Source organism: Corvus hawaiiensis, chromosome 26 (genome assembly GCF_020740725.1).
Source record: "Corvus hawaiiensis isolate bCorHaw1 chromosome 26, bCorHaw1.pri.cur, whole genome shotgun sequence".
NCBI lineage: Eukaryota > Metazoa > Chordata > Aves > Passeriformes > Corvidae > Corvus > Corvus hawaiiensis.
Window position 1 is genome coordinate 16,119,692 of NC_063238.1, and position 71,642 is coordinate 16,191,333.

Below are 71,642 nucleotides of genomic sequence, written 5' to 3' on the forward strand. Positions count from 1 at the left end.
TCACAACCACCTTGTGACATGAAGCAAAAGTTGTTATTAAAAGATTAATAAAGTTTAAAAAAATATTAAATTAACATGTTAGATCTTGTGAAAATACAGTGGAGAATAATAGGTATTAAAAACTCATCCAGTAGGTGCCACCTGGAAAGCAATAGAAATGGCACTACCACAAAATCACAAGTGACACACTTCAGAAAGAGTTCTTAATTTATGACTCTTTTCCTATTGTACCAGCTTGAAAACTGTCTTTATTCTTTTGCCATTAAATAATGTTTCAGAAACAAATAAGTGAAAATAGGCATCTGCTTCTTTTTGATGGGTCATGAAACTTTATCTTCCTCTGACTGTATGTCTCTATTCTTACTCAGTTTCAATAGCAACCACCTAAGTTCAAGTTATATTTGGCAAATACTACCAGTCTTCCAGTTATCAGTAAGAAACCAAAAGCCCCAGGGCTGGATGCAAATCTATATCCTGCAGGATCTGACTGTCAAGCATGCACTGCCACATCTGCTCCTTTCTGTAGAGTTACATTATTTGGAGTGACACAAATAAGCCTTTAAGAATATTTCGCTACATTTGACTGAAACCTGTAAATTAATTTTCTTGATATTGAGAAAACAAAATTTCTCATTTTTGATCAAGTGCACAGGAAATATTTGTTCTGAAAGAAAATTCCCAGTTTGTTCATGCCTACTTGGTCCTGTGAGAGTGTTGTGAGATTATGTGTTCTCCTGTCTCACTTTTAAAACCTTTTGAATGATTTTAAGTCATCTTCTCTCAGAACCCAGGCAATGACAAGTGACCTAAGGTCCAAATGTTGTTATTCCCTGTGAAAATTCAGAAACTATATAGTTCATCTGACCATGAGTTTGGGAACAGTACTCTCCTTGGCCACAGTACTGGTGTCTTCAACCTGACTCAAAATATTCTTTGATTATTAGACTGAATGACCTGTTAACATCAGTGGGCATAACTGAATCATGGCTCTCTGGTTTTGAATGCTAGTGCATAAATTCAGTTTTTGGTCAGTGCTGCTTTGATGATTTCTGCATCAAGCTCCATTTTGTGGCATAGGCATCCCTGTGTTAGCTAACCCAGAGAGAGCTTGCAAAACAGCCATTGTGAAATGCAGACAGTGTTATAATCAGATGTTGTTAGCAATAAAGGCCTAATTAGACTCTAGTCCCATGCATGGTGCCAAACCCAAATGGTCTCTTATACATGCACTTTTATTGTGTGACATATTTAATTGAATCCTTGGAAGCAATCTAGGATTCTCATCCCGATGATTATAACCGCAATCTCCTTAAGGGTTAAATCCTCAAATGCTGTGGCCAGGAGGAAACTTCAAAGCAGAACTGTTGTCAGCTTTACCTCCTGTGCATGCTCCAGGAGCAGCAGGCCTGCAATGCCCCGGTGGGATGTTGCTGGGGAGGAACCTCAGCATGTCAGGGAGCATGGTGTGTACACCTTGGCAAATGCTTCCCTCCACCCAGCCATAGACAGCCATAGTCCTGCAGGATCCTCACATTCCTGGCAAATATTACCCCTGGGAGTGCAGTAATGCTGCAGTGAGCAAATAGAAATGGTGTGCACAACAGTGTCACTCTTGCAACATTCAACATACACCTACTTTATTCTTCTTGCATTCAAGAATAAAGACCCAGGTCCTGGACTGCTGTTTTTCTTCAAGTATCTGAATGAGACTTCTGCAAAACAATTGCTCACAAGAATTTTTTATTTGCAGAGCAAAGACGTACAGACCCATATGTAATGCCGAAACAAAACATTTAAAGTGGTATGCCTAAATATCCATGTAGGAATAAATAAATTAGGTAGAAATAATCCTGGATTTTACAAGGGAATTTGAAATGAGGCAGAAGTCCTGAAAAGGCTGCTTTCAGACATGAGGAAGTCCACAGTTGCTGGGACCTGAACTGTTTATTGGGCATCCTGACCTCAGCAGAGGGAAATATAAGCAGGTTTGATGGTCCTGTCTTCCGGCACAATTCAAGTACCTTCCTACTGTTTTGGGTAGGGATTTCCTTTGTTGCTGGACAGACTTCAGCCTTGAATAGGTAATCATGTAATTTTCTAATAATTGCAGCCAGCTTAAATTTCACTGAAGTAAAGGGGCAGGGCTCTTTGGTGCATTTTTATGAGTACAAAGAAACATAGCAAACAAGCATATGAGATACAAGTTCATTGAAAGGTGACAGCAAGATACCTTTTAATTTTTTTTTTTTTTTTTGGAGACTTGTGCCCTTTACATGAAAAAGCAAATGATTCTGTTTCACATCTGGTTCTGGACAGGGAGAGGCAGAATTTTTTGTCAGCCTGGCTAGGCAGTCTGGTAGCATATTAGAGAAGGTTCTTGTGTGGAAGTGGAGTTTCAGAAGTCAAAACAGTTTTGTTAAAGTCTACAGGGAATTTGAAAGATGACGTTCAAAAAACTACAACCACACCCCTTAAAGATGGTTTACCCATTAAGATTCATAAACCATCCTGGGAATTTAACTAGGAATTTTACCTCTGATTCAAGAAGACAGGATCACATTCCCAGTGATTAGCTCACTAAGCTCACCAGAGGCCATTTTCATTCCTTTGTTGCACATGGCTGGTATATTCATGTCTAACACAGGTGTTTCTGACCATTCGTGCTTTCTGTTTTGCAGATACATAAACTGAAAAAAGTAAATGAGTGATCTCTGTGCAGCTTTTTCCACTATTTTGTGGAACAGCAAAATATGAGCTCTTCCTTCAGTCAGGTGTTTATTTCTCCCTAACATATCTATCAAGTTTCTTGCATGAAAACAGAGTTAACAGTAGCATTTGCTGTACAACACTGCTGTATTCAGTGCAATTGAGGATCCTGTCATCTCCATTAACTTTGCAATGTCAGGAAGTTTACTAAAATATCAGGAAGAGCTCAAACCATTCTGTTAGGTGAGCTTTCCTGGACATTGGGGTGGAGGGGGAAATAAAATTTTAGAAATGCACCTAACATCAGAAACTCATTCTATAACTGGAGAAAATGAGGTATAGAATGATTGACTAATCATTCGATCTTTCAAGCTAAAGTTCATCTTCAACTTGTGAAAAAATAATCAAGGTCAGATGTCATACAGACTTACAAAGTCGTCTGGAGAAGATAGAGTGTAAATGGTTGTTTTCCTCCCTTCAACTTTTGCAGAATTCAAGGGCTTCAGGCAGCTAACAGGCAAGCAGCAAAAAAGAAGCAAATGACTATGATTTTCACGTAGTGACTCAAATTTATTGTGTGGTGGAAACTGAGGTCCCAGAATGGTGGGGAGGTCAAATGTATAGATTAATTTGTGGAGGGAAGCAAGCAGACTCTTCAATGTAAGAATGTTCATGTGAGCTCCAGCAGTGCCTCATGTGAGGGGTATCTGAAGTCTGGGGGGATGCATGAGGGGAAAGGATCACTTGGTACATGCCCCGCTTACTCTTGTGTGCTTTTCTCTTCACCCTCATAGCCGCTGCTAGAGATCATGTCTTAAAAGCACTCTCAGCCTGATCAAATACAGCAATCCCCATCTTGTTATCTCTAGGTAAGCAATGCTTAGACACAGATTTATTTTAAAGCATCTTTATCTCAAAAGTGCTGTCAGGCAATTTCTAAGTCATTTGAATAATTCCTTTTCACATCCCTAGTAAGCGATGCCAGGGAGCATGTGCTGTTCAGCATTTGTAAAAATGCTGATCTATAATCAGATAGTAATCTGTTCCTTTGCTGCCTGGAAAGAAAAAAGTTGCCATAAATTCATTGCTGTCTCATGAGGGCTGCAAGGATCAAATGCTTTTTGTTTCTCCCTTTCATGCACAATAGCTTCCTTCACAAACTAGCTGCAGTAAGCAGTGGCACAGCAAGTGAATTCCAAATCACTTCAGGCTTTGTTTGACCTAGAAGTCAATATAAGACAGGCACACAACTGCATTATAGCTTCCTTCCCACAACACAGCATTGTTTGGAAACTGCCCAAAGACTGTTACACCACTGACTACATTCTTAGCCTAGTGGGTATCAGTAGCCCAGAAAATTGGTTCCCTCCTTTGTTACTTAGAGAACTTCCCATGTTTACCCAGTCCCTTAAGCTCTGTTCTCTGTGTAGTAGCATCAGAGTCAGACACAGAGACAGCCTTATAAACAGACAAATTTTATGTCAGAGAATAAAACCGTTCTCAATAGGAACTTTATAACATTTTTAATGACTATTGATGAAACGGCAGACACTTCTTTAAATGTTTACTTATTTAATGTTCTCTTCCTCCTTCCTTCCCCTACACGTTTGTCCTCAAACTCAATATATTTAGTCTTGTTATCTTTCAAGCAGTAAGACCCATGGTCACTAGAAATAGGTATCTACCATGACTGTACATGTTAGTGACAGGTTATATGTTGTAATTAATATTGTATCAGTGAAAACCATTGTTCATAGAGACAAGAGCATTACAAACTCCTCCTGTTCTCTAAAATAGGAACCAGGGCACAAATTCCAGGGTACTGATTGCATTTTCAAGGTTAGGCACATGCTTCACTGTTTCAGAGCTTAAGACTGCAAGACATCATATTTAATCCTAGTGTCATAGGTTAGCAAGCATAGTCCTGGAAGGGACGTCCTTGCTAAGGGGTGCTTAGAGTTTCCTCTGGGAACTGATAGAACCTATCAGCTGGCCAGTTTGAATATGGACAATTCTCTAAGCCACTTAAAGTTGTGACCACCTCTGTGATCCACATTTAAGAATAGGCAAACTCCCCCTCCAAGCTCTCTCTCATTTCCAGCACTGGCACAGGTGGCTGCGGGCCCCGAGTGGGGACCAGCGGGCCCGGCCAGGCCCTGCTTGGGCCAGGCCGGGCCGGGCCACGGCCATCCTGAAGCCATGGACCTGTTCCAGCCGTGGAACCCCCCCCACTGCCTTGCCGTGGGCAGCCGGAGCGGCTCGGCTCTCCCCCCTCTCCACTTCGATAAGAAAAATTCAACATTCCAGCTGCAAAGCTGCAAGGCTGAGGTGAGATTAACCCTTTTATTGCTGTGAAGAGCTGAAAACCTGAGGGAAGAGAGAGAGGAGACGCTTAAAGCTGAAATTCTGTTGTGAAGCTATGATATATCAGAGTATCCTGTTGTAATTCCATGAAGATATGGGGGGTGGAGTGTTCAACTCGTGAGCAAAAGCACCTGCGCTGAGATAGGCAGATGCTGACGCAGCTGTAATTTCATGAGAAGTTTGGACAGGGAGAGATGGACCAGATGAGGACTTTTGCTCCAAACGGGAAAGGAGAAAACCTCAGTCCCTAGAGATGAACCAGATGAGGACTTTTGCTCCAAATGGGAAAGGAGAAAACCTCAGTTCCTAGAGATGCTCCCAGAGATAGTCCTAAAGATGAAGATGATGAAGACCCTTTGCTCCCAGGGAAGGAGAAGGGCCTCTGTTTTTGTTTCTGAACGGCTCAACCTTAAAATTGTACCCCAAAAACCTTCAAGAGTGGACCCTCGAAAGCAGTTGCGGGAAAAGCTGCAAGTCGGGGGAAAGGACTCACACGCAGGCAGAGAGACTCCTCTTCCTAAATGGACTGAACAATATTTGGAAGTGGGCGGCTGTCTCGTTGTGATACTGTTTTCATAGCATGAGCAAGAAGAGACTTCTCTTTCTAAATGGACTGAACAAGGTTATTATGGAAGTGGTAAACAGACTGAACATCTTAAGGGTTGTCTTTTTACATTGTCAGTGGGAGAAGGGAGGAAGGTGGGGGGAGGAGGAGAGTTCTGAAGGTGGTATAATTTTTTTTTTTTCTTTTTTCCCCTCTTTTAGGTCTGTTAATAAACTTCTTTATATTCTTTCAAGTTTGGTGCCTGCTTTGCATTTCTCCTAATTCTTATCTCACAGAAGATAAACAGTAATGAGTATTTTGGACCAAACCACTATACTAAATTGGTGTTTCCGCCCGGTTACAAACCGAACCCGTGACACCTAGCTATCAGGAAAGACAATTTGGGATAATTAATGAAAATTTAATTGTGTAATTAATCTGGCTACTACACAGATTAGGTATTATAGTCCTGACATAATCCTTTCTATCTAATGCTGAACAGCCTTTGGGCCTGTTCCAAAGCCCACTGAGGACAGCAGAAATCTTCCCATTGGCTTCAATAGGCTTCCAACCAGGCTGTTTGGTGTTATCTATTTATAAATTATATTTATTGAACTTTCTTGCATTTTTACAGTACCTGAACAGCTGCTAATTAACCACGTAGGAGTGTAATGGAGAACATTTACCTAAAGAGTGGAACGCCACTGGTGTGGCTTGGGGTAGGAAGTTCATGCATGACTCTGACAGCAGCTTCCCTGGGGCAAGGCGCCAGGCTCACTTCGGCAGGTCCAAATCCCTGTGAAAGGAGGGAGGAGGGAGGCCCTGCCCTGCTAGAACAGGGTCAGACTACTCAGGAAATGGCTTTCAGTCCTGGCCCCACTTACTGAGGGTTTCTATGAAGATGTTCAACTTTTTAACATCCAGAGCAGAGAATGGTCCTAAGAGAGTGGGTGGTGGGCTCACTGGCTTCCTTAGCTTTCCAGAGCTGCTGTTTGGACCCCACCTTGTGCAAAATATAGCCCAGAAAAGGAAAATGGGCTCATAATATCCTGGTGTCCTTGCTTCAGGCTTCCTTACCTTTCCCCGAGCACCCCTGTGAGGCATCATAATAATTGGTGTTGCCCTGGGTTTGTGCTGGGCACAGGAACATGCAGTACCATGTGGAAGAGGCCTGGGCTGACTGTGGCCTCTGGAGCACTCCAGCCACCCAGCACAGGAACCGTGGGCTGGGGCTGCTCCCAGGGACACTCAGACAGCTCAGGCGAGGACCGTCACAGGGCCTGTGGCTGGGCCAGGTAAATGTGCAGTGTGGGGTATCCCTGTGTGAAGTGCTTCCAGGTGGCTTGTGGAGAAGATGCAGGGATTTAGAGGGGCTCCCTGTGCTCTGAATTGTGAAATTGTTCCACAACACTCTAGACGGGAGATGAGAGGTACCTTTTACAAACTGGAATATCACTTAACTTAATAAAACCCCTGAAATTATGGGATTTTCTTAACAAAAATATGGCATCTTTGGTGATTGCAGTAATTCTTGCTTTGCAACTCAAAAGTGACATAAGCCTGTACAAGTACACTGCCATCAGTATCAGACTTGGAGCGTTGTTTTTACTTCTTCTGACTAGTCTTTATGGAAGACCATAAAAGTGCATCACAAATAGAGATCAGTTTCTGTCCATGAAAATTTATTAACCCAGTTTGAAAAAGACCTGGGCATTTAATAGCCAACACTGTAGAAATGAAATATTACTGGGTATCTCCTACATATATGCACAGAGGTTTCACTTCCTCGCTTGAGGACGGAGGAGCAGATTTACAGTTCTCTCAGGAAGACAGATTTAGATGCTGGCATTTACCCAATGAGCACTGTCTGCTAACTTTAATGATGTTTCATTGTCCCTGGGAAATCACAGCTTCCATGCCTGACATTTTTGGGATCATCTGAACACGCAACAGCACGATTTCCTAGTGACTAGAGAAAAGGTGAGACTGTGACCTTGTGGATGTTTGAATGAGGCACAAAGTGATGATTCAGGACTCTCTAATTTTAAAAGGAGGTGTTCTGCCTACCAGTGAGTTGGCAACTGTGGTAAAGAAAAGCAGGTATTTTACTTTACCCATGTTCTCATTGTTTGGTTGTTTTGTCTGGAGACTTCAGCTCTGAAGAGGAATTGTACTGAAAGAGTGATTGTATGCATGAATTTCAGACTTCTTAGTACTGCATAAGTCAAATACGTTGCATTTTGGAAGAGGTCGTATCTGAGAGAGAGTGAAAATATTCCTCTTGGAAGGTACTGCTTGGCCTCAGGCCAGCATCTCCTGCAGAAAAGGAGGTGCTCTAACCACCTTTCTTCCACTGCCATTTTGATGTCACAATTTTGGGGATATTTCTAACAGCTTTCTCTGAGCATGGTCTCATGTTTTGGCAGACCAAGAAATCAGCTTTCCAAGGTCTGTCTGGTGAGACCTGGGTCTAGAGTACCCATCCCAACTTCAGCCACAGAGGCTGTGCTGAGTCTGTGCCTGTAGCTCCCTACCTGTGGTGGTGCTTTTACTAGCAGATCCCAGTGTCTTCTTACAGCTCAAAAATCTCACTGCCCCAGACCGCTTCCTTCTTACCATTCTTTTTAACATTTACAAACACTCTCTGGATAACCAATATATTCCTCTCCAAATAAGGCACAGAACTCAAGGCACAGAAAGTAAGCTGTAGGCTTTTCCCTTCTGGCCTGCCAGCTGAAATCCAACACAGATCACTTGTTCTCGTCATCAGCTCTCAGAAGAAGGGTGACCTGAGGGCCATTTTCTAGTTCCCATATGGCTTACTACAGTGCCAGCTTTTGCATGATCTGCTATTTCTTTCCAGGGGTGGTAACAGTGATTAGGTGTCTCATTAGGCATATGCATCCTAATAATAGGCCAGGGATGACTTATGCTTAGAGAACACATATATAGGGAAATTTGTCCCACTCTGCACTGCTTAGGTCAGGCTGTCACAGAGATAACTAAGAATAGCAGTGCCATGCAGTCAGTGAGAGTGATGACTCAGAAGGTGGTTTTTTAGCTGAAAAACACTCCACGGAGTTGTCACTGAGCGTGATAGATGCATGAGGAACATGGCACTAAAATCTGGCCTTTTCATTCTTCTTTTAATTATTTGTCAACTTACACATTTTTTCATGCTTATCTACTACACATTTATTTTTAGAAGCAAGTTTAGTGCCCTCTTGCCCTTAAAAATCATTTAACATAAAAAGATACAGAGGAAGAAAATAAAGCTATGCATTAGCATTGCTTTATAGGCTACTCATGTAATTTGAAACTTTCAAGAATATATAAACAATCCTACTCCTTCCTTTGCCATCAAACTACCTGTTTTGCATAATAGGTTTTTCATTTGCCCCTATTGCAACTGGCAGGGTGGAAATGAAGATTTTATGTCAAGACAGCAGATAGTGTTGCAGGTTCCATGTACCTTCAGAGTGGAGGCTGAAAAGCAAATGTTTTAGATGTCTTGGGTCATGTACGGTCTTGAAGTGTCTGCCTGTGTGATTACAAGTAGTAACTGTGGGATGCTGAACTATAAACTTGCTCTGAATGCGGAAATTTCCCCTGTTTCTTAGTTCTGTGCTGAGTTCTCTGTGTGGTAGTAAGTCATATCATTAATGCTGGAAAGCACTAATTATTAATGAATATAAGTTTCTCTAATCAGCCAGCAACACAAATTCAATAGAAATATGCTGTAATTCAGTTTATTGGCTTCAAAGCCTTTGTGAGTCATGTTTGCTTAACAGCATCTTCCCCAAAACAGCTTTTAAATAAAAGAATAAGTACAACACACAGAGTCCCTGGCTTACGGTGCATGTGACTTTTTAACATAGACCTTAATCCTGGGCACTGAAGCTCTCACATGATTATTTAATACATATTTAAAATATCAAGAAAAGTACATGACTTTGTAATCACTGATTTACTATTTTCCTCTCTTGTACAAGTAAAAAACCAGCACTTTATACATGCAGCTGCTTTGTCTGATCTTCTGGGACATTGTTCACTGTTGGATAGGAAATGAATTTTATAATCTGGGATTTATTTTCTGACAAAAACGGGTTTTTTTCCTGATTTCCTCCCATACCTATCCTTCCAGCATATGTTAAACTGGAGAGTACAAACCAGCTCAAAGCTTTTTTAAAGAACCAGCTATAAAATAATGAATATATGAAGAGAGTATATCGAACATGCTGGTTTGCATTAGCACATGAAGCATGTTGAGGTTCTTAACATGCTTCTGTTCACCGACCCGAGTACTTGAAGGGGCAGTAGTCGTGGAGATGAGGGGAGGTGCCACGCAGTGAAAGGGCAGTGACACTACACACCCAGAAGGCCCTGCAGACGGCCTTGCCAGCCACAAGTGCCATCTTCCTGGGCACCCGGGGAAAGGGAATTGCACACAAAATGTCTGTAAATGCAGGAGATGCCTTGCAATACAGACCAAAGTCCTATGCTGACAGATAAGGTTAATGTAGCCTCCCAAGACTGTTTTAGGGCCAGTGTGTCTGTGTAAGTCCTGGCTCGGGTCTGACCTGAGGAGATTTTTATCCCAGACAGGTATTATAAGGAACAGTGATATAGGCATGTCTCTTGGATATCCAACTTTGCAAATTCTTGTCTTTTCATGGCAAACTACCTCAGCGGTGTTCAGTCTCATTGCCCCAGGAGAGTTTAGGAACAAGCACTGTGTATGCAGTATGTTCAGAAAACACATGGGCTGACCTCGTTCATGGCTTTTTAAATGTTCTTCTACATCCAAAAGCTATTGTTGATTTTTATGATTTAATCTAATTCTTTCCCTTCCTTTCCCAAACTGCTTTTTTCCTGTGAGATTTTGTGAATCTCTATCACATATTGGTGGACCTTTCAAACACACTCTTAATGAACACTGTTTCAAAATGCACAAGTACACACAGTAAATAGAAACAGAGAATCAGAGAAAAGAGAATTCCTAGATTTGTCATACTGGTAGGCATAGTGGATCTTTCAAAACACACTGTGGATCCAGGAGCCTGGGTAAGACTTGGCTAGAAATAATAGACAAAATATTAAATGTCAGGGTTCTTTTTATAATAGAGCTTTCAGTACAACAAGACTCATACAGTCCATCAGTGCTGCCACATAAGACTCTATTTATATGTATGTAAAAGTAGAGTTTTTCTAGCTTTTGTGTTTATGGAGTCAATCATCTTTCTTTGCACATCTTTTTTTGACTTTATTCAAACATGTTTATTACTTTGCTTCTCTGTTCCTAAAACTGCCTCCCCCAGAGTAATATATCCCAGAGCCTCAGTTTCATAAAAAACCTCCAAAACAATCAGTGAAAAACAACAATGAAATAACCACTAATCTATTAGCAGAGAAAGCTTGAAAATGTGATTGCTGGCAACATAAGGACAAGATCTAATGAAAGGGCTGTGAAGTACTGTGGTTTTGGACAGTTTCTTAGGGATCCACATATTTGGGGCTGATGACAATGAAATAATGAGGGCTAGTTAAGCATTTCTGAGAGCTGTGATTTTTGTGCAGTGGCATGCAACATGTGCTAGATCTGCACTTGAGGAAATCTTCCTTCCCCTAAGGTGGCATCAGGTCTGTTGTTAACCTCTTCTGCCTCTGTACCACATAAAAGACATCTGGCTGTGTTAAAACATCCGGCTGGAGAACAATATTCCAGTTTCCTCCAACAACATGTTGTCTCAGAAGTCTTTTAAAATTGTTTATAAAATTTCCAATAGACACAGCAAAACAGTAAGATGATAACTTCAGAAAATCATCAAAAGCAAACTAGGAAATGAATCTGTCTTGGGGTGACTTTATGGTGTGTATCCCATATCACTGCCCTATGCCCAGAAATTAATTTTTGTGCCTTTCTATGCATTTAAACTGAGCCTGAGAGGAGGGAGGAAAAACTGAGCAAAACTTTTTCAAAGCAGTTTGCAGCTTGTTCAAGATCACACAGAGGTAGAGACCTTTTTCTTTCAGCTGCGGCAGGAGAGGGAAGAGAAGCACCAGTCTTGCTCTTCTTTCCAGCCAGCTTTTGGCAGTTATTTTTTCCTCAGCTCCTTTTCCTCCAGAGAGTTGAACTTTTGTTTTCCTGGGACTTTGTTTTTTTCCTTTTTTCTCTGCTGGATTGTTTCAACATCAGAATACATTGGGAGGAATTTTCACCAAGGCCTTGGCCCTGGAGGTGGGCCCACCACCCTGTCCTAGCTCCAAGGAGGGGGAGAGAGAGATCTACGGAAGGACTCTGAAATTTCCCCCAGGTTTTTCTCGCCAGAGCAGGAGGTTTTATTATTTAGCATCATTATCCTGTGTGTTTGTTAAATAAGTAGTTTTTATCTCTTTCACCTTCCTTCGAGGAAAATTTATTTTTTCCCGAACCTGGTGGGGGAGGGATGGATGTAGACTGCCTTCTCTCAGAGGATATATTTCTAAATTTGGCCAAACCGGAACAGAAGCTTTTAAAAAAATATGGGGTATGAATGAAGACTATCTCTGCACTTTTTGTGTAAAGAGGATGAAAACATTTTGTAGTTGGATAAGGTGGAGCTTTGCTGGGACTCTGTCAAGTTACCACTAATGTTGCCTGCTTTTAGTAATAGCGGCTCTATGTCCAGCAACTGATGTGTCATACACATTGTCTTGATTTTTTCTACCAGTGATAGCAAATGTTTGTCACAGATTTCACCTTCATCACCTCCTAAATACATCTGGATGGTGTCTGTCTATTGATAATATTGTATAAAGTATCCCTCTTTGTCCTGTGCTGACATGGCAGCTTTCAGAGATATCAACAGCAGATCACTACAGTCAAGTGACCATGTAACACTGGTGACATCCTACCTAAGACTCATTGCACCAGACTCCGGATTTTATACCGGATAGGCTAGAAGAAAGGGATGCCATCCAGAGGGACTGGGACAGGCTTCAGGAGTGAGACCACAGGAACCTCATGAGCTTTAACAAGGCCAAGTGCAAGGTGCTGCACCTGGGTCAGGGCAACACAGGCTGTGGATGAACAGATCAAGAGCAGCCCTGCTGAGAAGGGCTTTGGGGTACTGGTGGCTGAGAAGCTGGACATGATGCAGCAAATAGACTTTTACAAGTGCTGTTTTTATTTTCATCGAAACATTTTTACCTCTTCAATTATTAGTAGTCTAGGTTTCTTTCACTCTTTCACTGAACTTTATTTTCAAGGTGCCATGATCTGGAGTTTGTGGCCTCTCCAATTTAATTCAAAGCTACTTTCTTCCAGGAAAATTTGGTAATAAGGAATCACATTATTTGCTCTATTCTCTCCAAAGTTCACAGATCTTTGTTTTATATTCATGTGTATAAGCTACCACATATGAAATTCCACACTCTCAAAATGGCCTGCACAAAAATGAAGGCAAATCTGCATACACAGTGTCTCGGTTTTGAAAGACAGGTGTCTGCTAAGGAAGGCAGAGGCCCCCCTTGAAGTGGCAGATATAACCCCTTTTCCCTCCAAGTTATTATATTTTGAAATCAAGGGCCTTTAGGCAAAGATGTGGGAAATAGGAATAACAGTTCTTTACTCTATATATATATGTATATAACCAGTCAAACAAAACAACAACAACTCTGGCAGTAACAGCAATCACAAACCCAGTGCCAGCCTTCTCGGCTGTCAGGCCCTTTCCCCTCGGGCGCAGTTCCGCTCGCAGCCGGCAGGGGCGCTGGCGGCTCCCGGTGAGCAGGGCAGGTGCGATGGTTCCCCCGCGGCTGCAGGGGGCGCTCCGGAGCGAGCTCGGGAAACCCGCGGCACCGGTGCCCTGGGATCCCGGGAAGGGATGGAACAAAGGCTTCACAAACCGCTGGGCAGCCGATCCCGGACTCTCAGGAACAGCAGGCTGGAATGGCAGGGACGAACGCAAATCCCGGGTGGCAGACGAGATGTATCCAGATGGGAAAAACCCACGGAGGCCCAGGCAGGCAGGGCGGGCAGGGCTACAGCGTAGCGAAAGCTCGAAGCAGCAGCGGAGCAGGACAGCCACAGCTCGGTCTCCAGCAGGGCAGGGAAAAGCGGCTTTTGGGGTCCCGGCGTTGCTTCCAGCAGGAAGAAAGAACGGCCAAAAAGAAAGCAGCAGCAGCTCCTTTCTCTGCAGCTTCTCTCTCCGGACGCTCAGAGCGAACTGTCCCCACACCCAGGTGTAGACAAAAGAGTAGCCAGGCCCGCCCCACTCCCCTTTTTGTCTTTCTTAAGTACAGCTATTTGTCCCCTAGCAACATGCATATGGGAGAAAATTCCTTTAACGGGAAAACCTAAGACTAAACTAAAACCCCAACATTATCCACCCCGAATTTTTTCCCATACTAACATGTTACATGAAACTTAACCTTTTTTTTTTTTTTTTTTTTTTTTTTTTTTTTTTTTTTTAACCATATAAATCTATGCATTACCCAAATTATATACAAATATACATGCTGATATTGATACAAGTGCAGAGCCATGGGTAGTTCACCCTAAAACAAGGTCCTCTTGAGGTAAGCATCGGGTCTCTCCATCCTTTTGCATCACCCACCAGGTGCAACCTGGTCCCTGAGCAAAAACAACCCCACGGATGGGTTTGTCTTTGCTCAAGGCAGACTTTACCCAAACAGTTTTTCCAAGCATACCTCTCATGTGCACCACTGGAACCTTATCCCCGTCTGTTGTTTGTAGGGGTTCGGATTGGGCAGGGCCTGCTCGGCTGGTGGAACCTCGAGTGTTAACTAACCAGGTGGCTCTTGCTAAATGCACCTCCCAGTTTTTGAAAGTCCCCCCACCCAGTGCCTTCAAGGTGGTTTTAAGCAGTCCATTACACCGCTCAACCTTCCCAGCTGCTGGTGCATGGTAAGGGATGTGGTACACCCACTCAATGCCATGTTCTCTAGCCCAGGTGTTTATAAGGCTGTTCTTGAAATGAGTCCCATTGTCAGACTCGATTCTCTCAGGGGTGCCATGCCTCCAAAGGACTTGCTTTTCCAGGCCCAGGATGGTGTTCCGGGCAGTAGCATGAGGCACAGGGTAGGTCTCCAGCCACCCAGTGGTGGCTTCTACCATTGTGAGCACATAGCGCTTGCCTTGGCGGGTTTGAGGCAGTGTGATGTAATCAATCTGCCAGGCCTCCCCATACTTGTATTTGGACCATCGCCCGCCATACTACAGGGGCTTCACCCGCTTGGCCTGCTTGATCGCAGCGCATGTCTCACAATCATGGATAACCTGGGAGATACTGTCCATGGTTAGATCCACCCCTCGGTCTCGTGCCCACTTATAGGTGGCATCTCTGCCCTGATGGCCTGAGGCATCATGGGCCCATCGAGCTAGGAACAGTTCTCCTTTATGTCGCCAATCCAAGTCTATCTGGGACACCTCTATTTTCGCAGCCTGATCTACCTGTTTGTTGTTACGATGTTCTTCATTAGCCCGGCTCTTGGGGATGTGAGCATCTACATGACGGACCTTCACGGATAGCTTCTCTACCCGAGTGGCAATGTCTTTCCACTCTTCAGCAGCCCAGATTGGTTTTCCTCTGCGCTGCCAGTTTGCCTTCTTCCACCTTTCCAGCCAACCCCACAGAGCATTGGCTACCATCCATGAATCGGTGTAGAGGTAGAGCTTTGGCCACTTCTCTCTTTCAGCTATGTCCAGAGCTAATTGGACAGCTTTGAGCTCAGCAAATTGGCTCGATCCACCTTCTCCTTCAGTGGCCTGTGCAACTTGTCGTGTGGGGCTCCATACAGCGGCTTTCCATTTCCGGCTAGCGCCTACAATTCGGCAGGAACCATCAGTGAAGAGGGCGTATTGTCTTTCACTCTCTGGTAGCTCGTTATATGGTGGGGCTTCTTCGGCACGTGTCACCTGCTCCTCTTCTTCTTCAGAAGATAACCCAAAAGTCTCACCTTCTGGCCAGTTTGTAATTATTTCCAAGATCCCAGGGCGACTTGGGTTTCCAATTCGGGCGCGCTGCGTGATGAGGGCAATCCATTTGCTCCAAGTAGCGTCGGTGGCGTGATGCGTGGAGGGAACCTTTCCTTTGAACATCCACCCCAGCACCGGTAGTCGGGGTGCCAGGAGGAGTTGTGCCTCTGTGCCGATTACTTCTGAGGCAGCCTGGACTCCTTCATAAGCTGCCAGGATTTCCTTCTCGGTGGGAGTGTAGTTGGCTTCAGATCCTCTGTAGCTTCGGCTCCAGAATCCCAGTGGTCGGCCCCGAGTCTCACCAGGCACCTTCTGCCAGAGGCTCCAGGACAGACCATTGTTCCCGGCTGCAGAGTAGAGCACGTTCTTCACCTCTGGTCCTGTCCTGACTGGGCCAAGGGCTACGGCGTGAGCAATTTCCTGTTTGATCTGGGCGAAGGCTTGCTGCTGTTCAGGGCCCCAGTGGAAATCATTCTTCTTGCGGGTAACCAGGTAGAGAGGACTCACGATCTGGCTGTACTCGGGAATGTGCATCCTCCAGAAACCTATAGCACCTAGGAAAGCTTGTGTTTCCTTCTTGTTGGTCGGCGGAGACATTGCTGTGATCTTATTGATGACCTCAGTGGGAATCTGACGTCGTCCATCTTGCCACTTTACTCCCAGGAACTGGATCTCTCGGGCAGGTCCCTTGACCTTGCTCTTCTTGATGGCAAAACCAGCTTGCAGGAGAATTTGAATTATTCTCTCTCCTTTCTCAAACACTTCGGTTGCAGTGTTCCCCCACACAATGATGTCATCAATGTACTGCAGATGTTCTGGAGCCTCACTCTTTTCTAGTGCAGCCTGGATCAGTCCATGACAGATGGTGGGACTGTGCTTCCACCCCTGGGGCAGTCGGTTCCAGGTGTACTGCACGCCCCTCCAGGTGAAGGCAAACTGAGGCCTGCACTCTGCTGCCAGAGGAATGGAGAAGAATGCATTGGCAATGTCAATAGTGGCGTACCACTTTGCTGCTTTGGACTCCAGCTCGTACTGGAGCTCCAACATGTCTGGCACGGCAGCGCTCAACGGTGGAGTCACTTCATTCAGGGCACGATAGTCCACAGTCAATCTCCATTCCCCGTCAGACTTGCGCACAGGCCAGATGGGGCTGTTGAAGGGTGAGTGGGTCTTGCTGACCACCCCTTGACTCTCCAGCTCGCGGATCATCTTGTGGATGGGGATCACAGCATCTCGATTTGTCCGATACTGCCGGCGGTGCACTGTCGAGGTGGCAATTGGCACTCGTTGCTCTTCCACTTTCAGGAGCCCAACTGCAGAAGGATTCTCAGATAGTCCAGGCAGGGTGTTCAATTGCCTAATGCCCTCTGCCTCCACAGCAGCAATCCCAAATGCCCACCTGAGTCCTTTTGGGTCTTTGTAGTAGCCATTCCGGAGGAAGTCTATGCCCAGAATACACGGGGCCTCTGGGCCGGTCACAATCGGATGCTTTTGCCACTCCTTCCCAGTCAGGCTCACCTCAGCTTCCAAAAGGGTCAACTGCTGTGATCCCCCGGTCACCCCAGCGATGGATACAGGTTCTGCCCCCACATGTCCCGATGGCATTAAAGTACATTGTGCCCCAGTATCAACCAATGCATCATATTTTTGTGGCTCTGATGTGCCAGGCCATCGGATCCACACCGTCCAGAAAACTCGGTTCTCCCGTGCCTCTTCCTGGCTAGAGGCAGGGCCCCTCTAGCCCTGGTTATCATTCTTTCCCTGGGCGTACATGCTCGAGGTACCTTCAAGGGGATCCAACATATCATCCTCCCTTCTGTGATACCTGGCAGCTCGGTCACGGGAGGCTGAGGCTACCTTCACCTTAGCGGAACCCCCTCGGTTAGTGCCTCCCTCCTTGAGTTCACGCACCCGCGCTGCCAGGGCAGAGGTGGGTTTCCCATCCCACCTTCTCATGTCTTCCCCATGCTCACACAGGAAGAACCACAGCTCAGCTCGTGGGGTGTACCCTCTCTCTCTAGCAGGGGGACGACGGGCTCTGACTTGGGGGCCTGTGACTCGCACTGGTGCCACACTGACCCTCCTCATCTCCTCCCTCATCTCCTCCCTCATCTCCTCCCTCATTTCCTTCCTCATCTCCTTCATGTCCTCTTTGAGGTCCTGGACCACAGCAGAGACATGAGCTTTCAGCGGGCCATTGATCATGCTGTCATAATGCCTGAGCCTGTTGGCAACAGAGCCCACTGTTTCTCGGGTATTGTCAGCATCAATCGTTGCAATGAAGGTGGTGTATTGCGATGGCCCTAGCCTTGCCAGGTTCCACATCATCTGTCCTGTGCACCTGACCTTATCGGGGTCATTATCATGCTGTCCATCCTTCCCAAAGAGTACCTCTAATATTGCCACCTCTCTTAGCTGTTGGATCCCTTGCTCGAGTGTCTTCCACTGCATTCTATGATGATACTCCTGCATTCTTTCTTTGTGAATGAACCTTTCTCTCACACTCATTAAGAGCCGCTCCCAGAGAGAGAGAGGCCCTGGCTCCCTCACAAATATCTGGTCCACACCTGGGTCCTGGGTCAACGATCCCAGATACCTTGCCTCACCACTATCGAGTTGCACACTTGTGCCCATAAGGTCCCAAACCCGAAGCAGCCAGGTGGTATAAGGCTCACGCCCCCTTCGCACAATGTCGTTTCGCATAGCACGGAGACTGTCGTGCGACAGGGACTCAGTGATGACTTCTGGCTCTGGCTCTCCTGCTGGTTGTGAGGGCCCTGGTTGCCCATCATCATTAACTGGTCGTACTGATTTGGTCTTATACTTCCTCCTTTGCACAGGGGCGACTGCTGCTGGCTGTGGTTGTCCTTGTGGTTCAGCTGAAGCCTGGACGGTTGTAACATCCGTGGGTTCCACTGCTGCACCATCGGACTCACCCTCTTTGGGGCAGGGAGAGGGTTTTTCACTAGCTGAGGAGGTGTATTCCCTTAGCAATTGGCATATCTCCTGGCGCACCTGGCCCATCTCCTGGCACATCTCCTTGCGCACCTGACCCATCTCCTGGCATATCTCCTGGCGCACCTGACCCATCTCCTGGCATATCCCCTGGCGCACCTGGCCCATCTCCTGGCACATCTCCTGCATCCCTTTTGCCAGTACCCCCACCCAGTTTGGGTAGTCCATTTCTGAGGTGGACTGTTGGGCAGTATCAGTCTGTGGGGCGGGATCTCTAGTGTCTGGGGCTGTGGCAGGCTCTGGCTCTGGGGTAGGATCTCTAGTGTCTGGGGCCGTGTCAGGCTCTGGAGCAGGATCAGGCTCTGGGGTAGGAACTCTACTCTCTGGGGTCATGTCAGGTTCTGGGGCAGGATCTCTAGTCTCTGGGGCTGGTGTCCGGGTAGATATCCAAGCCAATCTCAACTTATCCTTGAATGCTAAATAGAGTAGGCCTATCAGCAGCAGATGGTTAGTATTCAGAGGGAATTTAAACCCTTCGAAAATTGATGGGGTGGGCCCAAAGAACTGGTTGAGGGGTTGGGAGAAAACTTCCCCTGGTGTCATTTCCTCACAGAAGGTACCATTGCTAACATAACCCCAAAAACATGTGCTCAGTGTGTGATAACTGTTTATCCATGTGCCCACATTCCGGAGGAAGTTAAAAACCCATGAATTCCTCACCTTCTCGACCCATAACGCAAGCTGGATAACAGCAATGGTAGCCTTAGTCAGAGGACCCATATTCAAGTAAGGAGCTGCAAAGGGGAAGAATATAGCCACGGCTACATGCCACCCAAACCAGGGTAAACTAGACCACATAGTGCTGCCTAACAAGGTTCCAATATCCAGCACACAAAATAAAGTTATCGAGGAACTGTTATTCCTTTTTCACCTCTATCTCTTAATGCCCTCAGGCCCCACGTTGGGCGCCAAGATCTGTCTCGGTTTTGAAAGACAGGTGTCTGCTAAGGAAGGCAGAGGCCCCCCTTGAAGTGGCAGATATAACCCCTTTTCCCTCCAAGTTATTATATTTTGAAATCAAGGGCCTTTAGGCAAAGATGTGGGAAATAGGAATAACAGTTCTTTACTCTATATATATATGTATATAACCAGTCAAACAAAACAACAACAACTCTGGCAGTAACAGCAATCACAAACCCAGTGCCAGCCTTCTCGGCTGTCAGGCCCTTTCCCCTCGGGCGCAGTTCCGCTCGCAGCCGGCAGGGGCGCTGGCGGCTCCCGGTGAGCAGGGCAGGTGCGATGGTTCCCCCGCGGCTGCAGGGGGCGCTCCGGAGCGAGCTCGGGAAACCCGCGGCACCGGTGCCCTGGGATCCCGGGAAGGGATGGAACAAAGGCTTCACAAACCGCTGGGCAGCCGATCCCGGACTCTCAGGAACAGCAGGCTGGAATGGCAGGGACGAACGCAAATCCCGGGTGGCAGACGAGATGTATCCAGATGGGAAAAACCCACGGAGGCCCAGGCAGGCAGGGCGGGCAGGGCTACAGCGTAGCGAAAGCTCGAAGCAGCAGCGGAGCAGGACAGCCACAGCTCGGTCTCCAGCAGGGCAGGGAAAAGCGGCTTTTGGGGTCCCGGCGTTGCTTCCAGCAGGAAGAAAGAACGGCCAAAAAGAAAGCAGCAGCAGCTCCTTTCTCTGCAGCTTCTCTCTCCGGACGCTCAGAGCGAACTGTCCCCACACCCAGGTGTAGACAAAAGAGTAGCCAGGCCCGCCCCACTCCCCTTTTTGTCTTTCTTAAGTACAGCTATTTGTCCCCTAGCAACATGCATATGGGAGAAAATTCCTTTAACGGGAAAACCTAAGACTAAACTAAAACCCCAACACACAGGAAGCCATCCCAGCTGTTGGATCATATTTCTAACTGCTGCCTGAGAGCTCTGTGGGAAAATTCATGAAAAGATACAACATAAAACACCAAGTCCTATCCAAGTGAAATCCCTGAAGTCCTTAGCACAAGATCCCCAAACTTGTCATCTTCAGAGTCTGTGAAAGGGAAACCTGAGACAAGGAATGACTTGCAGCCAATGAGGCAGTGCACAAGAGAGGGAAAGGGTTTAGGTACGTTACCTGGACAGAGGAGAGATTGGCATGAAACTCTAAAATGAAGTATATTGGAAAGTGTAAAACCAGTGCTGAACATAAGTGGGATTTTTGGAAGAATTCTTTTCTGCCTTTTCCTGTTCCATAAGTGTATTTTTAAATGACTGATTAATGACTTTTTCCTCTGAGTGGTTTCAGTATAAACTTTCTAACAAATGTGGCCATAATTTTTATTATTATTTTTCTTTTTCTCATTGGAGAACATTCACAGGACAAAACCAGCATGGTGTATTTCACCAGATTTCATACAGAAACTTTTAATGTTGAACAAAAAAAAGTATTCTTATTAAGCATTTATAAATAACTGTTATTTCCTGCCTACAAACATTGCATGGAGTTACTCTGCCACCATTCCTCCATCTTGGGTTTCATGACTAATGTAGAAATAAATAATACATGTGCTGGGTATTATATGTTGGAGCCTTCCGTTGCCTGAGGGCTGGATTTCCTGCTATTGTTTGCCACAGGTGACTATGTACAATTACCATGCTGAAGACCAGTGTCGTCTGAGGTGCTTTTTGGCCCAGTACTTACAGAGCCAGACTCCAGAGCACATCCTTTTGTTTGGATTAATAGCGGAAAAATAGAAAATACTCTTTTCACTGAAAGGGTTTTCTTCCATCTCTTTGAAATCAATTCAACTTTTTTACGTGATTAAGAGCTAATTCCTTAAGTGTCTTGGAAGACAGATTGTCATGCTGACTGAAGTGGAAAAGAAAAGCAGCAAGCTTTCTGTGTGTTCAAACTACAAACAAGTCAGTGCAAGGTGCTGTGGTTATGGGTTCTCTGCAAAACAACAAATGAAACAATTTTCCCCTCTGCATCTTGACACACTGTCTTTTTCACCTGTCTGCCACAGCTACCATTCTCTCATGGTGACCAAACTGTCATGTTCTGGTTTCCACCTCTGTAAGTATGACTCGGCTGTCCTCAGTGAGTCTGGCTGTGAAAATGGCACAGTAAAAAGCAGTTTGCCTTGCTGGGGACACACAAAGTCGGATCAGACCTGCCCAAGAAAATGACAGAACAGCAAATGTTGTGCTGATGGTGGGGGAGAGGACATGTCTGCCAAATCTAGTCTGCTTTTTTTCAAAACGAGTATCACTTCCCAGATGCTGTGATTAGCAGCTACCAGTGGTTACTTGTGACATTTTTGGATATTCACCCACTTAGATGCTGTGATTTGGCTCTGCCAGCAAGGGAGTGGAACCCACCGTTGGACAAACCCCAACAGAAACAAGTTCTGAAATGATGAAAGGAATCAGTTTGGTGAGGACAAGTGTGCAGCCTGACCTGTGTGAATCATTCTCCAGCCCATGGAAGAAATTGCTTGTACTTACTTCAGAATCTCTCTCAGTAACAACCAGTGATTCCAAATGGAATTCCAACCTTTTTCTCCATTACTATTTAGCTGCCACACAGTGGTAAATCTGCCTTCTTAGAGACCTGTATGATACCCTGGTTCCTTGTACCATAAGTTCCTTGGAACAGAAACTGTTCTCTCTCTCAGTACAGTTTAGCACAAAGGGTGCTAGTCCTGGTTCCATTGTATTGTTGCAGCTGGATTTCAAATGTCACTTGCATTTAGCCAGAAGACCTGATAACAAGTTGTTCTGCTTCGATATTGCTAACAACAAGATAACTCCATCAGATAATGCATCCTTTTCAGGAATGTTTGTTTAAATTATCATCCTGTACGTTTTGTCTTTTTAGTGTAGGATCTGGTCACATCCAAGAGAGAAAATAGGAATATATTTAGAGAAAAAACATCATACATTTTGATGGAAAAGAGCACCTTTTCTATGAAAATTGTAGATGAAATTCCCAAAAGGAAGAAGAACTGTTTTATAGTCTGTGAATGGATATCAAATATGCAAGAAAAGGAAAGAACCCAGTGTTATTTTCAATTAATATTGTAGGCCATTAGAATTAACAATATATATTTTTGAGTCTTTTAACTTTTCCACAAACTCTTACTGAGCTCACTTTTTTGAGAGTTCTTAGGGTTTTTGTAAGACCAAAGTCCAGGCAGATGTCATAGAAAAGTCTCAGAAGGAGACTAAAGATGTGTAGTGATATAGTCTTGCTAAGCCTTCAGGGTCACCTCTTCCCCATCAATCATTGCACAGGAGTCAATCACATTAATTACTGCATTTTAAGCTAATGGATTTCTTAGGCTAAGAAAGGAAAACTAATGGACTGATGGGGTTAATTAAGGAAAAGTAATGGATTGCTTGTGTTAACTAAGGAGAGCAGATTTATGCTCTCTTTCTCCCACACATTTAGACGCTAAAGAAGATACATCAGGTTTTCTGTCTTTTGGCCATGTCCTCTCTTTGTCACAGTTTGAGAGACTGGATTTGTAAACAGTAGGAGTACATCGGCTCTGTGTGTGTGTTTGTTTGTGTGTTATAAGAAGGATGTGTGTGGAAAGCCATGTGAATTGCAAAGGGTAGTGTCATCGTTTATAAGTTATTTCCTTCAATGAGTACTTCTATTCAAATCCAGATGGTGCTTGGAGAATTTTCTGCTATTGAAAAAAGACTTCCCTTCCTCTTGGCTGTGGTACATCCTTGCACCACACCTGGGAGTGACGCTGGTCACATTTCCACTGCCTGGCTTTGGATCTGAATGTTCCACCATGTGATCACAATGTGGATGCTCAAATCCCTGAGGTGATGTTCCCCTTTTCTCTGGGACATAAACATCATGCTGCTGTTGAACTCGTAACGTCATTTCCACGTTTCACCCTTTCCCCATGTACTGAAATTTCTCTTCACAGACTTACCAAGAGAAGAGAAACTCAGTGCAAAGACTGCTCAGGAGAGCCCTGAGTAATTTCCTGATGAAAGGTCTGAAACGAATCATGAGAATCTTGTTTCTAATTTTGTTACTACTTTGTGAGTAGAAAAACTGCAGTGTTTTTAGAAACGAATGAGGAACAAAGATTCAAAGTTAGTTTTGCTTCCTCACTGATTCATGAGAGTCTCCTGGGAGCCCAAACTAGGTTATGACAATACAACAGCATATTTCATTTAGTCAAGAAGGACTTTCTAGTTCCTCAGATTCCCACACATTTTCCTAACACTACAATTGAAAACAAAATTAAGCTTCTTTTGAGTTAGGATAAGAAATCAGCTGGAAAGCAGCCATCAGTACTGCCCAACCACTTAGCCCAAGAAGTAGGACAGGCTGTCAAACCCATTGAAAGAGCAGGAAGCAAGGCAGCAGCAAGCAAGGCAGCACAGACATGCAGAGGCAAAAAACCAGCACCACGTTTAACCACATATATATATATACGCCTGTATATGATCAGGAGCACGCTTTCACAGCTGAGTGGAAGGAAGCAGGTCATCTCTGCTCATCTCAGTAGATGATCTTCAGTCATGTTAACAGAATTGATCCTGTTTAGAGAACGTGGATTGAATTACCCAGCTGGATATTGTTGTGTGTCACTGGCACACAGTCAGAAATGTGTGAGGGTTTTCACTGCATCACCAGCACACCACCACTCTCCAGCTGTATGATCCTTGGAGTTCTGGCACCAAAGAGAGATCAGCCACAGACCTGTCAGCCAAAATAGTGGTGAGAGCTACCAAACCTTCAGCTCAGTGAGTTGTTACATCAAGTATCAAACAATAACATAAATTCTTTACCAGGCAGTGAAAAAAAAGCATGTTTCCAAGCTGTTATTCATCTCCAAAAGAAGATATTTAAAATAGGTGAGCTAAAGTATTTCCTAAAGGTGTTTGTCATTCTCCAAGGACTGTAGTAGGGTTGATGTTGATGTCCCTGGTGGGCTAGGGGAAAATGTCTACCATGCATTGAGGAGATCAGAGGCTAGGATTCAAGAGGAGAGGAGTGTTAAATTCAAGTAACACACGTGGTAAAACTCATTGTGAAACCAGGGCTTCACTGAGGGATGGCAACATACAGGAAGACATGGCTGAGTCACAGGAGGCGGAACAGGGATGTCTGTGTGGGTTTACTGAATTCAGTGATCCCACAAAGGTGAGGCTGATGCAGATCTCTGCCTCAAGTACACTCAGCAGCAAGACTGAGTTTGTGGCCAAAAGGCACACATGGCTGCATGTACACCTGTATGCATGGCCAGTACAGACTGAAGCACTCAGCACTCAGACAAACATGGACAGGTTCTGTTCTGTTTCCCTCCCTGCTGACCAGAATGAAGGTGCATAATGGGACATTAAGTTAAGTCAGTCATTTAAACAGGTATGGAAAATGTGGAGTTAGGAGAAGAGGCAGAGAATAGCTGGTGTGAACTGTGTCTCTGGTAAAAACAGATGTGGGGACAGTGTGCTGTGAGCACTGTGTGTTGCCAGGAGGAACTAGCTTGAGCTATAGGCAAAAAGCAGAAAAGATGTGCTTTACTCCCCTTGTGTTTATGGCTACTCTGTTTAATGCTGTGTGGAGGATTTATTTTGTTTGGTGGTTTGGGGTTTTTTGGCAAAATAGATTCTAAGATGGTGTTTCCACCAGAGCAGGATGCTGCAAGCTGCTGAGGGAACCCTGCTGAATCCATCCCTTTCTAGCCTTCCTGGATAGGAATGGATGTAGTCAGGCAGCAGAAACTGTACTTGCAGCCTGAGTGTGGGTGGGCAGATCCCAGACTTTTGTCCAGAAGAGGTGAAGTACTTCAGGTGCACTGAGAAGGATCTTGCATGGAAAAAGCAAGCTGGCTGTGACCACTACCTGGAGAAGTGCACATCATGATCGGGGGTATCGATCCACTCAGCTCAGCCTCAACGCTTCAGGGCTTTTTTCAGAGAGTTGTTTTTGACTGGGCTGATTGCTATCTTCCATGCTGGGTATTTTTCAGGAATTATGTATTCTGCCAGTGGCTGGGGATAGTCCCTCATCAGTCTGTCTAGATGAACTCTGCCTCCAGAAGGTGCCTAGTAGATACCCAGGAGTGATTGGCAACAGTAGACATAACTGAATTTTTCTGAGCAGTAAGAAATAATCTTGGCCATTTCCCTTATCACTTTAACTATTTTTTAAGATATTCATTCAGAGAGCACAGCCTTACACCAAAAAGATAAATCATATTGATGCCCCTATGTTGATGACCAGGAACTATCAAAGGGGTTTCCAAGCTGGTTTTAGATGGAAGAGCTGTTGTTGACATGGAGCTTGAGAATATCTTTAGTCCAACACATCTTCTACCTCGAAGTGCTCATAGGTACCATACAGGCCGCTTCTGAGAATTCAGAGCTTATGAATTTCAGGGCAGAACTCTGTTTGGAGTACAGTTAAAATTAAGTTCAAAGGTACATTCTTCAATTGTTTTCACAGTCTGTGATCTGCTGTAAAGCCACAGTGTTTGCTCTAGTTCTTGCTTGTTCTCCATCTGGTATTTGTGCTTCTGCTTATATATATTGCCTAGTGTATTTTTTCCCTCTTAAATGTCCCTCTGGCTTTTCAAACTATTTCCTGGGTTTGTTGAGATCATTTGAATTTGAACCCTGCTCTCTGCTATGCTTGCATCTCCTCTCATCTCTGTACACTCCACAAATAAGAACGTGGTTTTTACTGAGGAGATTGAGCATGACTGGACCAGTACAAATCCACATGTTACGTCCTTCTACTTTGAACCACTGGCTGGTGAAGTATGGTTTTTGCAGCAGTTTTTACCATCTCTGTTGCAGCAGGCTACATTATCTGGCCTAATTTACAGCATGTTTATGGATGTAGAATCATAGAATGGTTTGGTTTTGAAGGAACCCTGAATATCAATCAGTTCCAACCCCCCTGCCATGGGCATGGACACCTTTCACTAGACCAGGTTACTCGAAGCCCCATCCAACATGGTCTTGAACACTACCAGGGATGGTGAATCCACAACTTCTCTGAGCAACCTGTTGCAGTGCCTCGCCATCCTCACAGTAAAGAATTTCTTCTTTATGCTCAAACTAAAGCTGTCCTCTTTTATTCTAAGGCAATTTTTTCCTACATGCCCTTGCAAGAAGTCCCTCTCTAATTTTCTTGTATGCCTCAGATGTCTTTGGTAGTATTGTTAAAACCTTCCAGAAGTCAGCAGAGGTGACTACTTCTGGTTTTTTTCCATCCACAGGACTAGTCACCCTGTGAGAGGAAAATGAGATTGGTTTGAAATGCCTTATCCAGATAGACCCCCATGCTTTAAAAAGATCTTCTTCCTTGACACTACTTTTCTGAAGTCATTAATTTAGACCATAGTGATTGTCTCTGTATTTCACAACATGCTCTCTGCCCAACTGGAGGCAGAGCCAGGATAAACTGTTACGATGCTTCTTGATTACACTAAAATCCCCAGAAAGAGGAAGCACCAGGGAGAGTCTTAATCTTGGTTCCTGTGCTCCTGGCCAGAGGGCTCAGTTCCCATCTGGAAAGCACAGACATTTATGCACCTAACCTTTCATAATCTGACTGCTCTATCTCTTGTTAAATTAAATGAAAACACTTGTGTTGTCTAAGTAATTAGTTGTGTCTTACAGTGTTAAATTGCTTTGCAGTCTTTTCCCACTGTTGATATGGAGAGGAGGTTTGTGAAGGAATTACTATTCCTTTCAAATGCATTTACCTATACCGATCCATGGGAGTCAGTAGGCTTTATAAAACTCTGAACACTGTATGGTACAAGATACAATAAGGTGGCACGATGCCATAGAAAGCTGTGAGCCTCTGCTAGGGGATTATATAAGGAGACTGAGGGCCTCACCTTCACTGTCTCGCAGATTTTTTCGTATCAAATGTGCAGAGCTTCCAAGTAAAACTTATATATATATTTTAGATTTCAGCTTGGGAAATTCATACTAGGATCTGAGATAAATGAGGCTGTTGTTGGCATATATAAGTATTGTACAGTAGCTAGACACATTACATATCTCCCCTTTCCTATAATTATGTCTACAGATTTCCCAAAGCAACCCTAAGTTCTGCTAAACTTGAAGGAGGCATGTCCCACAGCTCCACTCTAAGTGTCCCCTGGTGCAGCTTTAGCTGCAACATCATGTCTATGAACTTGAAAGACAAGACAAATTCTTGCAGTGTTTTTGACCCCATTGCTGACTCAGGTGCCTCTTGTAGGAAGTCTTATCCACAAGGGAGTGTGACAGGGAGTGTGTTCACTTTCAATTGAATTTAAAACACTTTCTTCCTCCCTTATGCTTCTCACAAATAGTATGATTGATACTGGTGATCATATTATAGCAAATATAAAAAAGATCTTTAAATACTTTTATTAATTCTCCACTGAGAACTTGAAAACAAATCCAGATGTAATCCATTTGCCCCACCCTTTGTAATCCCTGAATGATTGCATTTCTTCTAATTTTAGTTTTAAAATTTTTCGTAACATCTGAGGAAAATGTATTTAAATATTGATTTTCGAAAGTTAAAAAGAGCCCACTTTCCTTTGAAAATACTGTACAAATGCTGTCTAACACAGCTTTCCCTCTCTGTGGTGTCTTAGGCACTGTATTTTTCTCAATGTTGTTGTGCCCTTTAGTCCAAATAACGTTTTCTTGTGTTTCTCATCTGCAGCATGGCCAATAGCCAACCACAACGTTTTTCATTGAAATGATGAGGATATGCTCTAATTGCCTCCCTAACAAAGACCTTGATTACATCTAAATTCCAGGATTTCTGAAGGCAATTTTTTCTTGGTATCAGCCTATTTGTTTCTGACTGATTACCCCTTCAGTGCTAACCTTTCACTCCTTTGTATCCCAGAAAACAGCAGAACTTCTTTAATCCAAAATGAAAATCAGGCAAGGTAGCAATGTCTTAAAAGGCACAGTTGAGCAATTTATAAACAGCACAGTGTTTATCAGCATAAAAAGTTGCTTCTTGGAAAAAATGTGGTGAGTGATGAGGACTTCGTATGAAGCACAGTTGCTTTAATAACACAGCCCAATGCTATTTCTAGAATTGCCCAGCCACACGTCTGCTGTCCTGTCAAACTGTCCCAGCAGGTGACAAAGCTTCTGTGTAAAACAACAGAAAGTCGGTGCGTTGGGCACCTGGATGTGTGTGAATTCACTTTACAGGAGTACAGTTGCTCCCAAAATGAACTTTGAGGAAATCGTCAAGGGAAGTTCAAAGCTGTAGGAGAGCCTATACTCTCTGTTCCACTCCATGGGAAAAAGACTGGGATGTGAGGTCCAGTATTCCAGGTTTAGCTACACATCACCAGGAGATGTTTTCTATCACAAATTGCCAAATTCTGCTCAGTCCAAGGGAACAGCTTTGATAGATGGAGTCCAGATGCAGCTTTTATGTGATTTCAGTGCTCCCCATGGGAGCACTGGGGCTGAGAGGGGCTCTTGCCATGACAGCTTGCTTCTCCTTCCCCAGCAGATGTCAGAGGGGGCAGAGGCAGGGAATACTGCCAGACCTGCTGCAACTGGAGGATGAATACCCCATGCAGGCGATTTCCATTGTCTCGGGAGATGCAGGCAAAACAGAGGTGTGACAGAGCCTTAGAAAACTTACAGAAATACTTACTGATGGGAGAGGAGTCTGAGTGTGGTACTCTAAAATCAGCCAGGATTTCATTGCCTGGGATGGGTGCCAGACCAAGCTGTTTACTTTAAATAATGCTATTTATACACCAGCATCAGACTGCCAATATTTCTAGGCTAAGTCCATACACAAGCTAGGAAAATAGCAAATGGACTTGTTTGTCAATGTGAAAGTACAGTTCAAGACCCAGACATTGTACCTCAGCATAGATGTTCATTCCAGAAGTATCTGGCCTGTATAAAATGTTTAAGAAAGATGAAAAACTAACTTACAGTAAGACATGAAGAAGATAATGAGACTAAAAAATTTGTATTCCCCCTAAATTCTCCTGGAGACCCCAAGAACAGCTTTACAGACAGCAGTATCCCAAAGTGCTCCATTTCTATGCTGATTTGTACCACCTGCCCTATTGTTTTTGCCTTCAACACTATCAGTGCTGCTGCACTTTTCCTGTTTTGGAAAGTCTCCAGCTCTCATGACATTTTAAAGTGACCTTCGTATAGAGTGAAAGTGCCAAATACTAGGCTCCTAAGCAGCATATCTGCATTTACTTAGGGACTTAAAACCCCAAAGCTGTCATTATTTTAATTCCAAATCTCTGGAAAAATAAACACAATTAGAAGTTTCTTGAGAAGAGGAAGAGAGAGATGGGTTATGTCACAGAAATGGAGACGTAAATAAATAAATGAAGACTAGGTGAGCAGTCCTTTGTTTTTATTCTTTGTTTCCAGATCCGGAAAAACTATAGTTTGTACTGAAGTAAATGTTTATTTCCTTTGCCTAAGGAAATAAAAAGCTGAATACTAATATTCTATTGGAGAGGAGATTTTGGATCTAAGCTATAAGAAGAATTTACAGGTTGCATCAGGAAAAGCCAAGGAAATACAGAGCTTGTTTGCAGCAGTCTCTTCTCCCTTGCCTGTGGCTCAGGGATGGGAGGTGAGTTCTGCTTAAAAGGCTCTGGACAAGTTCCAGCTCCCCAGAGCCAGGCTGGGGTGAGTGGGTCCAGCAGCCTCACTGGGACTGTGTTGTACGGCAAGGGAAGGGAATGAAGAAACTGCAGAGCAAAAATCCAGTTTCACAAGTCCATTTCAGGCGGATTCTGAGCTGTAGGAAATGTCTCTTAACTCTGTTAAGAGACTAGGAGAATAATCTGGAGGGCCACGTATAATAAAATTTCACACTGTATGACTATTCTTATGGATTTCTGGTGGAACATCTTCACTTGAAATATGTGATTACATTGTGTTTGCAGCAGATGATACAAGAGGCATCATTCTGCCTCCATTCCTTGTTAGAATCACTGAGGACTTGGAGTCACAGAAACTCTGACACTCACAGTGGTGAGTTTTAGTGATAAGGTTAAAGATGGGGCATTTGTCCCTCCATCTAGGTTAGAGATCAGGATAAATTTTACTTAAAACTGCTGTTTGCCTTCTGGCAGCTGCCTTCAGTTAGACTGCATCTACATAAATTTATATCCAAATCTGGGCCCAGATTCTAGCTTTTCCAGTGGTGGGTAGAGAAGAAAGGTGACCTTTATATCTTTCGTTTGCGTATGATATCCATCTCTTCACTCCCTGCTTGGCTAAACCAATTTAGATTCTGACATTCAGTATTTGTCTTAACCTTGAGAATTTGTGCTCTTGCCTGTAAAACCAGTAGGCAAAGGTTCATCCCAGCTCTGCAGTTCCTAATGAGCCAAAATAAACACATGCTCCTCTCACAGTTGGTTTAACCCCACAGAGAAGGCAGGGACAGCCCTGTGTGGTGGCACGGAGGCCATGGGATGAAATAATGTGATTAGGTGAATATGGCAGTGATACTGAACACTGGCCAATGGAGGCAAATATTAATAACCTGCCACAGTGCTTTTTGGTTAAATGGATTTCCAGAAGTTTAGGTTTGCTTTTTCTGTTTTTTTCCTTAGATAAAAGCAGCATAAGTGCAGTGGGAGGAATGAACACTTTAGCTACTCAGTTAGGCTTGACAGCAAACTCTACCCAATGCAACTCCTCTGTGTGCTCAATATTAAGCATATGCTTAAATTCTGGGCTGGAAGTAGGATTGATTGCTGAGCACTTTTAAAACAAAGCCCTCTAGCCTTAAGACTTCTGGAGTTCATTCACACCTGCTCCACACTTTGTTTCATGGGTTTATCTGTTCTTTTGCCAGGCAAATATGGAATATATTCCAACTTTTTTTTCCTCCAGTATCTGTTTTCTTCCAAATAAATGCCAGTATATAAATCCTGATACTGAAAAAAGTATAAACTTTTTGGGATGAGTATGAAACAATGATGTGCTAAGACTGTAAGGCTACAATGATATATCATACTGGTAGTAAAGATAATTTTCCCTATAGGAGCTATTCAGCAATAAAATCTTTTGCAGGAAAGGAATATTGAGTCCAGGAGATGATATTTGGGTTAGGGTTAGCAGAAGCAGTGTTAGCCCTCTCTCAGATATGGATTACTTGTGTTTCACCATTTTACTCAGAAATAGTCTGACCTTTTGTACAGACACTATCAACAGAAAAGATAGTGCCAGTCAAGAAAGTAAATGTAAATCATTCATGTGGAGTGAAACACACTATTTTCTGTGTTGAGAAGCTTTTATTGGATCACCACAATATTTTGGATTAGTTACACTATGGCTTTGAAATATCAAATTATGGTGTAGCCATTTTCCCAATAAAAGAAAATAAAATAAAGAAGCACAGTGCATGAGGCTTTGGTCACTGAACTAAGCCGAGTTTTTAGAGCCAGTTCCGGTCCGGAGCAGAGAGGGAACTTCTTCACACTCTTTCATAAACTCTAGTGCAGACAACCCCTTTCATGGCACATTCCTAAGGCATAAAGGAAAATATTAATATAAACCTTTTGCTGACAGCAGTTGTGTCTGCTGCAGTAACCTCTGAAGTCAATGAAAATCCAGATGTCATGTTTTACATCTCTACACGTTTACAGAATGTTTAGAACAAACAGCAAAGATATTTTTATATTGCAAGTAGAGTTGTTTCTGTTTTAACAGCTTTAAACTTAATTAAGTGGCATTTAATGACAAAGAGATTGCAAAATTAAGCTCAGCTTCCACAAACAAATCTACTTTTCTTGGTATTATTGCTGACTTGGCAGAAATATTAGCCCCACCTAGTTTCTATATCATGGCCCACCAACACTTCCAAATTTTCAAAGTAGGGGATTTTTTTTTGCGTAGAAGCAGAAGTAGCCTGGGTATTTCAGAGGTTAGGCTTCTGGCCTAAAAAACTTTGCTCTTCTGAGTCACAAAATATTTCTCTTGACCCTCTCACCCCTGTGGCCTTCAGTGGCTGCTGATGATTCACAGCCACAGGATGCATGCGACAAAGGCGACAGGATATTAAAAAAATACTTCCTTGGTCTGCAAAAGAGGAGGAGTCCTCCACAACCCTGTATGAGGCAAGGGGCAGACAGCAGGACGCCAACAGAAGAGGGACCTTGCCTCTCTGCTTTATGAAGAGGGTTTAATAATTAGAAAAAACTTACGCAGAAATGCAGCTATGAGGAGATGCAAAAGCAAATCACCCTTCCTACCTAAAGGGAGGCTTCAAGAGAGCTGGAGATGGACTTTTTACAGGGGTGTGTAGTGACAGGACAAGGGCAAATGGCTTCAAACTGAGAGAGGGGAGGTTTGGGTTAGATATTAGGAAGAAATTCTTTACTGTGAGGGTGGTGAGACACTGGAACAGGTTGCCCAGAGAGATTGTGGATGCCCCATCCCTGGAAGTGTTCAAGGCCAGACTAGATGGGGCTTTGGGTAACCTGGTCCAGTGGAAGGTGTCCCTGTTTGTAGCAGTGGGTTGGAACTGGATGATCTCTAAGGTTCCTTTCAACCCAAACCATTCTATGATTCTACATATGAGAACTCATTACAAAACACAGAACAAGCTAACAGGTAAAGATGTAATGCTGCTGACTCCAAACAAGTTGCCAAAATTAGTTTGACTCCAATCTTTAAAAACTTTAATGAAAAAGTGAAATCTTAATTTTAATAGCAACCCTTACAACTAGGGTCCCTAAAATGTGTTATCTCTCTGACTTGGCCAAGATAGGGAAAAAGAAAGAGCTGTTCCAGGGACAGAAGTACCCTGCTTGTAAACTTTTGTACACAGTTCACAGGTTTCTGTTATTTTTAAACCTTATTCCTTTTAAGAACAATAATGTTGAGAGCAGTAACTATGCTGTCAATTTACGGCAGCTCTGCCAAAATAGTCACTTTAAAGACAAGTTGCTGTATGCAACAACATTTATTTCCTTCCAGGTGTTTTCTAAGTTTGGTCCCCTTTTTCTCCCTTTTAATTTATCTCATGATTCAAAAAGTAAGCCAGAATTGATAGTCTGTTTAGACAGAAGCATACTGAAGGCTGTATCCTTCCGACCTTTTTCAGTGTGCAAGGAACATGAGCTTACCACCACCATCTTCCCATCAACAAGTCTTCTCTTTATTGTGGTCTCTTTGCCATTCCACTTCTGCACTTGCACCAATGACCCTTTCTCCAAGGTTACAACACTCTGCAAAGTCCAAGAGAAGAGTTTCAATCTGCAGTCTGAGCTTTGCAGATTAGAGTAGTAATTCACTTTATGTTCAGCAAGATATGCGCTCTTGGATAATGATAATATAATACTCAGTAACATTATATTCAGCACTATACTGTTTCTTCTTTCAGGGCTTTATTGGAATAGTTTGGAAAACTCAAGGTGCACTGACAGAGTAGGTAAAACTTCTCCTGTTGTTCTTCTAGGAGATGTTCAGACCACTTAGATATCATCAGCCCCCTTACCTTGACTTTCCGGTCATCTGCTGTTGTTTCATCAAACTGATGGCCCAGTTTGAAAGAGATGGTTGTATTTTTGAAGGTGCTTTCAGTTCTGATGGTCACTATGTCCCCTTTCATGCTGATGATCACATCAGGCCTTGCCAAGCCACCTAGTTTCCGGGTAGCTAAGCCCACTCCTAGAAATCAGAAACAAAACAATCACTACATTCTAGAAGCAAGAAACTTCCACGGAAGAATAGGGAAGAATTTCTTCTCGAATTTTTCAGTGCCTGATTGAAGTGAAATGCTAATTCTTTTAGCTGAGACACTACTTAGAGATAGGAATGGTAACGTCAGCATTCAGGGGCTGAGGCAGCCTCAGCTCATAGAGTGCACTTTCAGCAAGAAGTAAAGATATACACAGTTATAGAGCTGTGCACATTTAGCTAAGAAGAAACATAGTTTGTTACAAATCTGCATTAATTTCATAGAGAGAGAATCCGTAGAAAAATTCAGAGGAATAGTCTGGTTCTCATAAAAAATTGTAAAAATCTTTTTAAAAAACCCTTGGCAAATCTTTTGTTAATGGCTGCAAGGAAGAAACTGGACACTGAATTGCCAGTGTGCTGGTGTTTGTTCATTAAAACATACTGAAGACTGGGTAATTCCTAAGTTGCTATTAGCATCCCTGAAGAATCCTTGCATCTAAACCTCAGTGAAAAGTACAAGTATGAAATATAAAAAATGTCGAGGTATGAGACTTGAGAGCTGCAAAGAGCTTCCAGGAAAATCCCATACCAAAAGCCTTTTGTACTGTCTAGTCCTTTCCAGTGCAGTTCATTGTCTGCAGGTTGTGAGGCTTGGAGCAAGTAGGAATGAAGCCACTGGCAATGTATCACTGCTTTATAAAAGCAGAAAGGGGATAGCTGTAGTTAGTGCCTTTGTTAGTGCTATGCCATGCTCAGATGAAAAGATCTGTAAGAAAGGGTATAAAGTTATGTGCAAAGTATAACACTATCTGCAGTAATTATTCCATACCATACAATTCTGTTCAGATGTTCAGAAAAATATCTGCAGCTGGACTTTCCTCCCACATTCACCCTGGCTAATTAATTAACTGCAATTCTTTTGTTATTCAGTCTAACACTTCAAATAAAGGAAATCAGTGAATCATTTATATAGCAAAAGCAATACAGTAGCTGACTGTCTGTGCACTTGGCATATAGGAATGAAGCCAGCATTAAAATGAAAAACAATGCCTAATTTATTACATTCCTGGCATTCTTCAGTAACAGACAGATTCATTCATAGTATTTAGACATCTGAAACTACAGTGTCATGAGACATCAGCTCCATTATATATTGTAAATTATCATAAGTCACAAGTTAATGGTGCAATCAAGAGGAACATAAAAAAATCTGCATCTCCATAGATTACTCTCATGAGAGAAAAACAAGTTAGATCAGTTCAGATCAGTTAGACAGAAGTAAATTTATAACAGTAATTCATCACCTACCTTTTCCAATTTAGATGCTAAAGAAAAGAAATTAAATTATGCTAGAAGAGTAGTTAAGTACTTTTTGGACAAAAAGAAGGCACCATCCGTGAACAAAACCTTCTCAAGGGAAACTTACTAACAAAAAAAAAAACCCAACCAAACCCAGAATATTTCTCACCCAATTCTTTCATATAGTCATCAAAATTTTCGCTGGAGACAAGTTTCCAGGTTCCCACAAATCGGTTACACATCGTACAGGCTTTGTGAGGCGCTGGTCCTGCAGAGAGAGGCAGTGGCCACAAAAGCTCTTGGTGGCAGTCAGAGAGGTTGTGTGCCCAACTCAGATTCAGTGGTGTCCCTTTAAAGAGGTCCGGTCCCAGTGGCGATTGGGATGGCCAATAGGGGAGGCAGTACCAGGGTGAGACAATGTGCACCTTGTCCAAGGCAGCCGTGCCAGTGCCAGGGCTCTGGGTGATGCCTGCCTTGGCTTCCTCCACTGAATGCACCAGTGCACAAGGGGCACACGGGGATGGGGACAGAACACTGCCACTGCACCCGTAGAGCGGTCAGGGCACACTGCAGTGGGGTGTCAGCAACATAGAGACAAGTACAGGAGCACTGCATCCCTGTGAAACCCAGCTCCGACTGTCCTCCCAGTGTTATTCTCCTGCTGTCACCATATAGAATAGAAATCCATAACAAGCATCTCATCCAAATGCCTGACTAATCCAGGGCTGGCCTAAAGTTACAGCATGTTAAGCCATTGTCCAAATGCCTCTTAAACACTGACAGGCCTGGGGCTTTGACCACCTCTCTAGGAATCCTCTTTCAGTGTATGACCACTCTCTCACTTAAAGTGCTTCCTAATGACAAATCTGAACCTCCCCTGACACAGCTGTGAACCATTCCCACACATTTTACCCCTGGATACCATGGAGGAGAGATCGGCACCTTCCTCTCCACTTCCCCTTCTCAGGAAGCTGTAGAGTGCTACCACTACTGTCACCTGTGTGTTAGTCAGATAAACCAAAGCCATATGGATTTTGTGAAGGATGATGTACAAAGTGGTTTCTGTTTTTTTATTTTTTTAATTTTATAATCCATCCTGGAAAGAGTCTGTATTTCTTATCATTTAAAGGCAGAACTGAATTATATTGTTCTGTTGTTTCCCTTTGAATCAGAGAAATGATTCCAAGCTGTGGGTGCTTCCCTGCACATATCCCAGACAGGATCACAAAAAGAAGAAGCAGCCAATATGCACTGGCTCGCTTTTACAACCAGGCATATTCAGAAAATCAGTGCATCAGTGGAGATCAGCTCTTGTTCTTGACTGGTGGATGGCATGAGAAGGGGCTGAGTCATTAAAGTGCTTATTCTTAGTACAAAGTCACTCAGTGAGAGGCAAGCAGCTTTGCAGACTTGGAAGGAGGGCATATTATATTCTCTTTTGTCTTTCTGCACATGGATAGTTGGTCTGCCATAAGGTAAAGGGAAGACTTAAGCCAGCACAATCATATAAGGCATTGATTCAAATGTGTCCTATTGCTGTCAGATTTCCTCAGGTTTCCCTGCTCCCATGGAGAGATGCTACGATCTCCTTGGACCCTCTTCTTGCTTGTACTGGGGAGCCTTGAACTGGGCCCAGCATTCAGCTGTGGCCTGATCAGTGCTGAATAGAGAGGAAGGACAATCTCCCTCAACCTCCAACACTCCTAATGCAGCCCAGGACATCACTCACCCTTTACTGCCGATGCATATTCCTGGGTCATATTCAGCTTGGTGTACACTGGGACCTCCAGAACATTTTCTGCCAAGCCAAAATTGAAAGAATGAAAAATTTGAGTTTTCAACATTCAAAACCAGTTTGGTTTTTTTTTTAAATCCACATTTAGAATTATTGTCTTATGGTTAGTAAAAAACAGGCACAAAAACCAAATCCATAAACCACATGTGTATGTGACAGGCAGGAATTTAAAGCATTGTAATTCAAGACACTTCAAACTATTTGAAACTATTTAGTGCAAGACCACATCTGATGTAGTTCTGTCCTTTCCCTTCTTAAACCATCTTCCTGGAGGAAATTGTTGCTTGGTACATGTAAAGATTAGAGACTTCTTTCTGACTTGGGTGAACAATAGTTACCTGTTTGCCTTTTTTGTATGATTGTAATTTCTGGGTTGTGACAACCCAGATCTACCTTTTAAGGGCAGAGACACTGGGATTTTATGTTGTGGGACCAAATTTCTTATGTTTAGAGTTGAAAGAATGAGATGGAAATGGTGGTGTGCCAAGGAGGGTGAGGTCTGGGTCCTGACTTGAAAGCTGTCATAAAGAAGAAGGGGAACACCCGGAAACATGTAAATAAGAGAGTCTGAGGAGTGAACTTATTGCAGTCTTTGGTTTACATGGTGGTTGTGGAAAATAAGAAGGTCTTCAGTCACATATTTTGGTGGCATATGCAAAATGTTTTTAAACCCCTCTCAACAGGGGAAGCTGAACGGAACTTCCCTTGCTGCCCAGGTTTCACTGACAGTTCAGTGAGGGGAGCAAAAGTCTGAGTCACTGACAATAAAAATAAGGCAAAGAACTCTTTCTCCCCCACAGTAGGAAGCAGATGCTGGATCTGTAACACGTAAGTAAATGTCAGTCTTTGAAGGTGTTGTCCACACAAAACTCTTCTAAAGCAGACATGCATAATATCACATTTTGTGTAAAGAATAGCTAGCTCTTTTATCCCATCTCTGGAAATGAGAAAACTACTCCTAAAAGAAACTATCCATTGTTTCTCGAGAAATAATATGAAAATATTCTACCGTTGCTCCTCAGGCATTCTTTGTTCTTTTATTTAATTGTCTTATCCACATAAAGGCACTTTAACAAGACAAGGCTGCTGCCTTTGGGAAATAAAAGATGATTGGGATGTTGTAAAATCAGACCCAAAGAAATTCAAGATGAGCAAATTAGTCAGAATAGAACAGCTACATTGCAGTACCAGTAACCTTAAGAACAAAAGTAACAGAGAATTATTTATTCAGACAAACCCCCAGTCTTAAGCAGTCTCAAACAATGTTGACATTGCTGCCATCTATCTCTTTGTCACTAAGAAAAATCAGTACTTTCATTTAAAGGACTTACAGTTTAGAAAAAACAAGAGCAGGGAATTATATACCAGTAGAAATAATTGTGGAAACCAATCTTTTCTTCAAGTTTAAAGAGGAAAAATGTCAAGGATTGTGAGTACACATGATAAAGGAGAACCTTGGTTCCCTTTTTTTGCTTATGGTTGATTAAAAATGGGATTTTAAAGCATTGAACTTGGAGACTGTGAAGCAGCACAAGAGATAAAGTTAAAACTTGATAAAAATAGAGAACTAAAAATTCAGAGACTATTTAGAAATAAAGATACTATTTAAAGAAATACAGAAAGTAAATTTATGTGAATTTCTTTAAAGGAAATATTATCTGGGCAAATTAAGGGCCAAAAAAAGTCTAAATAGATTCCCAGGAGAGCAATTAAGAGAACAGAAATAGAAGGGGAGGACAGAGGTCCAAGAGGGACTTGCTGTGAGGACACCAAGGATGTTTTAGCATTGACTCTATGAAACTGAAGGATCAACTCTGAACATGGGGCCAGCAGCCTCCCTTTTCCCAGTAGCTACATTGGAGGGTGCAAATATCTTCTTATCTCCTTAGCTGGAACATCCTACAAGACCAGAGCAGGACAGCTGGGATGGGGAAATGAGTCCAGACTGCACCACACACACGGTCAGGACGCAAAAGTCCTTCAAGTTCTTTCAAGTGGAAATAAATAGTTAAAAGAAAAAAAGAAAAACAACTGAAAGGTCAACCCTCAGAATAAGCCTTTCTTCATCTTTCTCCTGAACTGCTAAAAATCTGGATGTGAGTCTCCTTTCCCTCTTGTCATCCAAGAAACCTGTAAAGGCTAGTGAGTGAATATGGTAAGGGGCAGAGATCTCCTCCTCTCAGCATTCAAGGCGCCTGCTGCGATAAGTCTGCTGCCCACGGGTTTGTAGGGATTTAGTGAGATCCTTCTTTGGCAGAAAGGAGTGCTTTGGGGTGGTTACTGATTTTGGAGAATAGTTCAGCATGACAGAAGAGAGAGACCTGTGCTGCTCTGCAGGTAAGGACAAGACACTGATCTGGTTTTAGCCCTTAGAAATGTGTGCTCTCACCTCCATGCAGGTCTGACAGCACACACCTTTTCTTGACAGAGAGGAATCACCTCCACTTATTCAAGCAGTCACTAGACTGCTGCCTTTTTTAGACAACAAATTTTGGCTTTTTCAGAGAACAAAATCCAAACGTGTTCATATTCTAAGAAAAGTATCGCTAATACTTCATTATAGTGCTGTCCCTGTTTAAGTTTATAGACAGAATATCACTTTATTGAAATTTCCAAAAATTGAAGTTTTAAGTGTCTTGATTCATTCACGAAGTCATTCATGAGGTACCAAAATAAACGGTGATGCTTTTAGAAGAGATTACCCTTTTCTGAAATACTAGGCTGTGAATGTTACAGCTGTAACTGTTGGCTGCATTAAGAATGCAAGTTTTCTGGAAAATAAAATCTGCTAGGTGAATATCAGAATATTGGGAATTTTACCTCCGGCAGACTATTCCCAAATCTGTGGATGATAGAATATATTTAACAATGGGCTGATATTTAATGTCTATATGTAGTTTATTTAAGTGAATGTTTCTGCTTCTTACAACCATCACTATCATGTATATTTTCTACCACTAAACTGTAGTTGTATCCTAACTTTCATAAATAATTTTGGTTTTGTTAAGTGCTCCGTAGATTTAGTACTGATGCCTTAGGTTTTAACTTTTATATTTTTCAAATTCTGTACTGCTTAGTGTGTAACTCTGAAGTTTCTTGTAGCCTGTTAATTTCTGCTCACTTGTGCTAGGCAGACAGAACAAAGCCTCTCTGGGCCTGCTCTTCAAGGACACCCAGACCATCCTAGGCCCAAAAAGTATAAACCAAAAGGCCTCTAAAGGGGGGCAAGTGGAGGGGGATTACATCATTAAATTGAAGCTTTAATTGGAGAATTAACCCTGATATGCAAATGAACCAAACTTATAAAGGTGTGAAGAACTCGTGACCTGTCGTCCATCTTGGGGTCCATCTTGGCAGTAGCCTCTGGCTCCCCTGGGGGTACCTTTGGAGGCCTTTCCAATAAATACCTGCTTTTATTCCCTTACTCCTGTCTAGTCTCTGTTTCTAGGAGGCCTCTTAAGGCATCTGTACTGCATATATGGGGTGCTCTGAAGCATTCTTCCTTCCCATATCCAACTGCTGTTCTCTAACTTGGTGAGATTTCATAAGCAATGAAGCCAAGGTTAAAACACAGGAGCTGTTTATGGCTTTTTTAACATTTTCTGCAGAATTTACTGGTAGTCTTTGGAATCACTTTTAAATGACTCCTCAGCTCCTGTCAAATGTAAAAGTCCTTCCATTTCCGTCTCTGGTTGTATAAAAAGTGCAAAAACTTGGGAACAATCTGAGTTATGCAGAGGAAAGTTCAAGTGTGTGAGAGGTCTCTGCTGTTTGCAGCAGGGACTCAGCATCATCACCTCTGACAGCTGACTTCAGGAATGTCAGGAATATGTGGAATTTGGTTCCACAGATCTTAATTGCTCAAGATATGGTCATTTCCCCATTTAGTAGTTAAGGCACACATTTTTATACTTATTGTCCAGGTTTTCCCTAGAAATCTTGGTATTTTTTTGTCCTCAATTTAAGCCCTCCCAGATGTAGAAATCATGGCTTCTGTAGATGCAAAGTTTTGAAATAGGAGACCAGGACTATGGACAGTAGAAGACAGTAGTTCAAAAACAAGCAGAGTTGAAAAACATGGTGTCCAAAGGGCTTTGCATCTGGAAAGGCTCATGTTCCCAAGACTGATCAAGCCTAAGGAGTTAATAGAAAATGCATGTAGGTAATAAAGAAGGTTGTAGCCATAGCAAAATCGTACTGGCTTTTAGTAAACCTGAATATTTTTTAAGCTATGATTCTTAATTCAAGGTATTTTGCCTATCTAGGACAAAATGAGATGTTCAAGACAGGCACATTGACAAAATAATCACAGATGAAAGTTACAGCTGCTATAATTTCACCCTTGAGGTGGAAAAGGACAGGATCAAGCTGCTTCAAATGGTCCCTGGGTTTAAAATTGTCTGCATTTGTGCACAGAGGAGGTGCCTGGTACCCTGCTCATGTTTGGAAGCCAACACCAGGCATCCACAGATCATCCTCCTCCCTGCCCCAGGAACAACAACCTCTGCTTGAAGCCAAGAAGAGCAGCCCCATTTTTCCCCTGGCTGTGCCCAGACTCCTTGCAGGGGCTAGCCCACACGCAGCCCTCACCAGAGGATGTTTTTGTGTTCAGGTGTACATCTGCCACTGCCACACAAGTGCCACGCACTGGGTTGACTCTGAGGGAGATGGGTCACGTTGGCTGAGTGTGGTACTGGCTCCACACAGTGCTTTCCTGCACAGCACCCCTTCCCACACTGCATCCCCCCCAAGCCCCATTCTGACAAACTCCAGCATAAGCACATGTTGTATAAAGCAGAACATTTTATTGAACAACAAATGAGACTAAGTGCGTGTATCTGCTTTGGGATATATCTGAAAAAAGTACAGTTCTCTTTAAAACAGATTCGTGGAGCTTTTCTCCTTTGGTTAAGTTGTTTTAGTCCAGCTTTAAGCATTAGTCCCGTGTGAAGGTGGCTTCTTCATGCTTTTTCATAAACTCTTTTGCAGGAAACATTATTCATGGTGCATTCCTGGAAAGAAAAGATAATTCCATCAGCTTTTATCTCTCACTAAATGTTTGTTAGTCAGAAGGTAGAGAATTACTTATCTATTGGGAACCAGTTTAAGAAAAATTTGCATTTCTCCTCCTCTAAAGCCAATTGCCAAAAGAGTGAAACTCAAGTTTTGAGAGCTTCAGCAACAGAAGTCTGAAAAACAAGCACAGGAGTGAAAGAATTTTCAAGAACTGCTCCAGCGACCCCCAGGAGATTCTTAAACTTTTCTTAAAAATCTTTAATGAAGGCTCCTAGGACTTCTGTGGCGGCTGACCAGACCCGGGACTTGGGCTATAACCTTTTCTTCTTTCACCTTTTGCAGCTGTGTCTTGTCTTCTTCACACATGTGTGCACAAAACATGCACACACAGAGAGCTTTCAGACTTGGAGCTGCTAGTGTCAGCCTCTGCATGTTAGGCTCTGTCCTCATCTATTTTTCTGTTAGATCAAACTCTGTTTTGTTCAATTTTTCTTAATGAAATTGTTATTAAAAACTATTTCTATTTATTCTCCTCTGGTCTCTATCCAAAGAAATTTAAATATTGAATTTATGGACACATTATTTTTCCCTAGGGGAGGGGAGAACTCTTCAGGAATTTTGTGTGTGTGTATTGTTTTGCAGCATGTAGGAATCTCAGCTGCCTTTTATGAACATTTAGTCCTGTCCCAGATTCTTCAAAGTGTGTTTTCTAAAACTGTAAAGCAGAGCTGGGAAGCCCCAGACTGTAGGTGGGCCTTACTGGCACCAAGTCAAGCACAATAGTCTCTGACCAGATAAAACCAACCAACAGAGCTTGGACACGTTTCCTTGCTCTAACACCATATTATTAACACAATTGTTGGTGATGCATAGCAGGATTCCCACAGATGGCTGTTAAGCCTCTGCTGAAGATGAACAGGAGTATTCTGCATCAGCCTAGAGTGGACGTATTTAATGTGGGCTTTGCTAATGCTTCCTCTATACTGTTCAGGACTCAGAGATTCACATATATAAAAGTTTCCCTCATAGGGATGTTGGGTTTTTCTTCCTACACTTTCCTAACCACGTCTTGCTATGGAGAAGAGGCACTTCCGTACCATTCCGTAAGTTTATCAGCTTTTCAGTTTAAACTTACACTCTAGACTCAATCAGAGAGATTTCTCACCAAGTGAACAGAGCCCTTTCAGATGCTTTCCCTCCCTGTGTTTGAATCCAAAGTCATACATCAGCCAAACATGAATTCTGCACGCTGAATTCAGTGATTAAGTAACAAAAATTAACTTACCACCACCAGGTTCCCATCCACCACTTTTCTCTTTATGATAGTCTCTTTTCCATCCCACTTCTGCACCTGGTTCAGCACACCGTTGTCTAGGGTTATGACATTCTACCAAAGCAAAAAAACAAAGTGTGTCTGTTTCATCAGGGTGCTCTGGTCTGAGGAGAAGGCTCTCCAGGTCCAAACAGCACTAAGCACAAAGCACCCAGAGCACTCTTACCTGGGGAGGCAGCATTTCTGCACTGGATGTAAAAATCACAACTCTACCCTGCTGCTCACACATCCCTTTTGAGAGATGTATTTGCAAAATGCCTTTTCTGGACTCACCTTTGTTTTTCTGTCATCTGCTGTGGTCTCGTCAAACTCTTCACCCAGCTTGAAAGAGACCTCTGTATTTTTGAAGGTACTTTCTGTTTTGATGGTTATCACATCACCATTGATGCTGATAGTTACGTTAGGCTTGGCCACACCAGCCATCTTCCTGGTAGCAAACCCCACACCTGTAAATAAGATAGGGCACTATGAAATTTTTATCTTTCCTCAATCCTTTGCTCTTATACATTGGAAAAAACCCTCTCAGTGCTTTTTCCCCTATTGCTTTCTGAGTGTTATTAACTCTATGTTACAGAGATTCTTTTATAAAATCTCACTTGGTACTGCTATGGACCAAGCTGGGTGGGTTGATGTAAGGAAATTCTCTACCCTCTCATTGTCAAAATAGTAAAAGCAATATTTTGAAGACTGAAATTATTTTAATGCCAGATATTTGCACATAGACTTCAGAATAATTTTCATAGCTTGTACTCTAACTTGTATGCTTATTGTGTCTAAATGTAAATAAGCATAAATATATGACAATTTCTGAGCCACAAAAACAACAAAACAAACAAACAAGGAAAAAAAAGCAAGCACTTTCAATATTTACAAGTGGGTAGGTTGAATATAAGGAAATGATTAAGAAAGAGCTGGCAATGGTTATGTCCTGAGTAAACCTGGAGTAAAGATTAAGAGTGCAAGAGTCTCATTCCTTGAAATCATAGTAAGTATTTTACCTCTAAACTGCAAATAACCCCCCAGCTTTTTAACATGTACTAATTGAATCTGTGCAAGTTACCCCCTGCTTCCTCCACACTAACAGAATGTTGAACCCTTTTAAATCCCAATTTTAATTCTAAGTGAGAAGTCTACACCCTTAGAGAAAAGCATTAGACATCAAATCTTTGCAAGTATCTGCATGAATCCATGCAATTGTCTTTGTTAATATTCACTGGAGGCAGCTACAGAGTTTCATTCAATATAATAGCTGTGGCAATTAACTGGTGTCCTAATCCAGTAGCATTTTAAAGTTGTTTAGGTGTGTTGCTTATAGACATAAGGAAACTTGCTGCTTTCTAGCATCACACTGATTTGCGTGTCCAAGGATAAAAGCTAATTCACACTAAATATTGCAGTGATGTGTTTTACTTCCATTTGTAACACTACTAATAAGGCATGCCTAGACTTGGCTTACCTGAAATTATTCATATCTATCAAAGTTTTTCCTCTTTACAGGAATTTAACACCACTAATTGAAACAGACGAGTTCTCCAGTTTAAGACCACCTGATCAAAATAGTGGATTCAACCCCCCTTGATAAACAGCACAGCCAGAAAAAGCAAGTAAAGGCTAAAGTTCAAAATTGGCATTCCTTCCCTGTTCCAGATACAAGAAGTTGAAATAACAATTCTCACCCAGTTCCTTCATATAGTCCTCAAAGTTTTCACTAGAAAGGAGCTTCCAGGTGCCCACAAACTGGTCACACATTTTGTCAGGCTAGAAAGATGTCTTCCACAGGTTCAAACAGAAATGCAGAACAGGAGAATATTATGAGCTCCAGGAGAAGAGTACTTATCTTTAAAAAGGAGCTGTGGCCACATGATGCTCTGGAATGACCAATGAAGAGGGAGTCCCAGTGCCCAGTGTTTTTCTTCCTCCCCTGCCCCTCCTTTGCCAGTAGGTCATAGTGCTATTATTCATATGCCCTTACTAGCACAAAGATCACTGTCATGTTTTTATTTAATTATTTTTGTCATTCAAGAACACTTTACCTTAAAGGCAAATAATTAAATCAAATTACCTTTCAGAATAAAAAAGTAGGCTTGAGCTCAACCCTCAGAGAAAAATTAATGTTCTCTCCCATACTCTTTCATTTCAGTCCATTATATCAAATGCACACAGCTCAATTCCTAGACTTTCCAATTCAAAAGGCTCATTGGGATAATTTAGCTTGCTTTCAGCACCCCTGCTTTCAGAAATTTCCTCTAGAGAAATACAGAATTACAGGAAGAAGTGGATTTGGAGCACAAAGTGAATGCTGGATTTATAGAAGGCTAAGGCAATAAAATTGCTTCCTTGATTGGGGTCTCCTTGTCCTTGCACCACCTGAATCAATCGAAGAATAGGTCTGTAATACACTTTTATGTAGTGTAGAGGGGATATAGGGTTCTGTGAGAAGAAAAATAACAAAACAGAGGATTTCTCTCCCTTTTACGCCCATGCTTTCTGAAGAATTATGTCCCAATGACTAGCATTTTGAGTAATTATGGCATAAAGCTACGCTCCAGTATCGACTCAGCAAAGGTCCCTGGACACTTAATTTCTTCTCTCTTTGTGCTGTTAAGGCATCAATTTGTTTGAGTCAAGTTGTGTACAGGCCTGACATAATGGGTCCATCTTGACTGATCTTCTAAGCCCTGTCATACTTCAGTTCACAAAAAACAATCAGAAAGCAGTTGAGCAAGTTCTTAGACCTTCCTTTGTCTGTAATGTGCTATTCCAACGGCAAAAAGCAGCTAATAAGAGCATAGTCCAGCCCCTGCAATTCTCTTTATGTGGATTTCCAGGAATTACTCTGCTGGTTGCTAGGCATCAAGTATTGTGGACCACGTATTTTTCTACTTGATGTCTTTGTAAGTAACAATGCTATAGAAGAGTTATTTATATAGGATTGCAAGATCTTAGGGATATTTGTACGGCAAGGGAAGTGAGGAGGTCTCCAGTGCATCCTTCCACTCGAGCAGGGTCACCTCTGAGCCCATATCAGGCTGCTTAGAGCTGTGCCCTTTCGTGGATCAGAAAACTCCAAGGATGGAGCCAGCACAGTTTCCCTGGGCAGCACACACCCTGCCCAGCTGTGCCAAGGGGGAAAGGGTCTCCTTATCTTCTCTCCGAACCTCTCTACTTTCAGCTTTCATTCATAATTTCTCATCTCCTCACCAGTCACTGTCTGGCTCCAACTCCTTGGCCACTTTCCCACAGGTGTGGAGGGCTGTTTGTAAGCACTCCCAAAGCTCAGCCAGGATGAACCACTTCAGTCTCACAGCCTCTTCTCACAGGGCAAGTGCTCCAGACCCCTAAGGATCCTGTGGATCCTCTGTTGAATGCACTCCAAAACTGGATGGTACTCTGGATACAGCCTAATGAGTGCTGAGATAAGGGGAATAATCATTTCCATTAACCTACTGGCTGTACTTCTGAAAATACAGCCCAGGACGCAGGTCTCAGCTCATTGCCCACCAGGACCCTGAGGGCCTTTTCTGCAGGGCTTCTCCCTAGGCAGTGTGTCCCCAGCCTGGATTGCTCTGAGAGCTGAGTATGTTTGTACATTTATAATTAGTTACCCCCTTGTGCCTTTAAGATGTAAGTCTATGGGGACTAGAATAGCTAATCTTAGATTTGGCCTATTCTTTTCAAAATTTTTCTTGCATATTCACTGACTTTGGCTTCATCTCAAAATAAATAAAACTATATTCTAATTATGAAGTGGCTGGTGCCTTTTCTGGTTGGTTTTCTCAGAGTGTCACATGTTCAAGTGTTCTTTAAAAGGAAATTCTGAGGGTCCCTCAAGTTTGTGTCATTATCTTGAGGTATTTTTACTTCAGATTATTGGCTTGAGAAACTCTGTACTGTGTGTGAGCAGATGGTAGGAACATAGAAACTCAAATCCAGCAATTAAATAATGACAACTGAAAGTACCAGGTGAGAATTGCTGCAGTGGCCCAGAAAGAAAGGCTGCGACATGGATGAAATCAGTTCCTGTTCATACTTTTCTTGCTTTTTGGGAACTATTCTGTGTGTGGCTTACTACAACCAGCATTCATTTCTTTGGAGGGGAAACAGGGCTTTTATATTCAAAACTACCGTCTGGGAGAGGCAATTGGCCTTCCTTTGGTGTTAACAGCTGTCTGCAATGCTTGTGATACTGGAAGAGTTTTTGGGGAGAGTCAAAGCATCTTTCCATGCAAATCAAGGAGCAGACAAGTGCACCCTCCCCAGGCAGTCAGTTACTTGCACTTACTTAAGGTGAGTCTGAGCTATTTGTAGATATCTTGTGAACATGATGACTCAAGAATAGAAGAAGAAAGTCAGCTTGTGGCTTGACTTGCATGTTTAATTCAAAGCAAGCAGCTATCTGGGAGCGCACTTATGCACACTTTTCTCTGCTGGAAAGTATCCTACCAATGGTATCCTTTCCCTCAGGAGAGACCTCCAGTAACAAGAGATAAACCTGTGGCACTGATGTCATCTAATACAAATCATGCCTGTTCTCTGGGGCAAATGTATACAGCCTGCTGATAAAGTCTGGAGTTTTTAATGGCCATGAAGAAATCAGTGAGGCTTCTGAGCCTGGAAGTTTAAGCAAGTGATTCATGTCACTTGCAGAAGTGTCTTGACAGCAAGAGCTGGGCAATCTGGCTAAACAGGCCTGTGGTTATTGACACCGATGTGATCTAATACCATCAAGAACAAAAGTGTAGAAACCTCCTTCAAAATAACCAGAAATTTTGAAGAAACCACAGCAGGTAAGAGGTAAACCAAGAAAAGGAAGCTGGTGAGGGTCCAGTACAGGAAAAGCTGACAAAGAAAATTCATCTCTTAATCCTGATATGAACTGAGGCAGCTCCAGTCTGCAAATAACAATGATGCACTGTCTGCAACGTGGTCTTGGGGTGCTGTGACATTTGAGGACAGTTCCTGACGCAGGATATGCAGAAGGGATCACGGATCAAAGAATTCTGTGGTTCTATGAAGTGGAATAGCAAAGCAGCAGCTGTGCAGGGGAAATCAGTAGATGGGAAGGTAGCAATGATGGGTTAAATCTTGCTCTGTGAGTCAGACCAAAGGTGGAGATCTACTTGAGATAAACTGCTCTTTACAAAAATAAGCACAACAGTACCCTCCCTTTGGCTCTTTTGGGCTTGCAGGAGCAATGATGCTCTTCCAATAGAGTATGTGAAAAAGAGGATGTTTATTCCTGTAGTGAAGATCTGCCATCTAGGGGACCTTTCAACTGAGCATTGTGCTAAACCTTCCCTGGCACTTAATGTAAACACGGAATTGTCAAAGTAAAAACACATCTTACTCTTGAATGTGAAAACCTAAGTTAACAGTTATGACTTCTTAAATGGAGGCTTCTTTCTCGAGTTCCTCCTTGCCCCAGAAGGGTAGCAGAGTACAACTCCTTCGAGTGCCCTGGCTATCAAACTGGTGACTACCAGTGAGCAGCAGTGTATTGTGCTTATGCACTTGTCTCACTCTTTGAATCAAAAATTGGCATGAAAAGACATCCATGATCAATCCACCCCTGATGACACTGTGTGTTGGGTTGACCCTGAGTTGATGGACAGTCTTTAAGACCAATTACGCTTCTCACAATTTACATATTTAAACCGCACGGAAAGGCGGGGCTCCCCCTTTTGGTCGGAGCTCGCCTGCTGGAAGGTGGGGGGGCTCCGAGCCTCCCGGCCCCGCTGGGCCGGGCCGGGGCCACTGCCCCTTTCCCCCTTTCCCATCGCTGCGGCACGGACCCTGGGTCACTGAGGGGGACTGTCCCAGAGCCGCAGGCAGCTAAAACCAGCCATGGACTGCTCACAGCTAAACCCATCCAGCGCGGCTTCTGGGGACAGGCGGGTCCCTCTCCTCTCCATGCGGAGCCAGCGGGAGCCGGCAGAGCCTCCTGTCTGCAGCCAGCACACTCCGTGCTGAACTGAAGAGGACACCACGCAGCCAGCAGCACAGAGGGAGCGAGGCTTTCCCCACTGTAAAGCCCGAACAAGAACACTCTTCAACGGCGGCGTCAGAGTCAGAGAGAAAGAGAAGTGAGTCACGTGGGACGGAGCTGAGCATGGCGACGGGAGAAAAGAGGGCGGTGCCGCGATTCTGGCGCGCAGCTTAAAAGAAACCTTCTTGCATGCCGTGGTAAGAAACTGTAATACCACAAACTGTTTGTCTCTTTAATCCATTTGAAGAACATGGGGGGGGGGGGGTGGAGAATCAACGTGTGCCTATGAAGTTTGTGAAGAGTGCCTATGCCAGGCTATATAGAAGCAGTGAGAGGCTGTTAGAGACTTGTGGCGAAGAAAAGCCTCTGTGTGCAGGCCAAAATAACTTATCCTTAAAAAGATGAATAACCCCATGTGATGGCCCATGTTCTGTAGTGTGAAAGAGCTGTGAAATTCTTCATGGGAGAGATGTTCTACACACAGCAGACTGTTTGTTTCCGGGCGGGTCTGCTATTGGTGGCAGTTTGGGAACCACGTGCAACTGAAGGAAAACCCTTTTTTCCTTAAGCATAAGAGAGAGACTTTTCAAGAACTGCAACACTGACTAACATCCCATGTTCTGTTATCCCTTGTGTGAGCTGGATAAAAGGAGAGAAGTGCTGGAAAGAAGGGGGGAGGGGGGGGGAATTTACTTTAATTTTGTTTTGTTGTTTTCTCTTTACTTTTAATTCTGTTAGTAATAAAGCTCTTTCATTGTACTGCAACTGTTTAAGGTTTGTGGCCTGCTTTGCTTTTCTCCTAATTCTTATCTCACAGAAGGAAAATAAGTAAATAATGAATATTTTGAATCAAAACCACTACATTTAATTGGTGTTTCTGCCCGGTTTCAAACTCAACCCGCTACACACTGACAATGACTTCTGTTGAACACTCTCTTAAAAGGAGTGTGACCTCTGTATGGGGTTATTACTGGCACAGGTGGCAATATTCATAGTAAGAAGAAATACCTGTTCTTGACAAAGCTATAAAAATGGAGATTTTTCCCCAGGCAGGGAGGGAATCGTGGCTTTGATGCAAGCTTCTTGTTCAGGCACAATAACACCTATTGAGAAGATGGGCTATAACAGGCCTCATGTTAGGAAGGAGGGACCATATCGCACTGTGTGGTACTTCTGCAACTTAGACAAAGCAAAAACCTTTCTTAGTGTTTGTCTGGCTGGGTACCAGACTGGGGCTTTGTTCTAAGGCCCCAGGGTAGCTACAAGAAAGGTGATCTAATGCTGGAGCAGACAGGAACAGGTAAAGGAATGCCATTTCTGCTCATAAAGTTGCTACTTTCATTTCTGATTAACATTTGAAACAGGTGAATTGCCTTGGACTTCTGCTTAGTCAGGAAAAGGTGCAACTAAAGCTTCAGTACTCATAGCGTGAGGCACTGACTTTGCAAAATACTGGCTTCAGTTGGTTTGAAAGTTCAAGAGGCCAATTGGTTTTCAGTGGTATTTTTCTCTCTCTTGGGAAAGGAGATGAGCAGGAGAAACAGCAGGTCCTTTCTCCTGTGCTCAGTCCCCAGCACCAAACTGATGCTTCCTCATTTGTGATTGTGGCTTCAGACCTCGCTCAGAACTGAGGGTACTATCGCAAATGGTCACTGTTGAAGGAGTCAGATTCGCCAGCAACAAGAGATCTGCTGTTTCCTTGGGTATTGGCACCACTCTATCCAGCCACACTGCTGGGCTGTGACCTTTGGAGACCTTGGGCTGGTGTGCCCCAGCACCTGATTTTTTACTTTTTGTGATTCTGTGCTCTTTTATTTCCTCCTAAACTTCAGCCCAACCAGTGAGTCTCCACACCCTTAAACAGGTTTCCAATATCTGAAAGAAGGAGCATGAAAATTAAAACATTTAAAAGGTGTTTCTGAAACACTAAGCTAAGTTTGTGGTAAAGCTTTTAACAACAGAAATGAAATCTCGTAACTCTGAGGCATAGTAAGATCAAGCCCCAGACAAAACCCAGTGGTTGACTCCATTAACTTGCAATTAAAATATGCATAACTACATTTTCTGAACTTGCTTTAAAGATGAAGAAAAAATGCAGATATGTCTGGAGGGAACAGCAAGCCTCTGGACCCTTGCCTTCTCCCAAGAGACAGCTGAGATTCTGGATTTTCTCAGCATATGGCATGGCAATAATATACGCTCTCAAACATCTGTGGCTCATACCAGATGACTGCTAGTCCTGAGGAAAACCTGGACTTCTCATACTCTCCTCTAACATGTATGTCCCTCATTCCTGGAGCAAGGCATTTGGCAGTGTGAATGCTATGAATTGCAGGGAGTGGGCTGGGAGGTGCGTCAGAATATCAGAAAAGTAAGGAAGGAGGAGTATTTGCATATTGGGTTTGTTGTTTTATTTCAATGTAATGAGAAGAAATGTAGGTACATTAGCTCCTGCAGGCATGCAGGTGATGGGTTTCCAGAACATAATGTGGACATTTCTGTATAAGAATATTCAAAATGTCAGAGTTCCACCTCATATGTCCCGTACTCAGCAACTGCCATAGTGGGATTAATGATAAATTGAACTTCATGACTTCTGAAGGTTTATATGAGAGAAGATCTTGATTTGCTGGCTATATTGTAGGCACTGCAGGTGCTTCATGTTTCTAACTACCTATGGATCTCCCTGATCTAAAGAACAAGTTTAAGGTTGTCTAAAGTTTCTTATGTTCAAATCTGTCAGATTTCTTTGTACGTATGGTACAAGTCTTGCATCTTGGGCTTCTCCTCTTGAGGGTGTATGATGAAAGTCGGCTTTTTTCTGAGTCCTGCTTTGTCTTGTCCATGGACTTACCTCAGAGCACATTGCAGTTCTTCCCCTCTACCTTCCTCCCACCCCACAAGTAAAAAGATGTTTTTCTTTTCTTACTTCTTTATCCCTAAATGTCACTCTAAAGTTAGGTATTGCAGCAGAGTTGCAAATGAAGAAAGTAGTATGTTTCCCAAAGCACTTTTGGGTTTCTTCTAGCAATTTGAAGACTTGCTAGAAAACTAGACTTGCTAATACTATTCTGAAAATCCCTTAGTAGTCCTTCCCCAGATGCTCTTCTGAATTATCCCAGATCATCCAGGTGAAACCCTCTCTTGAAGCCTCCATCTGAACAGAGCAATAAGACTGTTGGTCACATCTAGTTTAGGACTGCCCAAGCGGACTCCACCCCAGCTCTGCCTTGTAACTGCAGCTCGTACAACACCACCTGTCTTATTTCCATACATATCTGCATTTAGAAACCTTCCACTCTTTTGTTTGTTTCTTGTTTAACACTTTTTATCAAGTTGAGGAAAAAATCTTAAAATAGGGATGAGAGACTAGTGCATATTGGTAATATGTAATATTTTGTAAATTTAAGCTATTCCAATCAGTGGTTGTCCTTCTCTTAACAGCTGCCCTCTTGTGAAGCAAGAGGTCTTCCAGAATGTCACTTGTTTCTAAGACAGCAAAGAAAGAACAAAGTGTAAGAGCAATATTTCAACAAGACTAAAACATTTAAGCTCTGCTGAACCTGCACTCTGGGTAAAATATATATGGATTTGGCAGCCTTGTTTATGTATGTCTCCTTTCTGCATGCTGCAGTTTCTGGCTTCCTATGCTTTCAATCTGACAGCTTGCTCTGAAACTTTCAGTGAACTCCTCCTTCTATTTGCCAGAAAGCTATCTGTTTTTACAGATGCATTTGGATCACAGCCAAAGACCTAGTGCTCTACGTAAAGGAAAGTAAAAAAAATCCAAGTATGAAATGCCCTTCAGAGTTAAAGCCTTCCAGAGCTCTCTTCCTGCAGCGTGGTGAGGAGCTGGTGGGTGTGAAGGCTGGCAGCTCTCTGGCTCTCTACAGCCGATCTCTAATCCTCTGCAGCTGACTGCTGCCCCTGGGCGCTGCCAGCTGGAGGGAGGGAGAAGGAACCAGCAGCTCCTACCCAGCCACTGACCTTGCCTAGACCAGTGGCCTCTTGCAGCTGCCTTCACTGCCACCTCGCTAGTGGATTTCACTGTCACTGACAATCTTGTTTCATCTCATCTTGTACCAGATATAATGGATTGGGAATCAAAAGGATCTCTGAGGAAAGAAATGCTAAGGTTTTCTAAGCAATCCATTATTCCTGCCCTTCCTGCTCTGGACAGCTGTCTTGCCAGGAACTAGTCAATGTTGTTTGTGTTCGACATGTAAAAAACTCACATCATATCGCCAATAAGGGAGTGTCTGTAAAATGTATTGCTTAATGTAAGGTAGTAATCCAGATCCTTGTTTAAGATGCTGTGGAGGGACTGGAAGCACAGGGCAGCTTGCACAGGGAAGGTGGAGTTTCCTACCCTATGTGCTGCATCCCTCCCAACACCATCTTCAGCAGATGTGGGCAAGGAATGTCCCTACAGCTCTTTTGCCCAAATTCCTAACTATACTCAAGCCTTATTTTTGGTACACAGAGTCTTTAAATCTGCTATCCCAAAGCCTAAAAATTACTTTAAAATGCTCTCTGCCTTCTACTTTTTCCCCTCTGGAGGATTCCATCACAGCTGGCAGGTATGACAAATTGTAGGTCTCTATTGGAGATGCATGGCATGATGCGTGCTCTTTGTTAACAGATCCTGTTTCTTCCTCAGCCCCTGCAGGTATGGGTTCCTCATTCTCTGATATCACTTTAGTCTTGTGACAAATTATTTAAGCTAACATCACTTAATTGCTTTTATGGTCTGATATGGCTTTAGGTTGTACATATCTCTGTTCTAACAGTATTTTCTGCCTTAGCTTTGTTAATGTAGCTTCTTGTAAGCCAATACTAACTTGCTGAAATTGTATTGAAGTATCTGAAAATATCTTTTGTCATTTTTAATTTAGTGCCTGGCTTATTGCTCCTTCAAACTGCTCACCCAATTAAGGCATGATTGTGCCCAGTCATTGACACAGTCCCCAAGTCTTCTGTGAAGAAGCCCCCTGCCCAAGAAAGCTGATACATTGACTGTGCTAGTGGGAGGTGGGGTATGCAGGCTTGAATTTCCTCAGCATGAAGTGGCTACTGAAGCTACATCTCCTGATTCTCAGAGCGTGGGAGATAGGGAAATTTTGTTCTGCTGTTTTGGTTACTTATAGCTGTTATACAGTTCTTCCTCTGCCTCTATAACAGCTCACAGAATCACTGATCACAGAATCATTTAGGTTGGAAAAGACCTCCAAGATCATTGAGTCCAACCTTTGATCTCCACTTAGAGCATAGCACTAAGTGCCATGTCCAGTTGTTTCTTGAACATTTTTCCAGGGATGGTGACTCCACCACCTTCCTGGGCAGTCCATTCCAATGTTTATCAACCCTTTCTGTGAATAAAATTTTCCTCATGTCCAAGCTGAACCTCCCCTGGTGCAGATTGAGGCTATGTCCACTTGTCCAGTAGCCAGTTGCCTGGGAGAAGAGACTGACTCCCATCTTGTTACAACCTCCTTTCAGGTACTTGTAGAGGGTGATAAGGTCACCTCTGAGCCTCCTTTTCTGCAGCCTAAACACCCCCATCTCCCTCAGCTGCTCCTCATAGGACTTATGCTCCAGGCCTTTCCCCATCTCCATTGCCCTTCTCTGGACATGCTCCAGCATCTCACTGTCCTTGCTGTGAGGGGCCCAAAACTGAAGACAGCACTTGAGGTGTGGCCTCACCACTGCCCAGTACAGGGGCACAGTCACTGCCCTGATCTTGCTGGCCACACTATTGCTGATACAGACAATTGGCCTTCTTGGCTACCTGGGCGCAGCTGGCTCATGTTCAGCTGCTATTGACCAGCACCCCCAGGTCCTTTTCCACTGGACTGCTTTCCTGGCATTTTTTGCCCAGCCTATAACGCTACATGGGGTGGTTGTAACCAATGTGCAGCACCTGGCACTTTCCTTTGTTGAACCTCATACCACTGGCCTCAGCCCATCAATCCAAGTTCAGGCTAAGACTGAATTTTTAGCTGCAAACCTAGCAGATTACATGGTTTGGTTCCTTGATTACCATGATACCTACTTAGGCTGAACTCTTTTTGTCTTTAGAAATGATGAGAGATCATTTTTACTATCTCACCCCCTATAGAAATAGATATTTTCTGAAGTGGAAATAGCTTTATATCCTTCTTGTCTTGCCTAACAACTATTTCTCAAGACAACATGGTGTTAAGCATTTTGTCCCATTAGCAACAAAAGTACTTGGCTGAAAAACACAATGTTGGAGAGTCAAGCCAGAGAGGTTTATTTGCCAGTTCCAGCAAATGTCTAGTAGGATAATGATCAGACTTACACTACCTGCTGCTAGTCAGAAGGCGTGCAATTTGGGACAGTACTGAAGCTACTGTATCTTGCAGACCATACTGATACATCTGAGAAAACTCCCACCACCACTCTGATTCTGTAGGGTAAGTGGTGGTACACATCTGTCATGTGCTTGGAAGTGCTTAGCTACAACTATATCCAGACTAGTCCAGGTCAACATACTGGCTCATTCTTGGGCAAGCATGGCTCTCTGTAACCAAACAACCCAAGTCGGTTGGCACTACATAAACACTATGTGCCTAATACAGTCTAATCTAGCTGCATAACAACTTCTGCTCTGTGAAGCAGAAAATATTGGAGACTGCTTTCTCAACTGGTACAGCAAATTACCCATAAGTTTCCTGAACATTTGCTGGTCCAGAACCTGACTATGGCAACTGTTTTAAAAAAAAATTTTTTTGTTTGGCAGCCAGTTCTAGGATCAAAGCAGAAGAGGCTTAACTCAGTATCCTGACTCACACTTCAAAGTGCTGTTCACAGAATCACAGAATCACAGAACACCACGAGTTGGAAGGTACCCACAAGGATCATTGAGTCCAACTCCTGGCCCTGCACAGGACCATCCCCAAGAGTCACACCATGTGCCTGAGAGCATTGTCTTGAACTCTGTCAGGCTTGGTGCTGGGACCACTTCCCTGGGGAGCCTGTTCCAGTGCCCAAACACCCAATGGGTGAAAAACCTTTTTCTAATATCCAACCTAAACCTCCCCTGACACAGCTTCAGGCCATTCCCTCGGGTCCTGTCACTAGTCACCAGACAGAAGAGATCAGTGTCTTCCCCTCTTCCCTCATTGCAGTCTACAAGTTCCTTCACAAGGAAGTTGTAGACTGCAATGAGGTCTCCCCTCAATCTCCTCCAGGCTGAACAGACCAAGTGACCTCAGCCACTCCTCATTTGGCTTCCCCTCCAGACCCTTCACCATCTTTGTTCCTCTCCTTTGGATGCTGTCTAATACCATACTGTTTTTTTCTTATATTGTTGTGCCCAAAATTGCTCACAGCACTCAACCACCCACTGCACCCAGTGCAGAGCAGAGCAGGACAATCCCCTCCCTTGACCAGCTGGCAATGCTGTGCCTGATGCACCCCAGGACCAGCTGGCCCTCCTGCTTCAATGTTATTGGAATTAGGCTGTAAGAAAAGTTTTATCCTGAGGGGACCTCTATCTTTCATACATAGTTGGGCAAGTGTGGAATCTAGATTAAAATTCCTACATTCATAATCAACCTGAATAAGTCAAAAGAGGCGGCCTTTGGATTCACACATACTTAAGTTGAAATTTGTAAGATTCCGTCACTTTCTAGTGTATATGACAAAACCCAGTGTATTAAATATATCAATACTTAGGTTAACAGATCATTATTTTGAAGTTATATAATTAGCACCATCTTGATTAGTTTCTCCTTGTTGGGGTTTTAGTTTAGTCTTAGTTTTTTTTTCCTGTTAAAGGAATTTTCTCCCATATGCATGTTGCTAGGGGACAAATAGCTGTACTTAAGAAAGACAAAAAGGGGAGTGGGGTGGGCCTGGCTACTCCTTTGTCTACACCTGGGTGTGGGGGCAGTTCGCTCTGAGCGTCCGGAGAGAGAAGCTGCAGAGAAAGGAGCTGCTGCTTCTTTCTTTTTGGCCGTTCTTTCTTCCTGCTGGAAACAACGCCGGGACCCCAAAAGCCGCTTTCCCTGCCCTGCTGGAGACCGGGCTGTGGCTGCCCTGCCCCGCTGCTGCTTCGAGCTTTCACTACGCTGTAGCCCTGCTCACCCTGCCTGCCTGGGCCTCCGTGGGGTTCTCCCATCTGGATACATCTCGCCTGCCACCCGGGATTTGCGTCCGTCCCTGCCGTTCCAGCCTGCCGTTTCAGCCTGCTGTTCCTGAGAGTCCGGGATCGGCTGCCCAGGGGTTTGTGAAGCCTTTGTCCCATCCCTTCCCGGGATCCCAGGGCACCGGTGCCGCGTGTGTCCCGAGCTCGCTCCGGAGCGCCCCCTGCAGCCGCGGGGGAACCATCGCACCTGCCCTGCTCACCGGGAGCCGCCAGCGCCCCTGCCGGCTGCGAGCGGAACTGCACCCGAGGGGAAAGGGCCCGACAGCCGAGAAGGCTGGGACTGGGTTTGTGATTGCTGTTACTGCCATAGTTGTTGTTGTTTTGTTTGACTGGTTATATACATATATATATATAGTAAAGAACTGTTATTCCTATTTCCCACATCTTCGCCTAAAGGCTCTTGATTTCAAAATATAATAACTTGGAGGGAAAAGGGGTTATATCTGCCACTTCAAGGGGGGCCTCTGCCTTCCTTAGCAGACACCTGTCTTTCAAAACCGAGACACTCCTTAAGTGTTCAAGGAAAAATGTGGATGTGGTACTTGGGGATATGGTTTAGTGGTGAACATGGTGGTGCTGAGTTAACACTTGGTCTTGATGATCTTACATGTCTTTTCCAACCTTAATGATTCTATGATTCTATGATTCGACTTGTACCATACTTCTATTACGAAGATAAATGCAAGATTATTACCATTGCATACTAAAAGAACAGTTTAATTCTAAAAAGGTCATTCAATGTCATATTGGAGATAAACGGAGTCCAGGTCTGCCAGCACACACACCAGGATAATTCCAGATTATAGGTTTGCTTAACATGTAAGAAGAGAAAATGACTTCTACTTACTTGAGTCTGCAGTGATGTCAGCCAGCTGAAGTCTCAAAATTGAATATTGCTTGAATGAGTGAAATAATCTGTGGAAACACCTTACTGAGTGTTCTTGTGCAACAACCACCAAGACCTGTTGCCAACTACATAATTTAGTCTTCATACTGAAGTGGCAATTTTCCTATTCATTCTGGGACAATGTCAAGTGCAACCAGAATACTTCAATCCCAGATTTCTCTTCAGTGCATTTCAGAGGCCAGTGGATCTGCCTTCTGCCTCACCTTTCCTTTTATCTTCAAATTTGATTGTATTGTTCAAAGCAACATGTTTGAACAGGAAAAGTTATGTTGAACATTGATAGAAAACACTAATTCTGAAGATTGAACTAAATCTATTTGGATTGTTTGAATTTGTACTATTCAAGGTCACAATGACTCAAATCTCTGTGGCTGAATGGCCAAATTTTCAATCTGTTTTTAGGCAAGAGGATGGTCTGTGTTTGGGCAACCTGGGGTAAATTAATACCTAACATGGCTTCTGCAGAAAGCATGTCCCTCACACTTCAAAACCTACTTTCTGCTGCCTGTCATGATACACTAATAATGAGCCTCTTTGGAGAGCAGAAAGTACACAAGACTCTTTCTCTTCTCCTTTTCTTTCCTCTATTCCACAAAGCAGGCAGATAAAAACTTTCTCTTTTGAAGGAAGAGTTGTTGAGCTTGAGATGTGTCTGTCTGTGATAATCTGCGACCTGCTTTATGGTGTGAATAAGAGGGCCAGAGTGCTGCCAGGAACCAGAGTGCTCAGAGAGGAAAGTGCCTCTCTTTCTCCTAGATTAGGGCTTGTTAATGCCATCAAGATGAATGGAAAGGCAGGCACTGACTCCAGAGAGCTACATCAATGAGATGGATGAAAAAGGAGTTAATTGTTTCTCAACCAAGTTTGTGAAAAGGAAAAACAGAAGAGAATCGTTGCACTACTTATTCCTCTCTGTGTTTATTAGTAACTTTTCATGCAATAAAGTTGCTTATACTTTTTAAAGTTGCTTACGCTTCCTAGTCTTCAAACTCAAGCTCTTGCATTTTGCAGCCTTTGTCTTTGCTGCCTCTCCTTGGGTCCAGATATTCACATCTCTCTTTCAAGTATTGGTGACTCTTTTTCTCCATTCACATGCCTATCAAATGAGGAACCTTACTGAGTGAACATATGAAGGTGGATAAAGGCAAGGCAAGGCTCCCGAATGTTCTTAATTTTTTTTCTTAACAGAATGGAAAAATTAAGCCTTTTACAAATTTGGTATAACATTTCCTTTAAAATCAAATAACTTTATTTCTTTTCCTGACTCTATAGAATTCTTTTAGTATAGGTTAGGAAGCAGCAACTTCCCTTCTCAGGAAAAACCTGAAAATTGGGTTAGGATTCTGGGACATGAGAGTAAAAGAAATGTCACAGATTTGTTCACCTCACCAAGGAGTGAAGCAAGTACATGGTGGAAGGTGTTTCCAGCTATAGGGACCAAGCAAATCATGCACACCTTTTTCTCTTCCCTGAAAAGCTATTTCTAAAGCACAAGGAATTTTATATTACACTTTATAATGCAATTATTTTTGGGGTTATCCAGTGATTTACTTCAAAGCAATGTTTAGTTTCTGGCATCTGGAAAAGACGAGCTACTTGCTTGTGTCTAACATTCTTACTGGAAGCTCTGTGCTGTGATATTGCTGCAATAAACCAGCATGTATGAAAGAGTCTCACGATCAAATTGAACTCCAAGAATATTTGGACTTCTTAAGTAATCCATTTCTCAAAACACAGAAATAAACGTCACTGTAAGTAATCTATTTCTGCATGTCTCAGTATCGGAGTAGGAGCATGTACCTGCAAACCAGAAGGAGTTGTTGGCTTGGATCTTCAGCTTCAGCTGTGATAATTAAAGGCAGATAACTTTAATTCAGTCATAAGATTGTAATTTGCTGAGCTGCAGTATAGGCAATTCACCAGCTGTTCTGTGGCCACCAAGAAAACAATCTGTACTTGGACTATGTCAAATAGAGGATTTAACCCTAAATGTCAGTAAAGGAAAGCTTAATAATTTCATATTTTATGACTAGTGTGGTTTGGCTGATATCCTGGATAAGAGTGTCCTGGATAAATGTGGATGTCTAGAAAATGGGTATCTATAACAAAGCAAGTCACCTTGGATTCTCCTTTATACACAACAGAGGACCAATAGTGCCTTACACAGTACAAATATACTCATTTTTAGGTCACTGGCTATGCTAGAAGAAAACGTTGTCAATTATGTTAATATATTGTAAAAATAAACAAGAGTGCTCCTTTGTGAAGCTCTGTAACTTAATTTCAAAACCTTAGATCAGGTACATTCTACATGATGACAACAATGATGAGAGTTGGATGCACTCAAGGTTTTCATCCATTTGCACTAACTGAACTTGAGCAGTTGAGGATTATAAAATTATGCTTGTCCCTGTCCCTAGTAATGAGTGTTTTTCTCTTGAATTAGAACTACATGACCACTAAGTGTAATTTTCCAATCATACTTTGAAACACTGGTCAGCATTCAATCTTCTGTGTATAAAGATATAAATCGTTTCCTTGACCTTCAATGTCTTCTCTTTGTCACTGTAATTCTAATATCCAAATGACATCTTGGTCCTAATTGCTGCTTTGTATCCCTGTAATCATCAGGGAGCTAATAAAGTACAGCAGATTAAATAATCTCAGCAATGTATCATTTAAGTCAACAATGAATAATAACTATATTGCAAAGACTGCCAATTCTAATTGTAAGAATTTTATATACTTTTGGGAAAGAAGAACTATTCCTAGATAGAAGAATGTTGTTTTTAATACTCCACTGCCTCAATTTTTTATTTCTTAACAGAAGTTGATCATATTCTTCTGCTGAGTCGAAAAATAGCCTTCAAATTGGGAGAAATATGCTGTGACTCCCTTTGGTGGAAGTAGAAGGTTTAATATGGCCCATCATTTCTACATTTTTGGGCAAGTGCTACAGTACTTAAGAAACAATGTCTAACGACTGAACAAGAAAGCATGCTAGCCCTCAGCCACCCAGCCATCTGTAGAGGCAGTAAAAGAGGGGGAAAGTAGTCACAGCAATCCCCCTGACCTTTCCAGAATTCCAGGCAGTGTCTAAGAAGCAGCATCAGTTCCAAGAAACTCAAGTACTCTCCTCCTACTTCAGACCTTGATGTGACTGATATGTTGCCTGAGGCTTCCTTTGAATTTTCTTCACCCAAGAGTAGAGGATATGCAACAGCTCCAGAAAATATTATGTCAGTAATTTTAGACTTGGTTATAAATCAGGAGCTGTTGTTTATAGTGTACATCTACTTTTCATAGAATCCGTCATGTTAATTTACCTCAAACTTGCCCTTCAGTGGATCTTGTTCCTGGTGTGTGACCCGACTATGCAGAGAAAATGGATCATGTCGATAAGGCACACGCTGAGCCACTTTCTCACTGGAATGGAGGCTGAAAACAGGCTTCTGCCCCTTCTGCTTTTTGTCTCTTGATTATGGACTTTGTGTTGTTCTGCTTCTGGACTTGGTTGGGTGACCTGCTTTCCACAGCCACATTGCTCTGAGGAAATGCAAAAGTAATCACAAGCCTCCTGTTCATGCAACAGTGATGCTTGAGATTACAGTGGCATTTCAGTTTGTTTTTTAGGATGGTATTTCTCTTCTACCAAATCATAGAGGCTTGGGTTCATATCACTTAATTTCAGCAATTTCACAGTTAATTTGTTAAATTGTTAATTTAGCGAAGTTAGTCCACTAAGCTCCAGCTCCAGAGAAGATGCAGTGAGACAGGCCACATACCAGTGGGGTATGTTTTACGGCAGGATGCACGTGGAAATAAATTTATCTTTCCATTGGCTACAGAGGGAACATGAATAACTATCTTAAATTTAAACCTCCTGCCTGCACAGATTTTGGTCTTGAGGAATTAAGGAGTGATTATCCAACACTTAGAAATGCCCGAATGCTATCCGTATGCTGTAGATCAATCACTTAACTGGTTTTGCATAAAACTGCTGGGCAGCAGTCAGTACTGGCTCAATCTAATACCTTTATTAAAAATGGAAATAGATATAAAATCCTTGCCAATAAATCCTATGAATGACACAAATGCTGCCAGAATGATAAATTATGACAGATGACGGGTTGGTAATACAGCATGAGCTGGACTTGGTAACAAACAAAATGTGCTGCAGTATGCATAAAAAATGGAATACTGGAAAATGGCATGTTTGTAAAGGATTTTGAAAAGACCACCAAGTGTTAACACCAGTGTGACAAACAGGGCTAATATGATTATTTGTGGTGTTAAGAAGAGTATGATACTTTTATGGTATAAAGACTGCTGGATGCAGAAGGAGCTGCACAAATTGCCTGAGGGATAGAAAATGTGTCTCTCAGCGAGGAGCATACATGGCTTGAGTTGCATATAGAAACAAAGACTGAGAAGGAAGCTGAATGCAGTATAGTCATCTTGTCTTCACTGCAAACACACACCAAAAGGTTACTCTTATGTTGATACAGCTCTTCACTCTAAGGCATAACAACAGCCTGTGTCTCAAAGCAGAAACTGGGCAACTTAAAAATAGAATTTACACTCCCATAGCAATTGAGATTAATAAAGCCTGACAGATTTTCTCCGTATCTTGTTTACAAGTCTAGTTATTTTCATCATCATCATTATCATCATCATCATCATTATGTCTCCAGAAGATATTTTTAATCAAATTCAAATTATCTGTCCCACTTGCTGTCACTACTGTGTGAAGTTGAATGATTTAGGAAATACAGAAGTGTGGCCAGATGAATACCTTAACTTCCATGAATCTAATGCAGAAAACATACCCCTCATGGTTTTATTGAAATCCTTGGTCATGTCTGCTCCTAGGTATGAAATACTTATTTCCATTTCAGTATTTTTTTCCAAAAGCAGTTGGGTTTTACAAATGTTCTTGCTGATAAGCTGCATGTCTTTTCTCTTTTCTGGAAATATGGGCAATCTAGTGGAAACCTTTGACTTTTACTTCAGTTTTACAGTCACGTGGTGTCGTTTGTTTGAACTCCTTACCCAGTGTGAAGAAGACTGTGTTGCATTAAAGGCATTTGTTGTTTTGATGGTGGTCATATGCCTTTCAGCACTGATTGTCATGCTGTGTTTGGCTAGCCTGACTCGTTTCCTTGAGGATAAAACCACTCAAAAAATAAAATTAAAAAAAAGAAAAAAAAAATCAAATTGTCTACTCTCTGCCAGAAAAATTAGCAAACTCCTGTGGAATTGAAGGTCTTGTAAATAGAAAAGTGGCACTGATAGGAAATGCAAACATTTCACAGCATGTCGTCTTGAAGAGCTCTTAGCATCTGAAATATTTAATTTCCTGCTGAGGATAGGATGTGATTTATCATTTATTAAAGTCAGTGACTCTTATTTGCTAAGTAGGAAAGACATTTTCCAACACTGCAGTCCACTGCTGTCTTTTACAACTCCCTCAGAAGTGCTTTGTAGGATATTCTATAAATGTGTTGGATTTGACACTGACCCTGCAGTTGTGGTCAGAATGCACTTCAGGAGGTGCGGGTAAAGGCACATGTAGCAGGTTCAGTTTGTAAACCGGGCAGAAACACCAATTAAGTGTAGTGGTTTAGTTCAAAATATCCATTACTTACTCATTTCCCCTCTGTGAGATAAGAATTAGGAGAAAGCAAAGCAGGCACGAAACTTAAACAGTTGCAGTACAGAGAAAGAGTTTTATTACTAATAGAATTAAAATTTAAGAGAAATAACAAGAAATTAAAGCAAACCCCCTCCCCCTTTCCAGCACTTTCCTCCTTTTACCCAACTCACACGAAGGGTAACAGAACATGGGATGCTAGTCAGTGCTGCAGTTCTTGAAAAGTCTCGTTCTTATGCTTAAGGGAAAAAAGGGTTTTCTTCAGCTGCACATGGTTTCCAAACTGCCACCAACAGCAGACCCGCCCAGAAAGAAACAATCTGCTGTGGTGTAAAACATCTCTCCCATGAAAATCTCACAGTTCCGTCACACATAGGCCATCACATGGGGTTATTAATCTTTTTAAGGATGAGTTATTTTGGCCTGAACACAAAGGCTTTCTTCTCCACAAGTCTCTAAAAGCCTTTCAGTGCTTCTATGTAGCCTGGCATAGGCACTCTTCACAATTTCCACAGGCCACACGTGAATTCTCCATCCCCCCATGTACTTCAAATGCATTAAAGAGACAAACAGTTTGTGATATTACAGTTTCTTACCACAGCATGCAAGAAGTTTTTTTTAAGCTATGCGCGAAAAACGCGGCACTGCCGTCTTTTTCTCCCGTCGCCATGCTCAGCTCCGTCTCACGTGACTCACTTTCTCTCTGACTCTGAAGCCACAACGTTGAAGAGTGTCCTTGTTCAGGCTTTGCAGTGGAGAAAGCCTCTCTCTTTTCGTGCTATGGGCTGCGTGGTGTCCTCTTCAGTTCAGCGCAAAGTGTGCTGGCTGCAGACAGAAGGCTACACCGGCTCCTGTTGGCTCCGCCGGCTCCACATAGAGAGGAGAGGATAAGGGCCCGCCGGTCCCAGGAAGCCATGCCGGATGGGCTTATCTGTGTGGCAGTCCATGGCTGGGTTTAGCTGTCTGCGGCTCTGGGACGGTTCCCACCCAGCGACCCAGGGTCTGTGCCGTGGCGTTGGGAAAAGGGGAGGGGTAGGGGCCCTGGCCCGGCCCGGCAGAGCCCGGAGGCTCTGAGGCCCCCTCCACCTTCTAGCAGGCAAGTCGGGACAAAAGGCAATTCCCGCCTTTCTGTGCGGTTTAAATATGTAAATTGTGAGAAGCATCATTGCCTAAAAGACTGTCCATCAACTCAGGTTCAACCCACTACAGCATACATTAAACCATCTTCATAATGTGAATTATTGCTAAGGGCAGTAGTGCATTCGCCTTTTCAGCTTTCCTAGTGGGCTAAAATAGTGCTAAAAACTGATCACTAAATGGGGAGCTGAACACAAATAAGAATACATGCTTTTGGCACATGTACTGACTCTGTAAAGAAAACCATGTGTATAATGACATTTAGAGCTGTAGGGACTCTACCCATCAGCTCCATTTACTGCCAAAGCTGCTCATGACCAGACAAGCTGAAATAGAAGATTTAAACATCCAACGAGGATTAGGCTTGAAAGCAAACTAAGGAGAGATGCAGATTGACTCATTTCTCTAGCAGTACTCTTCCAGAGTCTAGAGAGACCTGAAGAATTAAGATCATGTGATACTACAACTGGTTGAATCTTGTTATCCGAGACGCTACTTACATGAAAAATGAATCTGCAAACATATTGTTGCTGTACAGTATTCACCTGCAGCTCACGAGCAACGCATGCCATTTCATACTGAAATGAGAAAGGATCACAAAATCCAGGTGGGCCAACTGTGTCCTGGGGTGCATCAGGCACAGCATCTCCCACCAGTCAAGGCACAGGATTGTCCCACTCTGCTCTGCCTCACCTCGTGTAAGGTGTGGCATCACCTCAAGTAATTTACTTATTTCTAGCAAATTAAGAACAAGTGTGACTGTTCTTATCTTCTATGTCCTTCAAATGTTGGCTCTTTTTTAAGCGTTCTTGGTATTTAAAAAGATTTTCATTAAAAGTGTTTCGTTGCTTTCTGGATGCAAAATTTCATCCTTTTGTTTAGGGTTTTGATGTTTCCCATCAAAACATTTCATATTTTTTCTCATGGAAAATAAAAATGATCCTTAAGATATTAAAACTTAGCTTACCTTTTAACACTGCTTCTGTGATAAACATACAATTTTTACCAAAACTGAAGACTGACATATGGGTTATTAGTAAGTGGATGTAATAGCAGAGAGCTGACATTCTCTTCTACGTGAAGCAGATTACACAGCCAGTGTAAACCTCACAAAATAGGTTACTCGCCACAGTTTCATTTCCAGCCTTTACTGAGTTTATTATTCCTTCTTTCCCTCCAAGATATTCTCCGTCTTCATAGTTATTGCCACCTTATTCTTGCAAATAAGATAGTAAACTATTTCAACCTTTCTCTCCTATCCCTATTTCTCTTATTTCTATTTTTAAATGGTGTCAATAAGAGTATTTTTAAAGATCATATTATATATACACACTCACATATATTCTATACTTATATATGTGTACATATATGTGTGTGTGTACATATAAGAATATAAATAAAAAACATGTCTTATTAAGTTCTTTCATGTATTACAATAATTTCTTGAAGGACGTTAATCTCAGGTTCCCAAAAGATGATCAATGACCTTTCTGGATATGGTGAAGGATAAAAAGAAGCAACTGTTTCACTGTCATGATCCAAAGGAGATTCATTTGCAATCTGTGCCTAAGTGTCCCTATCCATGTGACACATAAAAACCAGAATTTTCTTGTGAATGATGACACATGCTATTTAGGCAGAACTGATGTGAAAAGGTGTGTCATAAGCCAATCCACAAGCCCTTCACTTTCATATCGCAGTCTTTATCCCACAGTATTTCACTGTTCCCATTAACAATTCAGCTGACTCTGAATTCCCATTAACAATCTTCATCTGCTTCCTACTCTACTCTGTTCTCAAAGGCATAAGAGCGCAAGTCTAGATAGGTGACTTGGCAGTTTTGCAGGGAGGCTGATGATGCTGGTATGGCTTCCCAGAGGCAAAGGATGTTCAGTGCTCTTGTCCTTAGCTGAGCATCAGCAATAGGCAGGAAATATCAGAGGGACTGAGTGGGAAATATCGGAGAGATATGTAGTATTCCTGGGTTTAAAATGTGGCAGATGATGGCTTAAGGCTAGTGTACAGTGATGCTGAAGAAAAGAGCAGAGGAAGAAATGAGAGTTCAAAAGATGAGAATTTGTGGGTTTGAGAACTTGTTTGTACAATGACAAAAGACTTTTTCTGGAATCTTTGAAAGACAAAGCAGGGGTGAGATCTCTGGGGGCACTGGAGAAGAAGCGATTGCCATTGAAAAGGAGGTGAGGAGAGTCAGAGTTCTGCTATAAGTAGAGAAATGGTGAAATCACTTCTGTACGTTAGCAGCAAACAGAAAAGAAAATAAGACAAGTATTAAGAGCTCTACTCAAATTGAGTGGTTGGGGAAAAACCTGCAAACAGCTTCAAATATCCAGAGAAGGAACATGAGTTGGCAGTTATCCAGGCAGTATTCAAGGACTTCTCTGTGTAATTGATGGAGATGCTGTTGTCAAGGGCTGAAAGCTGTATATATGTTTAAATATTAACTAAACAACTGCCCTTGCCTTCTGCTACATGTTTTTGATCCTGCTTCTTTGTTACGGCATACAATGGCTGGAGCTGGGAGACCAGCAGGTCCCATCAGGCTGTCTGGCCATACTATGCATTTTGTACCACAGTGCTTGTTAGTGTTGCCTTTTTTGCAGTAGCCATTGGGAAGGTGAATAATTTAACCTCTGAGTAAGATCCCAACAGAGAAACTGAAGGAGAAACGGGTTTGCTGGGCAGAGAGATGTGCTGAAATTCTCATTTGTGCTTTCTATTGCTTAGGTCCTTGCTTGGTGTTAGGAGCAGCAGCTCATTCTGTGACCTTTTATTATCATCACATGATTGGGTTTCCAATTACTTCACTTAAGGTAGGTCAGTGGGCACATAGCATTTTAAAATCAATTCATATTTAATATCTGCTAAATGAAAATAAAGAAATTAACCAAATAATTATTTTAGAATTTGGCAAAAGCCTTCATGTTTGCGGAGTGGCTTATTTCCATGGGGATGCAACATCTTTAATCTCTTCATTATTTGGTAGTCTAAACCAACTGAAATTGCTGAGGACAAAGACAAGGCTAGTTCAACTTTCATAAGATTTTTCTTCAGATCTGAAATTGAGGTAATCATTGGAAAAACTGAGGTTGGTTTGAAAGCAAAGATTTTCTCAAAGGAATTTCTTATGGCTGAATGGCTGTATTTATCACATTACCTTTTTTACCCTGTGTGTTACATTCAGATTCCAGATATGTTTATAATCACACAGCACAGCTGAAAACTACTGTTTGCTTGGGAGTAGTCTTGAAGAGTTTTCAGACAGTCCAAATCAGTCACTGTGTAAAATTTGGCATAATATGGTGGGTGAACATAGCCCACCCACCACCCTGGAGATTTAGGAAGCTTTGTTAGACCCATGCCTGTGGGAAGTGAGGGTGGATGGCCCTCCTCTCACTGCACGGTGCAATAAGAGGACACCCACAGAGGGCTTGTGCCCAAAGCAACAGGGAGTGATGTGAGCAACAGAGAGTGACGTAAGCAATTACAGCTTCCTAAGATTAGTATTTCCTGCTGAAAGTCTTGTTGCAGTGGGGATTTCTGCAACATGTATAGACAACGAGGCCTGTGGAAAAGAAATAGGGACTGATTCTTGATGTTTTTCAGAGATCTTTATTCTCCAGCCACATGGCTGGACGATTGCCGAAGAAACTTAATCACAGGACCAGCAGGGTCCTTCCCGGGCAGGGGAACACAAAACAACCAATGGGGAACGAGGTTGACCAGGGAGCAGGGAAACCCTGTGCCCCTACCCCAGGGTCCTCTCCCCCCAGACCCCACGCTAGGGGGGAGGAGGAACCCCAACAATTCACCTTTTTGTTTTAACTAAAAGAGATTTAAAACTTAACATTGAAAACAACTGGATAACAAGAACAGTTTCAAAAGAAAACAAGCCACCCGCTTGAGTCTCTAAATGTCCAAATAGATTTTTTTCTCTGGAACATCTTAGAGCTGGCAGAAGGGTGACAGGACTCTCTGAGCATGCTTTGTGGGGAAACTGAGGCAGGAAAGGGTTTCTTCCATTTGTACCTGTTGGAAATCTAAACAACAATAGCTAATTCTTTCTCCCCCCCCTTTTCATCCCCCCCTCAGCATTGGAAAGGGATTTTTGGGAGAACAATTGGTAAAGGCAGGGTTTTGTGAGGGAAACCATGGGTGGAAAAATGGATAACAAGATATGGGATAAAAGAGAAAGGTAGGATTAGGAAAGGGAGACTGTAGGGGGGGCTTATAATGGGGATATTGTCTGGGATAACTACAATTTGCAGCATATATACTGCCTTTTACAAAAACACCATCAGGCCTGGTAACATTTGCTGCTCGCAGGCCTTTCCTTCCTTGAATAATTTTAAACTCTATCACTTCTCCATCTCCTAAGCTTGGGATATATTTTTGGGGGTTATTCTTCATAATGGCAGTACGATGAACGCATATGTCTTCCTTGTTGTCACATCTCATTATAAAACCATAATTTTGTCTGACATTATACCATTTTTCTATTCCTAAAACCTTAGCTACGATGATTTTTTCTTTTTCTGAGTTTTCTGCTGTTTTCTGTCTTGCTGTGCTCCTGCTTTCACTTTTGCTTTCGCTCGCTCCTGTGTTGGAACTGCGGGTGCTGCCAGTGCTGCCAGGGCCATCAGGGCTGCTTGTGCCTGTGCGCTCTCGCCGCGGAGTCTTGACTTCTCGGGGTCTCATTCGTGGCTGCGTGGGCCGGGCCAGGCTGCGCCGCTCAGCTCCTTGCACACTGCCACTGCTGCCGCCTCTGGTCACAGCTGTGCTGCTGCTGCCTGGTGCCATGCCCACCTCTTGGCCAGTCCCCCCCTTGGCGGCCCCCCCGTGCCCTGCAAACGACTCTGTCCGGGTGCGTGTTTCGGCTGTGCGCGGCTCCGCTCCACCACCATCGCCACCAGCCGCTGCCCGCACACTGCCCCTCTCAGCCAGGCGTTCACAGGGCTCGCTCCACCATGCGCTGCGCGGGGCTGGGTGGGCACCGCCGGGTCACACCGCTCCTGCCACACCTCGCTCCGCTGCTGACACCACGGCTGGCGCCGCTCCGCCCACGCATGGGAACTGCCTCACTGCTGCTTGCAGAGCACTCGCGCACATGGCCGAGGCCACACGGTCCCTGAGCCAGGCTTCCCTTCGCAAGGACACAGCTGATACTGTTCAACAGTCTCAGTAATTAAATAATATTCACGAAAATATTCTTCCATCGGCATATATTTTGACTCAGAAATTAACTGTGTCCAAACATTCTTCTAAAAGTCTTTGGTAAGAATCAAGTCCCAAGAAACATAGAAAAAGTTTTTAAACAACCATGCCAGGAAGTGTCTCAGTTCTTTTTGAGCTTGAATTAAGCTAAAATTTACAAATCGTTGTTCAAGAATCTTTTCAAGTTTAAGATAAATGTCCTTATGCGGCTCAGAGAGCCAAGAGTTTTTCCACAGTTCCTCCATAGTTTATGGAACAGCAAAACAAAAGCAAGAAGAGAGATCCAGAAAGTTTCTTTACTCATGAATTTTTTGGGGATCTTCAAAATCTTGATTGTTTCACAGTTGCTGACTCCAGGGAATTGTTATGCACGCATTATCACCATTTGTTGCAGTGGGGATTTCTGCAACATACATAGACAGCGAGGCCTGTGGAAAAGAAATAGGGACTGATTCTTGAGAGATGTTTTTCAGAGATCTTTATTCTCCAGCCGCATGGCTGGACGACTGCTGAAGCACCTTAATCACGGGACCAGCAGGGTCCTTCCCAGGCAGGGGAACACAAAACAACCAATGGGGAACGAGGTTGACCAGGGAGCAGGGAAACCCCGTGCCTCTACCCCAGGGTCCCCTCCCCCTGGACCCCATGCCAGGGGGGAGGAACCCCAACAGAGTCTGTTGCTTCATGACTCTCTGTGAAAGGACCTGGGAAACTCAGGTGCATTGAAGCTTAATCCCAGTGAGATGCATCCCACTGCAGCTAATGCTGGCCAATTATTCAAGTTACCAGTGTATTATTTCTGGTGGGCAGCTCTCCGTGCCCTTACCATTTCCCTAATCTTCTTTTCACTAAATCCTTTCCTAACAATTACTTAA

At 43.1% G+C, this 71,642-nt stretch overlaps 2 protein-coding genes across 2 annotated transcripts; both read right to left on the reverse strand.

Annotated features, from left to right (window-relative positions):
* Positions 1 to 31,824: 31,824 nt before the first annotated feature.
* On the reverse strand, positions 31,825 to 35,882 carry LOC125317330 (myelin P2 protein-like). Its single transcript, XM_048287095.1, has 4 exons — positions 35,705 to 35,882; positions 34,052 to 34,224; positions 33,681 to 33,782; positions 31,825 to 32,077 (listed from the first exon to the last, which is right to left on the reverse strand). The coding sequence occupies exons 1-4, from the start codon at positions 35,775 to 35,777 to the stop codon at positions 32,027 to 32,029; spliced, it is 399 nt and encodes a 132-aa protein (XP_048143052.1). The 5' UTR covers positions 35,778 to 35,882; the 3' UTR covers positions 31,825 to 32,026.
* A 6,233-nt stretch (positions 35,883 to 42,115) lies between these two features.
* Positions 42,116 to 45,521, reverse strand: LOC125317329 (fatty acid-binding protein, adipocyte). The gene is made up of 4 exons (XM_048287094.1): positions 45,356 to 45,521; positions 43,953 to 44,125; positions 43,632 to 43,733; positions 42,116 to 42,342 (listed from the first exon to the last, which is right to left on the reverse strand). The coding sequence occupies exons 1-4, from the start codon at positions 45,426 to 45,428 to the stop codon at positions 42,292 to 42,294; spliced, it is 399 nt and encodes a 132-aa protein (XP_048143051.1). The 5' UTR covers positions 45,429 to 45,521; the 3' UTR covers positions 42,116 to 42,291.
* Positions 45,522 to 71,642: the final 26,121 nt, after the last annotated feature.

Excerpts from the sequence above, each read along its gene's own strand:
- LOC125317330 (XM_048287095.1), bottom strand. The coding sequence starts at position 35,777 with ATGTGTAACCGATTTGTGGGAACCTGGAAACTTGTCTCCAGCGAAAAT. Across the intron at positions 34,225-35,704 it reads TGACTATATGAAAGAATTGG|GAGTGGGCTTAGCTACCCGG; the intron begins GTGAGAAATATT and ends TCTGATTTCTAG. Across the intron at positions 33,783-34,051 it reads CAGATGACCGGAAAGTCAAG|AGTGTTGTAACCTTGGAGAA; the intron begins GTAAGGGGGCTG and ends TGGACTTTGCAG.
- LOC125317329 (XM_048287094.1), bottom strand. The coding sequence starts at position 45,428 with ATGTGTGACCAGTTTGTGGGCACCTGGAAGCTCCTTTCTAGTGAAAAC. Across the intron at positions 43,734-43,952 it reads CAGATGACAGAAAAACAAAG|AATGTCATAACCCTAGACAA; the intron begins GTGAGTCCAGAA and ends TTGCTTTGGTAG. Across the intron at positions 42,343-43,631 it reads TGGATGGGAACCTGGTGGTG|GAATGCACCATGAATAATGT; the intron begins GTAAGTTAATTT and ends TTTTCTTTCCAG.